At 51.6% G+C, this 61730-nt stretch overlaps 1 protein-coding gene across 1 annotated transcript; it reads left to right on the top strand.

Annotated features, from left to right (window-relative positions):
* Positions 1 to 28487: 28487 nt before the first annotated feature.
* On the top strand, positions 28488 to 58321 carry LOC126643304 (zinc finger protein 239-like; the record flags this gene model as incomplete). Its single annotated transcript, XM_050321538.1, has 2 exons — positions 28488 to 28716; positions 57176 to 58321. Coding segments are annotated over 2 exons (971 nt in total), but the record flags the coding sequence as incomplete, so codon positions are not given.
* Positions 58322 to 61730: the final 3409 nt, after the last annotated feature.

Below are 61730 nucleotides of genomic sequence, written 5' to 3' on the forward strand. Positions count from 1 at the left end.
TGTGTGAGGAGGAAATCCTTCCCCATTGGTGGCTGTGCCTGCCTGGAAGCTGGACCAGCTGCCTGGGAGGAGAAAGGCACAGGCTGAGAGCCTGCAGCTCCCCCAGGTGCTGCACACACTGAGACACTGTGGGGATCCCAGATCCACCATCTGTCATCTGTGAGGATCAAGAAATGAATACCCTGTTCAGTTGTGGCTCTGGAGAGACTTCAGTCCCATGCCCCTTCCACATTCCCATTACTGAGAATTTACTGGACCAAAATTTTCCCACCCATGTGGCTCCAACCCCCATCTCCTTTTTCCCCTGTTTGACACCACCCCAAGCCCGGGTTTTGTGTAGTTTGTGGTTCCAGGTGGATGGCTCTGATGCCTAAAGCATTTCAGCACCTCCCAGGTGTTACACTCTGCGTTGAACCCATTGGGAAGTGTTGAAAATCACCCCCTTTTGTTCAGAGTCCCCTGGGGGCTGAAGGAAGCAATCATCCTCCTGCCTTCCCCAAAGCAGCTCTGCCCATCACTGCTGCATGCCTGATCCACACAGCCTGTGTCCTGCCCTGTGCCCAGGACACGCCCTGTCCTGCCGCTCTCAGCAGCACTCCAGTACTCCTCCTTCATAGACATATTTTGTCCAAATTGTGACCCATCCTTATTCCAGGGTCAGCCATTCCCCTCTGGATCTGGATCCTGGGCTGTGTCCTCACAGTGCTCAAGGGTTGTGCTGCCATTGCCCTGCTCTGCTTTGCTCAGCCCCTGCTCTCTCCTCACACACAGCCCTGTGGAACTTCCCAGAATCACACCCAATATTCCAAGTTGGAAGGGACCCACAAGGATCATCGAGTAATCCTCGACCAAAAATCCCCCTCAAAAAAAGGAAACAGTCCGAGATTCCTCGCTTTTTGGCGCAATTCCAATCGCGGTCAGCAGGGGCCACTGTTGGATCACCGGAGGGGCAGAGCCTGCAGGGGCTGCGATTTTCGCCCCAGGCACCCAGACGGGGAAGAGAAAGGGGATGTTTCTGCCTCATCCAAGGAGAAGGGTCAGGTGAAATGCCCCCCAAGAGCAGCTCTCTGTCTCCGGGAGTTTTAACCAGAACCTGCTGCACGGGGCTCATGTGGGGACATCAAACCCAGCCCACATGGGAATATGCAGAGCTCTTTTTTTCTAAAACTGTAACATTACGACAAACCTCTATCTACCAACTGATGACAATTTTGATGCAGGAACAGATGTGACCCTGTGACCTCACATGGTATTTTAACACTCCAATAGCATGGGCCTTTCTGGGTCCAACCAGGGCTAAAATTACTTCTGGCTGTGATTTAGGTTTGGAAAGAAAATCCAAGGAAAGAAAAGAGGGGCAGTAGAACAGTAGAAATACAAAGGTTTGAGGGTCTGGTGGATGTCTCAGCTGAGCTCAGGACACAAACGTCTCCCCCCAACCCCCTATACTGTCACAGACCCTTCGTGCCTCCCCAGCCACCCCTTTGTATCTCCAGGGCTGTCACTGGGCAGCTCAGCCCCATTCCGGGAGGGACTGTAGGAGGCAGAGGTGCAGTCAGGGAGAGAAATCCATGTTTGTTCTCCCCGGGAGCAGAAGCACCTGAGCATTGCACACCCCCAGAGCCCTGAGCACAGCAGGGCCTCTGTCCCTGTGTGCCTCTGCAGCCAGGGAAGCATCGGTGTGGGCACAGAGAAGAGCACACCCGCAGCTGGATCCCGTGGTTTATGGACACACAGCTTCCTTTGGACACAGGGCATGGAGATGTCTTCACTCGAGGGGCTCACGTCTCTATGTCCAATCCAGGGAATAGATAGGATCTGGATTTATCCATCAGACATTGTTAATACATGTGCCAGTCACAAAGATGCTTTGGGATCAAGGCATCCAGAAGAAATTTCTGATGAGTCTGGGACTGGTGGAAGGGTTGGGTGTGGACATGTTGGCAAGGCGAGGGTTTGTGGGGAGGGGTTGCCCTGTCAAGCCAAGTGCTGGCAATCCCCACCAGAACTGGTGCAGACAACCCCAGGAGTTGGCTCAGGGCAGATTCCTGAACACAGGGACAAACCCACTGGGAGTTACAGGGATGTCTGTAAACCCCATGTGCCGTGGGAGGTACAACTGGGGTTGGGAAGGGAAAGGAGAAGAACACAGTGAGAGGAGGAGCTGAAGGAGGAGCCCCAATGCTCCCAGCTCCCAGCCCTTGCCCAGCCCAACAAAACCCAAGCAAGCCCAGCCTGGAACTCCCAGCCCCATCTTCCCAGCTCAGGAGTTCTGTCAGAGAGAACAGGCCGGGCTGGGCGATTCTCCCTGGGCACTGGCCGTGCTGGAGCTCCCTGGGTTGGCTGAGGGAGGGCCTCACCGGGACAGAGGTTGTGCTGCTGTTCAGCTCTTGCATGGGAGGCTTTAGAGGGAAAAAGGAAAGCTCTTTATTTGCCCTGCTGGCTGCAAGCCCTGCCCAAGCCTCTGGCCCTGGGATACAGGAGAGCTGCAGGGAGCTGGTCCCTTTGCCTTCAGTTTTGCTTTGATTCTTTTCCCCAGTGGTCCCTGCCCCACGAGGGGGCCCAGGATGGCCCATCTCCATCACCTCACAGCCCCACAGCCCACAGGGATTGCTGCTGAGCTTTGGCATCTCTCTCTGCAGGCCCCTGCAAGGAAACAAAAGGCAGAGGTTGGAGACAGAGATCCTGCACAGCTCTTGTTTTCCATTCTCTGGACCACACAGTGAGGATGATGGGTTGAACCTCCACACCTCACTCAGAGAGGGATTTTTCAAGCCCACCCTACAAAACAGTGACTTCCATTTCCCAACCTGGCCTCTCCCAAGCTCTCAGCAGCAGAGCACAGCCAGAGTGTGGAGGAGCTGTGCTGGTTCCACTCAGACCAGTTCAGACACTCCATTCTTGTGTCCAGGGGATGGGAGCCAATGTGTGCCTGTGTCAGGGATGCATTTGGTCTCTCCCTCCCGACTTTGGCATTCAGGTACATGAACCTCTTTGAGAAAGTCTTTGTCTTCTCAACAGCTTTCCTTGCCTCATTTGACAAAGGAAAGGCCTGAGAGGCTCAGCTGCCTGTGAAGTGAGGGGAGGATGCTGCCGTCCTAAGGCAGCAGGGCTCAGACAGCAGCAGCCAGCATCAGAGTGCAATTCCAGCCTCAAATGTTCCTCTCCATATCCCCAAATCACTCCCCTTCCACCACAAAACAGTGGGTGGCTGCAGCCAGGAGGAGGAGCGATGTGCTCACCAAGCCTATCATGAGGTCCTGGGAAAACGTCTGGAAGCTGTTGGGGAAGATGAGTGGAAGCAGAGAGCAGGATATGACCTCAGACACAAGATAGATCCCAGCTGATGAACCTCCCAATGTCCTCGTGGGGCAGCTGGGCAGCCTTGGCCCAGTGCTGAGGGACCTTGGGTGGGAGGGAGGGAATCCCTGCCCTTCAGTGGTTGTGCCTGCCTGGGAGCTGGACCCACTGCCTGGGAGGAGAAAGGCACAGGCTGAGAGCCTGCAGCTCCCCCAGGTACTGCACACCCTGAGACACTGTGGGGACCCCCTGAGCCACCCTCTGTCAACTGTGGGGATCAAGAAATTAATGCCCTGCCCTGTGGCTCTGGATTAGATCTGCCACCACCACTCTCCCCTTTCTGTGATGCAGGGGCAGGAGAGGAGTAGGACGCTCTCCAATGACTAGGAAATTGTCCCCAGTGGTTGTAACAGGGTGAGTTCAAAAGGATGCTGAGGTTGAAAACCAAGATACTGCTGAAAGCTCCACAATAAACCCAATATTTATTACAGAAAGTGACCAAGTTAACGGGAATCCGAGAGACAGGAAAGGAGAGGAGTGAACTGAGCCCTCAGTGAAACCCCCACTCACACAGGTGTGTTTTACGAGGTTGTCTTACCAACCCCAGGAGAACCAGAATTCCCCACAGCAGAGGCTGCATCCTCGGAGGGTCAGCAGGCTCACAAAGATAGCGGCGTCCCCACAAAAGACAACATTATCCTTCCTGTGAAGCACGAGCCACCTGCATTTTTATCCAATGAGCCGGGGATGTCTCCCTAGGCCGGTGTGGCAGCACCGCCCAGCCAGAGGCCCTCGGTCCCTCCCCTGTTCTGTGAGTGCCCCCCTTCAGCCATGCGAGAGAACGTGGGGATTCCCCTCGCACTTGCGCTGTTTCACTCAAGGGGTCTGATCTGTTTGGGTCTGGGGGCTTTCCTTCATCTTCTCCTCTTTAGTTTCTCCTTCAAATGTCCTCTACAGACAACCAGCCAATCACAGAACACTAATTCAAAGAGTTTATACAAGAAACTCTCTCTCCGAGGACGAAACTCCCGTTTATCAGTGAACTTGGCAGGCAAAGAACAAAACTTGCAGGTGGCTGGGCCAAACACAGACCAAAACATATCAACAATCCCTGATACACCTGCCCTGATTTCTGTGCTGAAGATGCTTCTTCAGCCCTTCTCTGGAGCTGCAGGGGCAGTGCCTGTGTGCAGAGCTGGAGGGAAGAGACTCCCAGCACAGCAGCACAACCAGGGACAAGGGCACTTGTTCTTTCCACATCTCGGCTTTGGGAAAGGATGGGGGAGGTTGGGAAAGGTGTTAACAGGGTGGTCTGGCCTGAGGTGTTAAACATGGGAGTGGGTCTATCTTCACAGTTCCCCAGAGAAGAGATGGTAGAAAGCTGCCCTGCAGGTTGTATTTAAAGGAACAGGAAAAGAGACTGAGGGGAAGGGGTTTCTTTCCTGGAGGGCAGGGCTGTCGTTCGCTTGCAGGAGCCCCGCACTGGAATTGTCAGTCCGACTGCCAAATTTGAACCTGGACAAAGATTCCTGCTAGACAAAAGCTGGCAGGACAGAAAGGTCTTGCTGCCCATGGAGTGCTCAGGGTGGCCCACCAACTACACCTGAAACCCGAAGGTTACAGGCTTTCTTTCCTGGGGGAAAGGCCGTGACTTCACAAAGAGTCCCCTGGGAGGCTGGGTGGGGTTGCACTGTGGGGGTGTGGGGCGTTGGTTCTTTGGTTTCCAGGGGCTATTCCAGAATGGAGAGGATGGGCCTGGACATCATAAAGGGGTACATGGGTGGGGCTGCATTCTGACCTTGTGGGGTGTTGGTTCTTTGGTTGCCAAGGGCTATTCCAGAATGGAGAGGGTGGGCTGTGACATCACAAAAGGGTCCCAAGCACAGGGGTTGGTGCAGTGGGTTGACCCTGGCGGCATTTCAAACACCCACTAGAAGCCACTACCTCCCCCTTCCCTCTGCAACTCCACAGAGGAGAGGAAAAAAAACAGTTGAGGATTCCTTAGTAGAGATAAGAGTGGGGAGAAAGTCACTTCCTAACGGGCAAAACAGACTCAGAGTAGGGATAGTACTTAAATATATTATTGACAGGATAAAAGCCAAAGAGTGAGAAATAAAAGAGTCTGAAAAACACCTCCCCACCTCTCCTACCTTCTCAGCTCTCCCTCCTTTACCCCCAGCGGTGCAGGGGAATGGGAATGGGGGTTACAGTCAGTTGTTGTTTCTGTCACTGCTCAGGGAGAGGAGCTGGACCTTCCCTGCTCCTATGGGGTCCCTCCCAAATGAGACAGTCCTGGATGAACCTCTCCAGTGAGTCCATCCCTCGGGCAGCAGCTCTTCCCACCCTGCTGTTCTGTGGGTCCCTCCTCCATGGGGTCAGTCCTTCAGGAATGAGCTGACCTGGCGTTGGTCCCCCACAGGGGCCACCAGTCCTGCTGGGAAAAACCTGCTCCAGCCTGGGTTTCCCTCTGCACGGGCTGCAGGTCCCTGCTAGGACCTGCTCCATCCTGGGCCTGCCCCGGGGTCACAGCCTCCATCCTACATCCCCTGCTCCAGCGTGGGAGCCTCCAGGGGCTGCAGGGGGGTCTCTGCACCTCGATGCTCCCCCAGGGGCTGCAGGGGCCTCAGCTCTGAGTCCTTCCCCTGCTCCTGTGGGGTCTCTCCTGCCCCCCCTTCTGCACTGGTCTTGGTGTCTGTGTTGTTATCTCATGTTCTCACTCTGCTCTTCCCAGGATGGAATTTTTTCTGTGCAACACTCCTCTCTTCTGAAATATGATATCCCAGAGGTGTTACTGTCACTCCTAAGTGGCTCAGCCTTGGCCAGTGGCAGGAACTCCATCCTGGAGCAGCTGGCATTGGCTCCATAGCACAGGGGAAGTTTCTGGCAGATTCTAAAAGAAGCCACCCCTGTAGCCCCCCGCTACCAAAACCCAGCCACAGAAACCCACTGTCTTGTGCAGCTCTTTCTCCAAGCCACGAAGGTGGGAGTTGGTGCCAAGGAGCTGAAACCTGCAGGTCCAGACTTTAGTGGAGGAAGCTCAGATCTGCCCAAGGCTTCTTTGAGTCCCAGGGCTTGGATGAGGGAACGGTAGGGTGGAGATAAAGTCTGATGGATTGTCAGACATAAAGGGTCTTGATTTTGGTATCTATTCAGACTGAATTAGGAGGTACTTGGGATCAATATCGACTAGGGATTGCTGATATCAGTGTAAAAACAGGAAAAAAGCAAAGAGGTCACAAAAAAGACATCTTTATTTCTGGTTTTATTAATACAATATATTCACTTGGAATACACTTCTGAGATCTGTCTAATTAACCACAGAAGAATTGAAGACTTAGAAGTAAATTATTCCCAGGGGTTTGTCTGGTTAAGATGCCATCACTGAGAAGAGAGTATGGAGGAATGAGCAGACGAGGACTCCATCCCTGGGGCTGGGGAAGCAGGAACTCAGAGTCACTGGTTCCAGGTGACAAATGGACTGTGGGATGTTTCTGGGAGAGCCCATAATGGCTGTGCTGCTTTCAGGGGGAGTCCAGTTAAATTTCTTCCCCGTGGCCAGTGCAGGGCTGTGTTTTGGATTTGTGCTGAACACAGGGTTGATAATCACAGAGTCACAGAAGATGCTGAGATGGAAGGGAACCCACAAGGATCATCCAGTCCAACACTTAACCCTGCACAGGACCATCCCCAAGGCTCACACCATGAGCCTGAGAGGATCATCCAAACACTTCTTGAGCTCTGTCAGCCTTGGTGCTGTGCCCACTGCCCTGGGGAGCCTGTTCAGTGCCCAACCACCCTCTGGGGGAAGATCCTTTTTCCAAGATCCAGCCTAACCCTGCCCTGACACAACTCCAGGCCATTCCCTCAGTTGAGTCCCTGGTCCCGCCAGAGCAGAGCTCAGAGCCTGCCCCTCCTCTGCCCCTGCCCAGGATGTTGTGACTGCAGTGAGATCTCCCCTCAGTCTCCTCTTCTCCAGATGAACACACCAAGTGCCCTCAGTGTCCTCACACGTCTTCCCCTCCAGGCCCTTCCCCATCTTCGTTGCCTCCTCTGGACACTCTCCAATGACTCAATCTCTCCCTTCCATTGTATGCCCCCAAACTGCCCCAATCTTGCAGGTGAGGTCGCTCCAGGGCAGAGCAGAGCGGGACAATCCCCTCCCTGATGCCCCCAGCACAGGCTTGGCCCTCCTGGCTGCCAGGGCACTGCTGACTCAGGGCCAACTGGCACCCACCAGCACCCCCAGGGCCCTTTCCTTGCACTGCTTCCCAGCCTCTCATTCCCAGTGTGTCCGTCCAGCTGGGGTTGCCCCATCCCAGGGCAGGATCCGGCCCTTCCCCCTGGGAAGTTCTCAGGGCTCCTCCAGAGCCGGGAGGTCACTTTGCTGTCCTGGGGGCTCCATGGGGACCTCCCAGGGCTCATCCTGCACAATCTCCTGGAATCAAAGGCTCTTTGGGGACATTGCAGGGCCATGTGGAGTCCAGGGGCCATTGGGACACTCATAGAATGAAGGGACCACTATGACACTGCTGAATGCTATAGAATCAAAGGGCCATTGGGACCCTGCAGGGCCTCCTGGAGCTGAAGGGACCATTGTGACACTGCCAAACCTGGTGGAATCAAGGGCCCAGTGAGACAGTGCAGGTCCTCAATCAACCCAAGGTAACATGGAAAGCACAGAAACTCGTGGCATCAAGAGGTCACTGTGACACTGGGGAAACTCATGGAATGAAGGGGCCATTGTGACCCTGCAGGGCCTGGTGGAACCTTGTCTGTTGGGAAACACAAAGGGATGTGTGGGGGTGCTTCACTGACAACCAGGAAAATTTTGGAGAGAGACCTTTACACACCCAGATCTTGATGTGTCCACACATCTCTGCCTGGGTGTGGGTGTGAATTGACTCTGGTGTGAACGTGGTTATTGGGAATCTATAATTCAGTCCCTGTTCACTTGCAGTAAATGCTATTGAATTCCTTAATAACTATTCAAGTGGTCAATGATTAAGGCCTACTAATCTCCTTTGTCCCTTCTTATATTTGTTTCCAAATCCTGTGCCCCCTGACCCTCTTGCATCCCAAGGCTCTGTGTAAATCACTCTCTTTCATAGAAAAATAATATTTTTGTGAGGTCCACTTTAAAAGCTTCCTCCTTAGCTAAGCTACAAAACAACTCCAATTAGTTGTTGAAGACTTGAAAAGGTGAAGACAATTAAAGGAAGGAAAATAATTCGTTTTCTGTATTTTAATGAGACCCGCAGGGTGTTTACAGAAAAGTCCATTGTCCTCAGCTATGGAGAGAAGATTGAAGAAGCTGCTCAAGAAGTCAGAAGCCAAACTCCCAGTCCCTTGAAGCATTGCTGGGCCCCACTGAGGGCAGGCACTGACAAAGCCTCCCCAGGGACTCCTTAGAGCAGATCCTTGCAGGCCAGGAGTGCAGGCAGACAAAGGAAAGTTGCTTGTGGTGGCCTGAGGGGCAGAGGCAGCTGCCAGAGCCAAGGGCACAAAGGCTTGGGTGCCTTTGGGCCTTGCAGCCCTGCCAGAGCCCTTGGCCATCTCTGCTGCAGGCTGTGCTCCCCTGGCCCTGCTGCTCCTCTGGCCTTGCAGGCTGCACACACCCCTCCTGCTTTCCCACCCCCCTCCCAGCAGCATTTCTGGGCCCTCCCTGATGGCTCTGCTGTCCCCCAGCTCTGGCTGCTGCCATGTGCACTTGGCCTTCTTGGCTTGGATGCTGAGCCCCTGTGCCCCAGGACATCCCTGACAGAGCCCAAGCCCTTCTGCTGGGGGTCCCTGCAGAGCTGAGCAGATCCAGGTCACCTCCCATTGCTCTGCCAGCCCCTTGGGCTTGCTCTGGGCCCTGCAGGTCCTTGCCCTGCTCCCAAGGGCTGTGGGGGTGCTTCATGGTCAGGCCTTGGGCTTTAGAGCTCAGGGTGGGGATTGGGCAGAACTTTGGCAGGTTTGTTGTTCTGCTGGCAGGGTCTGGTTCTTGGTTAATAGAAGAGCTTTTTGGGCTCGGTCAGGATTAAAGCTTGGCTTTTCATACTGTTAATACAGGTTTGGGATTGGGGTGGGCATTGGAGTACAAATAAGAGTCGAGTTCTCAGTTTGGGCTTTTTCTGTCTTGGAATTAGAGCAGTGGATTCCTTTGAATGGGAGGGGCAGCACTTTTGGGAAGTGTTGAGGTTACAAATAGAGTAAAGGTCCATCTGGAGTGTTTGCACAGTCAGTGTTTCAGCACCCTCAACATTCCCTGAAACTGTTTTTATCCCATCAAAATCTTTCTTATTTGTTGGACATCTCCTTTTCCCTCTACCAAATATCCCATCCAGTTTTTACCAGTTCTCATGACCTCCCCAAAACCTTTCATCTGGATGGGGTCACCTTTACGATGACAGTCCTGACCCCTGAGCATCTGCCTGCCCTCCTTGGCCAGTCAGTCCCTGGGGACAGCCCTGGCAGCGCAGCCCCCAAGGGCACAGGATGTGCTGCTGTGCTGGAGAGGACCCTCCTCAGCCTGTGCAGCAGGGCTGGAGGTGGGGGACTTCCCTGCCCCTCCCCAGCTGGGCCCTTCCTGCCTCTCACACTTGGGCACTGGAGCTGCCCCGGGGCATCTCTGGGGCTGTGGCCACCCCTGGGACTGCTCTGGGAAGTCATGGCCTGAAGACATGAGTGTGGATTTTGGGAGAGAGTAGAAAACTCTGCAGAACAGAACTCTTGGTAACTGCTCAAGGTTTCCTTTCCCACATTTCAAGGGTTACTTTTTTGTTCATTTTTAAATTTTTTCATAATATTTTTCATTGTTTTTTTCACTGAAAAACCAAACCCATATTCAATGACCTGATTCACTCACTGTATGAACAGCTTTGTACAGCTACTTATCAAAATAAATTTTCTACCAATGATTCAAATGAAGAAATATTGCTCAGAAGAGCTCCTGAATGTTTTGAATATATTTCATAACTCTAATTCTGCCTCTTTTTCCCCTCAGTCCCACGGGGTGTCACTTGCTCTGCCCTGTCTGAGATGCCCCACAGCCTGAGGGGTGGACAAGGCAACTGTGATTGTTCTTGGCTGGTCTGTGACCACTGTCCTGGGGTAGCTTTCCCAGGGTGTGCAGCACATGGCAAAGACCAGACCCTGCTCTGCTGCTCCTTCCCATCCCTCCCAGGAGGGCTGGTTTTGGGAGGACCCTGCAGAGCCCCCACCCTGCACACTCACACCCTGCAGCTCAACACTGGGCTTTTCCCTCCCTGGCACTGCCAGGTCCCCCCATGTCCCTGCCCCTGCCCCAGCCCAGCAGAGCAGCCCAATCAGGTCTGGCCCTGCAGCAAGAAATGGAGACCATGGAGGTCAGGCCAGGGCCTGTGTGTCTGCAGTGCTCAGGAGATCATCAGCTCGGGCAGCTCCTGCTGCCCCAGGGCCAGGGCAGCCTCTTTGCATGGCCCCTCTGCTCACCCAGGCGGTCCTGCTCTTCTCCTGGCACATCCCATCTCCCCACAGAGCCTTTCCCCAGGGGAACAGAGCCAGCTGATGGTGCTCCCTGCCACTGAGCACCTCCCACAGATGCTCCTGTGTGGCCATGGAGGGTGCTCAGAGGGGCCCTGCCTTGTTCCAGAGCTGGGACATGGCTTGGGTGCTGCTCTTGATTCACATGTGCGAGTTCACTGAGGGGAAGAGAAGTCCCTTGCAAGAATTTTCCCTGATCCTGCTGTGTCCCCTGGGGTTGTAGATCTCTCATTACCACTTCCCAGCAAGATTTAGTACTTTCTGTCTGGGTGACTCCACCCTGGGCAGGATTCTGCTCCAGGGCTCCAGTCACTGCTGACTGGATGGGATGGGCTGTCCCTGCAGATCCTCTGTGCTCTCCTGCAGTTCCTCATTTCCTACACACAAGTCCTCCCCTGCCATCAGAGCCAGCACAAGCTGCAGAGCCCCAGGCAGGTGACCTGGAGATCCTTTGTCATCTCCATTGCCCATCGGCCACCAACACACAACATCTGAGCCAGCCTTCAGTCCCTGCAGTCCCAGTGGGTCCCTGCCCTCCCTGCACTGTCTCCATGGAGAAACAAGCAAAGCAACAAGACTTTGCAGAGTCTATTTCTTTTTTCACTCAGAGATTGTGATTCCTCATGTACAAACTACCACAGGAAGGATGTTTGACAAATACATTGCTGCACAAATTTTTATTTAGTTTAAATTTACACAGAGAAAGATTCCTGATTAGTACATTTTGTGGGTCATAAAAAAAGAGGTAGAGAGTGAATTACATATGGGATGAAGACTAAAATTTCAGTGTTAATGACGAGAACAGAGGGAAAAACAGGAAAGCCCCCCACCACTATCAAAAGCTTTAGAAGGCAGGCTGGGCTCAAAATGTGTTACACAGTGAGTATTCTGCAGAAGAAAAGATGCAGTTTTTTGCTTCTGAAAAACATCCAGTCATCATTTTCCTTATGACATCCTTGAGCTCCTGGTTCCTCAGGCTGTAGATGAGGGGGTTCAGTGCTGGAGGCGCCACCAAGTACAGAACTGACAGGGCCAGATCCAGGGATGGGGAGGAGATGGAGGGGGGCTTCAGGTAGGCAAAAATGATGGTGCTGACAAAGAGGGAGACCACAGCCAGATGAGGGAGGCACGTGGAAAAGGCTTTGTGCCGTCCCTGCTCAGAGGGGATCCTCAGCACAGCCCTGAAGATCTGCACATAGGAGAAAACAATGAAAATGAAACAACTGAACAGTAAAGAGGCACTTACACCAACGAGCCCAATTTCCCTGAGGTAGCCTGAGTGTGAGCAGGAGAGCTTGAGGATGTGAGGGATTTCACAGAAGAACTGGCCCAGGGCATTGCCCTGGCACAGGGGCAGGGAAAATGTATTGGCTGTGTGCAGCAGAGAATTGAGAAACCCAGAGGCCCAGGCAGCTGCTGCCATGTGAGCACAAGCTCTGCTGCCCAGGAGGGTCCCGTAGTGCAGGGGTTTGCAGATGGCAACGTAGCGGTCGTAGCACATGATGGTGAGGAGGAAAACTCTGCTGAGATGAAAAAGGCAAAGAAAAAGACCTGTGCAGCACATCCTGTGTAGGAGATGGTTGTGGTGTCCCAGAGGGAGTTGTGCATGGCTTTGGGCACAGTGGTGCAGATGCAGCCCAGGTCTGTGAGGGAGAGGTGCAGCAGGAAGAAGTCCCTGGGGGTGTGCAGGCACTGGTCGCAGGCTACGGTGCTGAGGATGAGGCCGTTGCCCAGGAGGGCAGCCAGGGAGATGCCCAGGAAGAGCCAGAAGTGCAGCAGCTGCAGCTCCCGCCTGTCTGCCAATGCCAACAGGAGGAACTGGGTCATGGAGCTGCTGTTGGGCATTTGCTGCCTCTGGACATGGGGACCTGTTCAAGGAGGAAAGGACAGTGAGTTTGCAGGGCAGACTTCTCTGTGAAAAGCCAAAGCCCTTTCTCATAGATCCATCCCTGCTACTCAACACCTCCCCTTTGACCATGGCCAGGTGTCCTTCCTTCACCTTGGTTGCTGGAGCCCTGATTTCTACTGGCCAATTGCTCTGTGAGGAGCAGAACCTCGGCCTGCAGGACACTGGGGAGTCATCCCTGCTGCCCCCAGTCAGTGCATGGGAACAGTGAGGGCAGGGCCAGTCCTGCTGTGGGAACTTTGACAAAGAATCTGCTCCTAAGGCAGAGCAGCTTGTCAGCAACAGCACTGCCAGGCTGCAGGAAGGGGGATGGCAGAAGGCAGAGGGAGAGATTCTGCTGCACTCAGGGAGAAGAGAAGCCTGTGAGGCAGGAGGATTGTCTGAGGCCCAGGGCAGAGTGAGGGCAGCTGGTCTGTCCTTCTGTTCTGTGTCCAGCTGCCCTACACTGGCTCCTTTCTGAGACACAGTTCCAAGTTACACTCCTGTGTTACCCTGCAGAGAAGAGGGACCCACGGCAGAGAAATTGGCTCCCCCCTCTCCCAAAGTCAGGCAGAGTCAGCTCATTCCCAGTCTCCCAGAGCCCAGAGGTCCCCAGGACACAGAGAGCTGGGACACCTCCTTGCTGTGCTCACACCTGCCCAGGAGGAGCCCCAGGGGCTGGGCCTGACTCTGCAGCTCAAGCTACCATTGCCAGAGAGCCTGTCAACAATGCCAGGAGCACCTTAGCAATGCAAAGAGAGAGACAGCCGGGTCCTGAGGAAAGGCTTTCCCTTGCCAGCCCTGCACAGCCCCTCCCAGACAGCCCCAGGGCAGGACAGTCCCCATCAGGCCCTGCTCAGCAGGAACTGGGCACAGGGCAGCAGAGATGCCCCTGCTCGAACCTGCCCAGCTGAGTTTCCATTCCCACCAAGCTGAGCCAGGGAAATGTGGCAGAGATTCAGGACAGCAGAGACTCAAGCAGAAAAGCCCTGCCCCTAATGTGCTCATGACAAGTCCCCCCTGAACTGACCTGGGCATGGCCTGGAGCTATGAGAAGCCCTGAGGCATGGAAAACACCCTCCAAAGCAGCAGGACCCTGCTCCACCACGTCTTCCCCCTTCCACCCACAGCTTCTCCCCAGAGCACCATCCTGAGCTCCCTGGGCAGGCTGAGAGTTGATCCTGCAGGCAGAGAGTTCCTTCCCTGCCACACAGACCCCTGGGCTGCAGGACCCTGCTCTGGAGGACAGCCCTGGGCACCCCTGGCTGCACCCCTCCCTTCACACCCTGCTCCTCAAAGGAGCTGTCCTGCCCTGTCCCTCTGATGCTGCCATAGGGAAACCCTGCCCTGGAGCTCATCCTGCTCCTTTGCAACACAGAAACTCTGGGAGTCCTCCTAAAAGATCCTCCAGGCTGTGGGATGTGCCGGCTTTGGGAAATTCCTCCAGGCACACAAGCAACACTATCCTGTGTGCACAGACTTACCAAGGAGAGATGTGAAAATCTCTCCCTCACTGAAGTTTCAGCTCACTGTCTTCCCAATCCAGATTCCCTGTAACCTTTTCCTGCCTCACCGCCCTCCCTCCCCTCAGCGCCTGCAGGCAGTGCCCTCAGCCCTGCTGGGCTATGCAGAGGAGCTGCTCAGGGCAGAGCTGTGTCTTTGAAGCTGTTCTTCGTTGCCAAGAGCTCCCTGTGTGCCAGGAGCCCGGCCCAGCTCAGCAGCACAGCAACAGCCCCAGGCATTTCATCACCCTCAAGGAGGGGGGGTGAAGGGGCTGGAGTTGTTTACATGAGACTCAATCCCTGAGAGAAAGTTCAAACAACTTCTCAAGAAGTCCAAGTGAGATTGAAACACTAAAGTTTCTTGCAGGGCTAATGAGTCTCACTGAGAGACAGAACTGAGAACGTGTCCCCAGGTTCCAGTTAGAGCAGAAAACTGCAGACAGTGATGACAAGGATGGACAAGCAAGGCAAAGGTGGCTCTGATGCTGAAGAAACATTGACTTTTTTCCTTAATCTAAAGGAGCAAGGCCTGACTCGCAGACCCTGGGAAGGCAGATCCTGTCCCTGCCTCATTGCTCAGGGCTCTTCCTGGGGCACTGGGATGTGGGATGTGCAGGGCCAAGGGCAGGATGATGGGGTGGCACCTGCCAGGCTGCTGAGCAGGGACAAGGAGGCCCCAGGGCTGCAAGGGCCACTTGTCTCCTCCTGGCATCAGTGGCACAGCCAGCAGCCATGGCCAAAGGCCTGCAGAAGGTGGCTGTGTCAGGGCCTTTCAGTTTCTGCACAGGCCTCTCTCTGTGCAGCCCAGGTTGTCCTAGGGTGTCCATGCCCTGCCCCTTTCCCTGCAGGCTGTCGTCATCCCCCCGGTTGCCCCACCTGCCTGGCCCCTTCCTGCACTGACATCTCTGTGTCCTCCCTGGCTCTTCCTGCACACACCAAGCCTTGGGCTCATCCAGACTCCTCCTGGCTGATGTGTTGCACCACAGCACTGCCCTTGGAGTGAAATTCCTTTTTCCTCAAGTCTACTCTGGACCTCCCCAGTTGCACTTGTCATTAATTCTTTCTTTCTCCTGCTTTTTTCTGCTATGACAAAAGGATCCACCATCCCTAAATCTTCCCTTCAAGCCCTCTGAGGGCTCTCCTGTACTGTCCTCAGTCTCCACACCATTGAGGCCACAGCTCCTTAGCCCCTCTATAGTGGTCATGGGCTTGAGACTTTGAAAATCCCTCTGGGGAGATCTCTGGGCACTCTGTAATGTTTTTGCAGATGAAAATGTCCTGCTCATAATCTAAAGAAATCACAGGGATCCTTTTTACCAAGGCCTGTAATGGCACAACACGGGGCAGTGGCTTTGAACTGAAAGAGAAGAGGGTTTTTTTGGATAATAGGAGGAAAGATTGTACAGTAAGGGTGGCAAGAACTGGAACAGGTTTCCAGAGAAGTGGATGTCCCATGCCTGGATTTTTCCAAGGTCAAGGACTGTGAGTGTTCTGAATTAGTGGAAGATGTCACTGTCCATGTCCAGTGTCTTGGACCAGATGAACTTTGATCTTCCTTCCAATTCAGACCATTCTGTGATTTTTTGAGTCTCAAACTCCTTCTGCAAAGAATTTCCATGTTGAGGACATGAATTACCATGCTTTTGGAGAAACCCTTCTAATTCAAAAGGTAAAAAAATAATTCAAAGACAGTTCCAAAATATCTCTGTGAAGGCTTCACCACATGGGTCAATGGCAGAGCTTCCCAGGATGACCTCACAAACGTGGGTGGGGTTTTCATGCTTGGGGTCTGAGACTTATGATGGGCAACAAAAAAAGCACATTTGGGGACTGAGGAAGACCTGTCATGGGATCTCTAGGGAAGAACCAAAGGAAGGGAAATGGTGGGATCACAGTGGATTGTGAGGGAATGGGTGTAAGAACATAAAGAGAAAAGGAGATGAAAAAGCTGGTCATGGTAAACAGGAGGAGCTCAAGGCACACCCCAGGCCATGCCCTGACACTGATCCCCACAGCTCGTCTTTTTTTCCTAATAACTCCATTGCCAAGAAGTTTCTCTGTCCAGGGACCTCCTGGCACAGATCATGGCCTGAGTTCCAGCCCCTGTAGTGGGAAATACAAAGAGTCAGGTCTTGTATTCTTTAGGGGGACAGACTCTGCCAGACTGGGGGGTGTGTATGAGTTGGAAGAAAATGCAGAGCTCAACTCGCGACGGGGCCCGTGGGGATCAGAACAGACACAGCAATCAGATGACAGTCCTGGGCTGGGTTGCCACAGCGTCAGGGAGGAACAAGAAGTGGGGTGGAAGCTGCGTGGTCTCGTTCTTCTCGTTGATACCCAGAGATGTTTGGTACAAACCAAGTGCACCTCCTATCAAGAAATATACTGTACAATGTCCCCACAAAAAAAAAGGAAGGTTGGACCACAGTCCCACCCACAGCATTTGCACAGTCCTGGTTAAATGAGGTATAAAATGTACCTTGACTTTGTCCCTAATTGGGGGATGAGAATTGGACACCAAATCTGAAGGGACAGAGGGAGGGTTTTGTCCCCCAGGCCCTCCCCAGAAGGGACACCTTTCAGGAAGTGTTGTGACCTTGGCTGTGCTGAGTGTTGAGCCGGGCAATGCAGCTTGTGATTGCAGTGGCACTGTCAGGGCTCTGCAGAGCTCCTCTCAGTTCCTACCTTTGTCCTCAGCAATCCCAGAGAGCTGCAGGGGCTGTATTCAATGCCTTGTGCTCTTGGTGAGCCCGCCTGGCTCTTGGGAATGGGAGCAGGCCTGGAGTTCCCAGACTGTTCCTGCCTCCAGGGTGGGGCCTGCAGTGCCGTGTTTGCAGCATTCCATTGGCGCAGTGGGCAGGATGGCCATGGATCCATTCCTGCACAAACACAATCGTGCTCCATCCCACGTAGGGGTACAATGGGCTCACAAATTTTGGAAGGAGAAGAACAAGGAAGTTTTGGCACTGTGGAATCCCATGGAACCAAAGGAACCCTGGGACATGGGGGAACCTCATGGAATAAAGAGCACCTCATGGAACCAAAGGGAGTCTGGGACATGGCAGGGCCTGATGGGAACAAAGGGACCCTGGACACTGCCAAAACTCAGGGAGACAAGAGAATTCCAGGACACTGTGGAATCTCCTGGAACCCAGAGGCCATTGTAATCCACTGGGGCCTCCTGGAACCAAAGGGAACATGTGACACTGCGGAACCTCATGGGATCAAAAGGACCCCGGGACTTTGTGGAACGTCAGGGAATCAAGGGGCCACTGTGACATCACAGAACCTTCTGGAACCAAAGGGAACCAACGGGACATTGTGGAATCTCATGGAATCAAGGGGCCATTGTGACATTGTGGAACCTCAAAGAATCCAGGGGCCATTCTGATTCTGCGAGGCCTTATGGAGTCAAAGAGACCATTGTGACATTGTGGAACCTCATGGGATCAAGGGGCCATTGTGACACTGGGGAAAATGATGGAATCAGTGGGCCATTGTCACACTGCAGGGCCTTGTGGAGCCAAAGAACACTGGGAAACACTGCAAGCTCATGGAATAAAGGAGCCATTGTCGCACTGCAGAGCCTCAAGGAATAAAAGATCCAATCTTGGCCTCAGATTTTTGTCAACAAAACAAATATAAGGAATTCCAGAAGTGTGATTGAACCACTTTTGTCCCACAGGTTTTAATGATTGGCAAAAGAAGAATATTTATATAAAATGAATAATTTATTCTTACAAATGATCAGACGAAAGATCTTAATCAGAATTTTTTTACTACACAATAGAAAGGCTAAATCTACTGGTAGTAGAGTACAAGATGTGCACTATATTGAGGCAATTCTCAAAAGAATTATATTAAAGCCAGAAAAAAGAAATAATTATTACATAGAGATCTGATGTCACTCACCCAGACCCAGATTTCTTTTGATCAACCTTGGGGAGTGTCTTTGCAGGGCGTCCCCAGCCAAGGCAGGAATCTCCACACATACACCCCAAGAAGGGCTCTGTTAGAAGAAGCTGCCTGTATGAAAGGGGACTGGACTGCTCTGGTATGAAGGGACTGACTGCTCCTCCCAAATGTCCAGGCTAGTTACCAGCTTCTCTCTCACATCCTTTTCCACCCTCTGGGGGAAGAACCTTTTCCCAAGATCCAACTGAACCCTGCCCTGACACAACTCCAGGCCATTCCCTCAGTGCTGTCCCTGGTCCCCCCAGAGCAGAGCTCAGGGCCTGCCCCTCCTCTGCCCCTGCCCAGGGAGTTGTGACTGCAGTGAGGTCTCCCCGCCTCAAGAGCCGGGAGGTCACTTTGCTGTCCCGGGGGCTCCATGGGGACCTCCCAGGGCTCGTCCTGTGCAATCTCCTGGAATCAAAGGCTCTGTGGGGACACTGCAGGGCCATGTGGAGTCCAGGGGTCATTGGGACACTGGGGAAACTCATGGAATGAAGGGGCCATTGTGACCCTGCAGGGCCTCAGTGGAACCTTGTCTGTTGGGAAACACAAAGGGATGTGTGGGGGTGTTTCACTGACAACCAGGAGAATTTTGGAGAGGGACCTTTGCACACCCAGATCTTGATGTGTCCACACATCTCTGCCTGGGTGTGGGTGTGAATTGACTGTGGTATGATTGTTGTTATTGTGAATCTATAATTCAGTCACTGTTATATTGTGGTAAATGTTATTGAATCAGTTGATTACTGTTGTATTGGTCAATGAATAGGTGCCAATTGGCGGGGCTAGAGCTGTGACCCCACTTAGAGCAAGACCCAGAAAGGACCACTCTGCATGCAAGTCACGGTGTGACACAAAATGGCCATTTATTGAACAGGGACACTGGTTTAAAAAAGGGAGAGCTTGGAACACTCTAGAACAAGGGGTGGAGACTGGGAGGAGCATTCAAAGGTGTGGGTAAATATAGGAAATAGGGAAGAATTTATCTTAATATGGAAAGGGGAAACACTACATATAGGGAATGCTACAATGCAGCAAAGAAGGAAAAATCTGAAAGGATTTTACATTGAGCCAATGGGGGAGAAGATAACAGGGGCAAAAGAGGGAATTATACATAACTATAACAAACTTTTTATATCAACAGACATCACAACCTTTAATAATGGAACATTTTCATAGTAAATGGAACACTGGACTCGAGCATTTCTCGGTTTAGGATGATTGTATCTAGTGCATTTCAGCATAGGTGCACTCTAAGTCAACTTCTGCTTCCATTTTCTCCTCTGAGAGCCTTTTCCACCACTCCTAGGAGTCTCTTGGGGCACCTCCCACACCTGCATTCCTTTGGTTCCAGGAGGTTCCACAGTGTCCCTGCATTCCTTTGGTTCCAGGAGGCCCAGCAGTGTCACACTGCCACTTGATTCTATGACGTTACAAAGAATCAGAATGGTCCCTTGATTGAAGGCCAACTGCACATGGGGCTGCCTTAGGGGCAGTGTGGGCACCCAGACAAGGGAGCTGTCACCTCCCTGGACTCGGCCCTGGGGCCACCACATCTGGACTGCTCTGTCTGGCTGTGGGGCTCTCAATTCTGGAGGAATGAGGAAGAACTGGAGAGGATCTAGAGATGATCTACCAGGATGGAGCTTTTCTCCATATTGGAAATAGAATGAAATCTCCACAAAGAGTAGCATGGAAGGTTCAGACTGAAGGTGAGGAAAAAGAAATTTCATTAAACAGGGACCCTTATGGTGCAAAAGGTCAGTAAGAGAGTATCTGGATCATCCTATGCCTTTGTGTTTCAGGGAACAGGAAGAGCTGGAACATAGCAGAGACATCAGGGAGGGTCCAGAAATGCTGCTGGGAAGGGGGTGGGAAAGCAGGAGGGGTGTGTGCAGCCTGCAAGGCCAGAGGAGCAGCAGGGCCAGGGGAGCACAGCCTGCAGCAGAGATGGCCAAGGGCTCTGGCAGGGCTGCAAGGCCCAAAGGCACCCAGGCCTTTGTGCCCTTGGCTCTGGCAGCTGCCTCTGCCCCTCAGGCCACCACAAGCCACTTTCCTTTGTCTGCCTGCACTCCTGGCCTGCAAGGATCTGCTCGAAGGAGTCCCTGGGGAGGCTTTGTCAGTGCCTGCCCTCAGTGGGGCCCAGCAATGCTTCAAGGGACTGGGAGTTTGGCTTCTGACTTCTTGAGCAGCTTCTTCAATCTTCTCTCTGCACTTGAGGATGATGGACTTGTCTCTAAACACACTGTGGGGTTCATTAAAATGGAGAAAAACAAATTAATTTCCTTCCTTTAATTGTCTTCATGTTTTGAATTCTTCAACAACTAATTGGAGTTGTTTTGTTGTTTAGCTAAGGAGGAAAATTTCAAAGAGTAGCTCACAAAAAATAGCTATTTTTTTATGAAAGGCAATGATTTCCACAGAGCCCTGGGATGCAAGAGGGTCAGGGTGCAAAGGATTTGGTCACAAAGATAAGGGGGCAAAAGAGATTAGTAGCACTTAATCATTGACCAACTTGACCGTTATCAAGGGATTCAATAGCATTTACTAGAATTGAACAGTGACTGAATTATAGATTCACAATAACAACACTCACACCACAGTCAATTCACATGATATCTCAGATCTTTTGAGGTTTTTAAACTTTTGTAGATTTTAGAACTAGTTGTGCAGTGAATATATTTTAATGTAGCTGTATTATATCCCTTACCCTTAACAGAGTAGTTACACATACCCAACCCTACTACCCCATTCCATATCAATCCCTCTAAACTCCACTTTTAGTCTTCTTTTCAAGGTAGAATTGTAGAAAAACACCCTAAGGCCTGGACCAGAAGATATCACTCAGACACAGTGACCTTCTAGGCAGAACTCTTTAGGAACTCCCAGGATTGTGTGTGCTGTGAAGAAGATGAAGATGAGGAAGAAGGGGTCCCAAAGGCACCAAACCCAATTCCTGAAGGGGTGTGTCAGATGGCAAAATGGGGCAGAACCAGGGCTGCATAAACCTGGGATTGGATGGACTTTATTATAAAATCACAGAACCCCTGTCTGGGGGGGGCACACATGGTATGTATTCCTCTAGGCCTAACAACTCATTAAAGGACCAGATCTCTTTATCTTATCTCCTACCTAAATTGGCCTGGAGTCTTCTTCTCCGTAGTCTCTTAAGGCAGCAACACCCACACCCAGGCAGAGATGTGTGGACACATCAAGATCTGGGTGTGGAGGTCCCTCTCCAAAATTCTCCTGGTTGTCAGTGAAACACTCCCACACATCCCTTTGTGTTTCCCAACAGACAAGGTTCCACGAGGCCCTGCAGTGTCCCAATGGCCCCTTCATTCCATGAGTTCCCACAGTGTCACAGTCACCCCTTGATGCCACGAGTTTCTGTCACCTTGGGTTGATCGAGGACCTGCATTGTCTCACTGGGCCCTCGATTCTGCCAGGTTTGACAGTGTCACAATGGTCCCTTCAGCTCCAGGAGGCCTTGCAGGGTCCCAATGGCCCTTTGATTCCATGGCATTCAGCAGTGCAATAGTGGTCCCCTCATTCCACGAGTTTCCCCAGTGTCCCAATGGCCCCTGGACTCCACATGGCCCTGCAGTGTCCCCACAGAGCCTTTGATTCCAGGAGATTGCGCAGGATGAGCCCTGGGAGGTCCCCATGGAGCCCCCAGGACAGCAAAGTGACCTCCTGGTTCTTGAGGAGCCCTGAGAACTTCCCCAGGGGGAAGGGCCGGATCCTGCCCTGGGATGGGGCAGCCCCGGCTGGACGGACACACTGGGAATGAGAGGTTGGGAATCAGTGCCGGGAAAGGGCCCTGGGGGTGCCGGTGAGTGCCAGTTGGCCCTGAGTCAGCAGTGCCCTGGCAGCCAGAAGGGCCAAGCCTGTGCTGGGGTGCATCAGGGAGGGGATTGTCCCGCTCTGCTCTGCCCTGGGGCGACCTCACCTGCAAGATTGGGGCAGTTTGGGGGGACACAATGGAAGGGAGAGATTGAGCCATTAGAAAGTGTCCAAAGGAGGCCACGAGGATGGGGAAGGGCCTGGAGGGGAAGGCGTGTGAGGACACTGAGGGCACTTGGTGTGTTCAGCTGGAGAAGAGGAGACTGAGGAGAGACCTCCCTGTAGTTCCAGCTTCCTCGGGAGGGGCAGAGGAGGGGCAGGACTGAGCTCTGCTCTGGGTTCTTCCCCCAGAGGGTGGTTGGCACTGAACAGGCTCCCCAGGGCAGGGGGCACAGCACCAAGGCTGACAGAGCTCCAGGAGCACTTGGATGATCCTCTGGGGCACAGGCTGTGACTCTTCGGGATGGGCATGGTCAGGGCTGAGGGTTGGACTCCATTACCTCCCCTGTTCCACCCCATTTTCCACCCACCCTATGCCCCTCTGGAATTGCCTCAGAGGTCATAAAGCCACCCCTGGAGCCAGGCACCAACACCTTTCTTGCTCTCTTCTTCTCTGGACCCTGTGCTTCTGGCACGCTTTCCTGCCCTCTGGAACTGTCCAAGACCTAGGCCCAGTCTCGTGGATCTGTTTTCTGTCCTGTCTCGCTTTCTATCAGTCTCTTCACAGCTGCAAAATCTCTGTTTTTACCAAAATTCTTGTCTGTAAAGGATCTTTACAAGAAATGGTAACTCTGCACTTTCCCTCGAGACCTTCCAAGCTCACTAAACTCCACGAGTTCTGTGGTAGCACTGTCCTTTTCAAGAGCTTGTCTAAAATACAGCAATTCTATGGCTGACAATTTCTGTTACATTTCTTCATTTCACAGCTACCCCCAAGGTGGTCCCAGGCCCCCCAGGATGGTTCCTTTCCCTCTCAGGGACTCCCAGTCTGAGTCCAGGATGGCCACAGGCACTGTCAGTCACTGCCTGGATGATGCCATTTGCCCCTGCATGGTCCCAGTTGCTCCCAGTATGATCCCAGTATGAGTTCAGTCACCCCCAATGATCCCAGGAACTTCCAGACACTTCCAGTATGAATCCAGTTTGATCCCACTCATCCCCAGTATGGCTGCAGTCCCTGTCACATACTCTCAGTGTTATTGCAGTCACTCCCAGGATGATCCCTGTCAGTCCCAGTGTGATCCCAGTATGAGCCCAGCAGGGACCCAGCTGCTCCCACTATGATCCCAGTTGCCCCCAGTGTGGTTCCAGTTGCTCCCATTAACCACTTCTCTGGTTCCAGTAACTCCCAGGATGATCCCAGTCACTTCCAGTACAATACCACTCTATCCTAGGAGGATCTAAGTTACCCCCTGCATGGGCCCAGTTGCTCCCAATCACCCCACTCTAGTTCCAGTCCCTCCCAGTAAGATCCCTGTCACTGCCAGTCTCTCCCAGTATATCCCAGTTGACCTCAGCATGCTCCCAGTCACACCAGTTATGCTCCCTGTCATTCCCAGTGTGGTCCTGGTCGCTCCCAGTATGATCCCAGTTGCCCCCAGCGTGGTGGCTCCAGGATAGATCAGGAATGGGGAGCCCCGTGTGTCCCCCCCGTGTCACCCCGTGTCTGGGGGGGCTTTGGAGGAGCACTTGCACCCCAACACTGCACGCAGCGCTCCAAAAAGGTGCCGGGACCCCCACAAACCGCCCCCGAGCCACTCAAAGACCCCCGAACACGCTCTGACCCCACCCAGACCCCCCAAACCCCTCACGTGGGGAGACCTTTCTGGGCACTGGTGGTGCCGGAGCCCCCCGGCTGCGGGGGCAGCTCCTCCATGTGTGGGCAGAGCCGCAGCCCCAGCGCTCCCCACCTCGAGCCCACCGGGCCCCCCCTCACCCCCAGCGCCCCCCGGGACGGCAATTTGGGCAGGGGGGAGGGGAATGGGGGCTGGGCTCAAGGGGGCGCTGGGGCTGGGCCGGGGGAAAGGGCTGCAGGGGGCGGATCCCGGAGGCGGAAACACAGAAAAAGCGAGGGACAGCCAAGGCAGGAGCCGGACGGGAGGACAAAGAAGAGGAGGAAGCAGCGCGTGGAGGTCGCTCGGTAATGGCGACGGGGGGGAAGGAGTGACCGGTTTTGGTGTCCCCCGTGAGAGCCGGGGGGAACCCCGGTAGTGGGGAGAGCAGAGAGGGTCGATCGCGGAGCTGGGGGACCCCCGGAATCCGGGAGTGGGGGGGGAGCACAGAAGGAGCGCCGGGCCCTTAAACGGGGGTCGCAGAGAGGGGGAACCCCTTGGAGTCTGGAGAGGAGGGGGGGCCTTGAGACTGGGTAGGAGCCGAGACCCGCAAGAGCTTTGAGAGGGCGGGAGCCGAGAGAGGAGGGACCCCGGCCCCGGGAGGCAGAGTCGGGAGAAGTGACCCCTGGGACCCCCCTTGTTATAGTCAAATGACCAGATATAAATTTTTTCTTTTAAATATATTGTAGAAATTTATTGAAGGCAAATAAGCAAAACAGCGCGCTGGAAGACCCGGGGAAACTCCTGTTCCACCAACAGTCTTCCCGCCAAAAACGTGTAATGATCTTTTATATGTGCCAGTATTCCCTCCCCTTTAGGCGGCGCCTGGATGCCGGGTGGCAGGTCCCAGATGGAGGTGGTCCTCAGATGGCAGCGGCTGCTCTCGAAGCGGGGCGAGTGGCTCCTCCCTCGGGCCGGCTCCTCCCTCGGGCAGCTTGCTGCCACGGCTGCTCTGCCGCTCCTGGCTCGGCTGTGACAGGCTGTGCCGGGGGCTGTGCCGCTCGGCTATGTCCCTTTTATCCATATCTTTATAGGCACATTTAAAGCTTACATTCAGAACTTGTTTAACATAGTAAGATATAGCTTTCCATAGTAACATAACATTGTGGTTTGACATTTGTAATTCAAACTAACCACTAACACTAACATTGCAAAGATAATTTGATTAGTAAATTATTTATCTTTGCCTTTATTAACTATTTCACCTTGGCAACACTAAACGGGACCCCGGAGAGTGGGAACCCCCAGGACCCCCGGGAGCCCGGAGAAGGGGGACCCCCAGGACCCCAAAGTGAGGAGCCCATAGAGGGGGGACCCCTGGGATTCCCGGGATCCCCGGCAGCCCAGAGGGGGGGGCAATCCACGCAGGACCCTCAGCAGCCCCAACAGGGTGGCATTGGCCGTGCTGGACACGGGAGAAGCTTCTGGCAGCTGATCACAGAACCCCCCCTGGAGCCCCCCCCCGGTACCAAAACCTGGCCACAGAAACCCTATACAGCCCCCAGACCCAAATTGGGAAAACTGGGAATGTGCCATTCCATAATTTTGGGACAACTGGGAGAATCCTGTGTTCCCAGGCCCAAACTGGGAGAATTTGGAATGCTTCATGTCCTTAATTTTGGGAAAATTGGGAGAATCCTGTGCCTCCAGACCCAAATTGGGAAAATTGGCAATGTTCCATGTCCCATTCCTTAATTTTGGGAAAACTGGGAGTGCTCTGAGTCTCCTTCTTAATTTTTAGATAATCAGGAGAATCCTGTGCCTCCAGACCCAAACTGGGAAAATTGGGAATGCTCTGTGTCCTTAATTTTGGGAAAACTGGGAGAATCCTATGTCCCCAGGAATCAAAGAAAGGGGGATCTGGAGGCTGGAAAACTGGGAATGGCCTGGTAGGGGGTCCCAGTGCCTGGGAAAAAAGGGGTGTAGGGGGATCCCAATAATAATAGGGAAGAGCAGGAGCAAACAATGGGATGAGGCTCCAAAGTGCTGATTTCCAGCAGCAGGAAGGTGGGGAAAGGGCAGGGAAGTGCCCCCAGGGAATGGGATCCTGGAGCAGATCTGCTGGTCAGGGCCTGAGTGGGAACTGGGAACAAGGATTTTGGGAATGCAGAGCAGCAGGAGGGGGGTTGCCCTGCCCATCCTGAGCTTCCCAGAGCCCAGTAACTCCCAGTATGGCCCCAGTTAGCTCCAGTATGAGCCCAGTCACTTCCTGCCATTCCCAAAATGAACCCAGTATCATGCCTGTTCCTTCCAGTCTCTCCCAGTATGATCCCAGTTTCCTCCAGTATGAAACCAGTCACTTCCAGTGTGATGCCATTTACTGCCAGCATGGTCCCAATTGCTCCCACTCAGCCCCAGTATGATGCCAGTCACTCCCAGATGCTCCCAGTATTATTGCAGTCACTGGTTCCAGTCACTCCCAGTATATGCCAGTCTCCCCCAGCATGATCCCAGTTGCTCACAGCCATTCCCAGTCACCCTGAGTGTGGTCCCAGTGACTCCCAGTTTGACCCAGTCACCTCGAGCACTGTTTCAGTTGCTCCCAGTATGTCCCAGTTGCCCCCAGCCTGCTCTTTGTCCCTGCCAGTATGATCCCAGTCCCTCTCAGTATGATCCCAGTTGCCCCCAGCATGGTCCCATTTGCTTCCTGTTCCTCCCAGTGTGGTCCCAGTTGCAGCTACTTGCCCTTAGCATAATCCCAGTCACTGCCAGTATGATCCCAGTCTCACCCAGCAGGTTCCCAGTCACACCCAGTTGCCCCCAGTATAGACCCAGTTACTTCCTCTTGCTCCCACTTGCCCCAGGCATGGTCCCAGTTGCTCCTCAGTTGATCCCAGTTATTCCCAGTGTGGTTCCATCCAGTCCCAGGATGGCCCAGGTGGCTGCAGGATGCACCCAGTCCTTCCCAGTTGCTTCCAGCACGATCCCGGTTTCTCTGAGTTGCTCCCAGTAGCCCCAGGTGTGGTTCCAGTGCCCCCAGCATGGTTCCAACCTGGTCCCAATTGCCCCCAGCCTGCTCCTTGTCACTCCCAGTATGATCCCAGTCCCCCTCACTGTGATCCTAGTCTCCCCCAGCTGCTCCCACTGTGATCCCAGGATGACCCCAGCTGCCCCCAGCATGGTTCCAGTGTCTCCCTGTTGCTCCCACTGGGATCTCAGTTGCACACAGGTGCTCCCAGTCTAGCCCCAAGTAGTCCCAGTATGACCCCAGTCTCACCTAGCATAGTCCCAGTCACCCCCAGTGTGGTTACAGACACTCCCAGCATGATCCCAGTGTGGCCCAGTCTCTCCCAGAACAATCTCAGGATGATCCCAGTGTGTCCCAGTCTCTTCCAGTACGATCTCAGGATGATCCCAGTGTGTCCCAGTGGCTCCCAGGATGATCCCAAAGCTCCTGGAACACCTGGAGGCCCCACCCAGGGGAGGTCCCTGCAGGTTCTGTGGCTGCAGAAGAGCCCCCAGGAGCCGAGGTCCCCCCAGGCAGCAGAAGGTGGTGACAACTCTCCAGCCCGGGGTCCTGGGAGCACCGGGGGGTCTCCAGCCCCACCCCCCAGCCAGGGGCTCCCACAGCCCCTCCTGCTGCCCCCAAAATCCTTTGGGACGGGATGGGATGGGTTTGGGAGGAAGGGGGGGCCAAGGGTGGGTGCTGGTCCTGCAGGCAGGAGGAGAAGGGATGGAGGAGGAGGAGGGGAAGGAAGAGGAGCCTCAGAGTGGGGAGAGCAGAGAGGAGCCATCCTGGAGCTGGGGAGGACCCCCGAACCCTGAAAGAGGGGCCTGCAGAGGGGGTACCCTTGGGCCCCCTGAAACACTGAAGGGGGAGCCTGGAGAGGGGGAGCCCTTGGAGCCCTGGCAGTGCAGACAGGGGGGAGCCTGGAGAGGGGGAGCCCTTGGCAGCCTGGGGAGGGGGGAGTGCAGAGAGGGGGAGTCTCAGGACCCTGAAGAGCCCAGAGAGGGGACAGCCTGGAAAGGGGGGAGCCTCAGGACCCCCATCAGCCTGGTGAGGGGGGGGACCCAGAACCCCCGAGCAGAGTCAGGGGAGAAGGGACCCCTGTGACCCTCCCAACCCCTGGTATCCCTAAGTGGGGGGACCCTGGATAGGGAGGTCCACCAGAACCCTGAAGTTGGGAGATGGGGGAGCCTTGGATTCCTGGGATCCCCAACAGCCTGGAGAGGGCAGGGACCCCATAGAGGGGAGACCCCAAATACACACGGGACTCCCAGGAGATCCCAGGGGGGACCTGCAGAATCCCACAGTGGAGAGATCAGAGAGGAGGAGCTCCTGGCTGGGGAGTTTTGGGCTGAATCTTGGTGTTTTGGAGGTTTTTATGGTCAGAAGATGCCTGGTGACTTCTAGAGATGGATTTCGGCAGGAGGAACCCCCAAGCCAACGCTCTCAGCCCTTGTTTCCCCCCCGCAAGATTTGTCCTTCCCAAAGCTTGGGTGGATGGAGGAGGAGGCTGCCAGGAAGAGGAAAAAGCCGCAGGCCTCCCAGGCAGGTGAGGAGGAAGTCAGTGCCCCTTTGGCCCTATCTTGTGGTGCCTGTGGGTTCTGGGATTTGGGGGGATGTCCTTGGCCCTCCCTCTGGGCCGGAGGCAAATCCCCTACCTGTCCTTCTTCCTTCCTGCCCCAGGCCCCGAGCTGAGGATGGAGAGCACGGAGGACAAATCCCCCCAGCAGAGCCTGGTGGGAGAGGCCGTTTTGAAGGGCTCCCGGTGCAGGAAGGCAGTGGGGAGGAAAAGGCCCGGAGATGCCCCCGGAGGAGGGGCTGCAAAGCCAGCCCAGGGAGCTCTGAGGAGGAAAGACCCGTCCTGTGCCGGGAAGGCGGCCAGAGCTTGAGCCGGAGCTCCGAGCTGGTGGTCCCTGAGCAGCCTCCCAGCAGGGAGAAGCCCTTCAGGTGCTTGGAATGTGGGAAGACCTTCAGGCAGAGCAACCACCTCCTCAGCCACCAGCACATCCACACTGGGGAACGGCCCTACACATGTAGGGAATGTGGGAAGAGCTTCAGTGACAGCTCCACCCTCCGCAACCACTGTCGCATCCACACTGGGGAACGGCCCTACAAGTGTGGGGAATGTGGGAAGAGCTTCAGGCAGAGCTCCAACCTCCACAACCACCAGCTCATCCACACTGGGGAACGGCCCTACAAGTGCTTGGAATGTGGGAAGAGGTTTCAGACCAGCTCAGATCTCCTCAGGCATGAGCAGACACACACAGGGGAGAGGCCCTTCCGCTGCACTGACTGCGGGAAGGGCTTCAAGCTTAACTTCCACCTTGTCAGGCACCGGCACATTCACACCAGGGAGTGTGGGAAGAGCTTCACCGGGACAGCTCTGCTTTGACCAGACACCAACGGACCCACCAGTAAGGGAAGCCCCTACGAGTGCCCCGAATGTGGGAAGAACTTTGGCTGCTACTCCCACCCCGAATGACCCCCCTGATGGTGAGGCAACCCCTGGAGTCCAGTGACTGTCAGTCCATCCCTTTCCACCAGAAAGGGCCAGTCCCCTTTCCCAGGGGCAGGTTTTTCCAACAGATCCCTTCTTGGGGGGTGTGTGGAGATTCCTGCCTTGGCTGGGGACCCCCAAGGTCAGTGCTGGAGGTTGAGAGCAGAGATCTCCCCAGGAGTGTTGGTCTGGGGGAGTTCCATCCATCTCTAACTCATAATTCTTACTTTGGTGCCAGCTTGAGTAGAATTGCTTCAACAATTGCTTTAGTGTAGATCGCTGTCCTACTGGTAGTTTTAGTGTTTCTATTGTGCAGTAAATAATTCTGAATGAAGATCTTTTGTTTGATTATTTTCAACCCTCAATAATTCCTTTCTATCAATAGATCTGATTTGCCATCTTTAAAACCTGGAGTACAAATGTGGTTCAGTCCCACCTCTGTAATTCCCGTGAACTGTAACTGTTGGCATAACCCAAGGCTGAGAGTGGATCCAGCAGCCCCAGAACCCCACAGTAAGTTGGAAGCTCGGGGAACTACCCCTCTTTCCCAGCCCTGTGTGCCCAAAGACCCCCATGGGACTGTCCGCCCTGTCAGACCACCCTCCCTTTTCCACCCTTTTCCCTGTTCTTTCCACTTTTCCATGATCCCTCCAGGATCACTCTGGGCATCCCAACCTCCACATTTTTCCCCTCCTCTCCCACTCCTTCCGCATAATCCCCCCACTCCCCAACCCCCTCATGCTCTGTTTGGGGGTTTGACCCTGCCCTTTCCCCACTCTTCTCACCTCTCCTATCCATTTTCCATGACCCTCAGTCCCCCTCCACTTTTGTGGAGTGCCACTCCCCTCCCACTCACTTTGGGGTCCCACCACCCCTTTTATCCCCTCTGATCCCCCTTTTCCCATCGCCCTCCCCCTTCCCACACCCCGCTCACCTGAGAACTCCTCACCCGCAGCCGGGGGGGCTCCCAGCACCACCAGTGCCCAGAGAAGACTCCCAGAAAAGGGGTAGGGTGTGGTCCTGGGTGGGCTCTGAGTGTCTTTGGGGGTCCTTGAGGGGCTGTGAGGAGGTTTTGGGGGGTCCCAGCACCTTTTGGGGTGAGCTGGGTGCCTATTGAGGGGCAGGTGCCACCCCCAAAGTCCCCCCAGAGTGGGGTAACACTCTGGGAACACAGGAGGGTCCCCATTCCCGATCCATCCTGGGGCCAGTTCTGCCCTCCCAGATTTGGCTCCACCCCTTGGGATCCTCCAAACCCCCCCAGTGCCCCCCAATAACCGGGACTGGGGAGAACTGGGAAGCTTTGCTGGGATCACTGGGAGCAGCTGGGTGGAGGCAGAGTGACAGCAGGGGAGGGGGGACACGACCCCCCAAAATCCTCACGGACACAGGGGGGGGTCCAGGCTGTGCCCGAGGCCCCGGGGAGGGGCTGTGACTGCCACCGGCTCAGGAGCTCTGTGGGGAGAGAAAAGGGGGTGACAGCGGGGTGGGGGGACAGGGGGGACACCGGGATACACCCAGAGCTGGACTGGATCCAGCGGGACCAGAACTGGAGCAACTGGGATCGTACTGGGAGCACCTGGGCCCCTGCTGGGGTCATGCTGGGATCATACTGGGAGTGACTGCAATAATACTGGGAGTGTGTGAGAGGGACTGCAGCCATACTGGGGATGAGTGGGATCAAACTGGATTCGTGCTGGAAGTGTCTGGAAGTTACTGGGATCATACTGGGAGCAACTGGGACCATGCTGGGCAAATGGCATCGTCCAGGCAGTGCCTGACAGTGCCCAAGGCCATACAGGACTCAGACTGGGAGTCCCTGAGAGGGAAAAGAACCATCCTGGGGGGGCCTGGGAGCAACTGGGACCACCTTGGGGGCAACTGGGATCCAATTGGGAGTGACTGGGGTGACTTGGATCATAGTGGGAGTGACCAGGACCATATTGGAACCATCCTAGGGGTGACTGTCAGTGCCCAGGATCATACTGGGAGTAACTGGAACTATGCAGGGGGTGACTGAGAGCAACTGGGATCATACTGGAATCAACTGTGAGTACCTGGGAGTGACAAGGTCCATACTGGAGTCAACTGACATAGACTGGGAGTTACTGGAATCACAGTGATGGGAACTGGAAGCATCCTGGGGCAATGGAGGTAACTGGGTATGACTACAAGCATGCTGAGGGCAACTGGGATATACTGGGAGAGTCTGCAACCATCCTGGGGGTGACTGGGACAGCATTGGGAGTGACTTGGACCATGCAAGGGGCAACTGGGAACAATTGGGAGTGACTGGATCTACAAGGGGCAACTGGGATTGACTGGGACCATACTTGGGTTGACTGGATCTGTGCTGGAGGCAACTGGGAGCAGCTTGGCCCATGCTGGGGACAACTGAGCCCACAGTGAGGGTAACTGGGGTCATACTGGGAGTGGCTGAGAGCATTCTGAGGGCAGTTGGGACCATGCAGGTGCAACTGGGATAAACTGGGAGCAACTGGGGCCACACTGGGAGTGACTGGGAGTGGCTGTGAGCAACTGGGATCATGCTGGAATCCTGGCAAAGAGATTTCTTCCTTAAAATCCTCCTTTTGGCCAGAGAAGCCTCGGTGACATCGCAGATGTTTCATGCAGTGTTGGAGCATTCCCAGGAGCACAAATCCACAGGGATCTGCTGCAAAGTCGCCTCTAGAAAAGCCAAACCAGCCCAGGGTGAGTTTTGTAGCCAAACACAACCAGGTTTGTGTTTCCAGGGTCACCAACTCTGCCCTTCTCACCTCTCTGAGGTGGGGTGGGAGCAGCACCGAGACCCAAAAAGCTGCCAGAAACACCCCACAAAAGTTGCCAGAAACCCCCCAAATTAATGAGCCCCCTACAAATTCCAAGCAGATCCCATCCTTCCATCCTTTTGGTTTGCTGTTGGTTAAAAGAAGGATGGAAATACAACTATATATATAATTAATATTGTAGAAAACATAGATATGATAATCTTAATTAAACTTTAAGATAGAGTAATAGAATCATAGAGCTAACTGGATTGGAAGAGACCTCTGAGATCATCAGATCCAACCCTTTTTTTTTTTTTTTTTTAATTAAAAAATAAATTTCAAAATTTCTATATTTACTTTTAAGCAACAATCCAACTCCATGAAGTTACAACACACACTTCTAAAGGATGAGATTTTCACCTCATGATCATGCACAGCATTGAGTTAGTTGTAAAAAAAAAAAAAAAGCCCTGCAATTCTTATTTATATAATCCACTCCACCTTTACTGAATAAAGTCTGAGCCCCTTCCCAGCACTAGGCCTGAGTGGCTCTGCTCATTAGCCCTCTATTTGGCACAGACCCTGCATCATAGTCCAGTATCAAAATTTATTTTGGTTTTAAAGGCAGCGTGGGGTACATTAACATCTGTGTGCAGGTAACTCATTGCAGGGGCTGTGCAGGAGGAGGCTCTGGGGTGGCTCCTCCATCCTCAGCCACTCACCCCCAGGGCTGGGATGAGGAGGAGCAGCCCTGTGACCAGCCCGGTGACCCCCATGGGCACCTTTTTGTCTTTGATGCACCTGAGGCTGAAATCTGGGGACAAACCCCATGGAAGGGGCACAAAGAGCACCCCCACCCTCCCCCAGCTCTTGTATTCCCCCCGGGTCCCTTCCCCACCTCCCAGCACAGCCCCAAGCCCGTGGGGGGCTCCAGGCTCAGTTTGGGGGGTATCCCAGTGCTGTCCTGGGCATCCAAGGATTTTTGGGGCTGCATTCCCCCCATGCCCTCTTTACCAGACACCAACGGAACCACCAGTAAGGGAAGCCCCTACGAGTGCCCCGAATGTGGGAAGAACTTTGGCTGCTACTCCCACCCCGAATGACCCCCCTGATGGTGAGGCAACCCCTGGAGTCCAGTGACTGTCAGTCCATCCCTTTCCACCAGAAAGGGCCAGTCCCCTTTCCCAGGGGCAGGTTTTTCCAACAGATCCCTTCTTGGGGGATGTGTGGAGATTTCCTGCCTTGGCTGGGACCCCCCAAGGTCAGTGCTGGAGGTTGAGAGCAGAGATCTCCCCAGGAGTGTTGGTCTGGGGGAGTTCCATCCATCTCTAACTCATAATTCTTACTTTGGTGCCAGCTTGAGTAGAATTGCTTCAACAATTGCTTTAGTGTAGAGCACTGTCCGATGTTATGCTGTCCTACTGGTAGTTTTAGTGTTTCTATTGTGCAGTAAATAATTCTGAATGAAGATCTTTTGTTTGATTATTTTCAACCCTCAATAATTCCTTTCTATCAATAGATCTGATTTGCCATCTTTAAAACCTGGAGTACAAATGTGGTTCAGTCCCACCTCTGTAATTCCCGTGAACTGTAACTGTTGGCATAACCCAAGGCTGAGAGTGGATCCAGCAGCCCCAGAACCCCACAGTAAGTTGGAAGCTCGGGGAACCACCCCTCTTTCCCAGCCCTGTGTGCCCAAAGACCCCCATGGGACTGTCCGCCCTGTCAGACCACCCTCCCTTTTCCACCCTTTTCCCTGTTCTTTCCACTTTTCCATAATCCCTCCAGGATCACTCTGGGCATCCCAACCTCCACATTTTTCCCCCCTCTCCCACTCCTTCCGCATAATCCCCCCACTCCCCAGCCCCCTCATGCTCAGTTTGGGGGTTTGACCCTGCCCTTTCCCCACTTTTCTCACCTCTCCTATCCATTTTCCATGAACCTCAGTCCCCCTCCACTTTTGTGGGGTCCCACTCCCCTCCCACTCACTTTGGGGTCCCACCACCCCTTTTATCCCCTCTGATCCTCCTTTTCCCACCGCCCTCCCCCTTCCCACACCCCGCTCACCTGAGAACTCCTCACCTGCAGCCGGGGGGGCTCCCATCACCACCAGTGCCCAGAGAAGACTCCCAGAAAAGGGGTAGGGTGTGGTCCTGGGTGGGCTCTGAGTGTTTTTGGGGGTCCTTGAGGGGCTGTGAGGAGGTTTTGGGGGGTCCCAGCACCTTTTGGGGTGAGCTGGGTGCCTATTGAGGGGCAGGTGCCACCCCCAAAGTCCCCCCAGAGTGGGGTAACACTCTGGGAACACAGGAGGGTCCCCATTCCCAATCCATCCTGGGGCTGATTGTGCCCCCCCAAACTCAGCTCCACCCCTTGGGATCCTCCAATTACCCCCCCAGTGCCTCCCAGTAACCGGGACTGGGGAGAACCGGGAAGCTTTGCTGGCATCACTGGGAGCAGCTGGGTGGAGGCAGAGTGACAGCAGGGGAGGGGGGACACACGACCCCCCAAAATCCTCACGGACATGGCGGGGGTCCAGGCTGTGCCCGAGGCCCCGGGGAGGGGCTGCGGCCGCCACCAGCTCAGGAACTCTGTGGGGAGAGAAAAGGGGGTGACACCGGGGTGGGGAACAGGGGGGACACTGGGATACACCCAGAGCTGGACTGGATCCAGTGGGATCAGAACTGGAGACACTGGGATTGTACTGGGAGCACCTGGGCCCCTGCTGGGGTCATGCTGGGATCATACAGTGTGTTAGAGAGACCGCAGCCCTACTGGGGATGAGTGGGATCAAACTGGATTCGTACTGGAAGTGTTTGGAAGTTACTGGGGTCGTACTGGGAGCATGCTGGGCAAATGGCATCGTCCAGGCAGTGCCTGACAGTGCCCAAGGCCATACAGGACTCAGACTGGGAGTCCCTGAGAGGGAAAAGAACCATCCTGGGGGGCCTGGGAGCAACTGGGACCACCTTGGGGGCAACTGGGATCCAATTGGGAGTGACTGGGGTGACTTGGATCATAGTGGGAGTGACCAGGACCATATTGGAACCATCCTAGGGGTGACTGTCAGTGCCCAGGATCATACTGGGAGTAACTGGAACTATGCAGGGGGTGACTGAGAGCAACTGGGATCACACTGGAATCAACTGTGAGTACCTGGGAGTGACAAGGTCCATACTGGAGTCAACTGACATAGACTGGGAGTTACTGGAATCACAGTGATGGGAACTGGAAGCATCCTGGGGCAAGTGGAAGTAACTGGGTATGACTACAAGCATGCTGAGGGCAACTGGGATATACTGGGAGAGTCTGCAACCATCCTGGGGGTGACTGGGACCACACTGGGAATAACTTGGACCATGCAAGGGGCAACTGGGAACAATTGGGAGTGACTGGATCTACAAGGGGCAACTGGGATTGACTGGGACCATACTTGGGTTGACTGGATCTGTGCTGGAGGCAACTGGGAGCAGCTTGGCCCATGCTGGGGACAACTGAGCCCACAGTGAGGGTAACTGGGGTCATACTGGGAGTGGTTGGGAGCATTCTGAGGGCAGTTGGGACCATGTGGGTGCAACTGGGATAAACTGGGAGCAACTGGGACCACACTGGGAGTGGCTGTGAGCAACTGGGATCATGCTGGAATCCTGGCAAAGAGATTTCTTCCTTAAAATCCTCCTTTTGGCCAGAGAAGCCTCGGTGCCATCGCAGATGTTTCATGCAGTGTTGGAGCATTCCCAGGAGCACAAATCCACAGGGATCTGCTGCAAAGTTGCCTCTAGAAAGGCCAAACCAGCCCAGGGTGAGTTTTGTAGCCAAACGCAACCAGGTTTGTGTTTCCAGGGTCACCAACTCTGCCCTTCTCACCTCTCTGAGGTGGGGTGGGAGCAGCACCGAGACCCAAAAAGCTGCCAGAAACACCCCACAAAAGTTGCCAGAAACCCCCCAAATTAATGAGCCCCCTACAAATTCCAAGCAGATCCCATCCTTCCATCCTTTTGGTTTGCTGTTGGTTAAAAGAAGGATGGAAATACAACTATATATATAATTAATATTGTAGAAAACATAGATATGATAATCTTAATTAAACTTTAAGATAGAGTAATAGAATCATAGAGTTAACTGGATTGGAAGAGACCTCTGAGATCATCAAATCCAACCCTTTTTTTTTTTTTTTTTTAATTAAAAAATAAATTTCAAAATTTCTATATTATTTACTTTTAAGCAACAATCCAACTCCATGAAGTTACAACACACACTTCTAAAGGATGAGATTTTCACCTCATGATCATGCACAGCATTGAGTTAGTTTTTAAAAAAAAAAAGCCCTGCAATTCTTATTTATATAATCCACTCCACCTTTACTGAATAGAGTCTGAGCCCCTTCCCAGCACTAGGCCTGGTGGCTCTGCTCATCAGCCCTCTATTTGGCACAGACCCTGCATCAGAGTCCAGTATCAAGATTTATTTTGTTTTTAAAGGCAGCGTGGGGTACATTAACACCTGTGTGCAGGTGACTCATTGCAGGGGCTGTGCAGGAGGAGGCTCTGGGGTGGCTCCTCCACCCTCAGCTACTCACCCCCAGGGCAGGGATGGAGAGGAGCAGCCCCGTGACCAGCTCAGTGACCCCCATGGGCACCTTTTTGTCTTTGATGCACCTGAGGCTGAAATCTGGGGACAAACCCCATGGAAGGGGCACAAAGAGCATCCCCCACCCTCCCCCAGCTCTTCTACCCCCCGGGTCCCTTCCCCACCTCCCAGCACAGCCCCAAGCCCATGGGGGGCTCCAGGCTCAGTTTGGGGGTATCCCAGTGCTGTCCTGGGCATCCAAGGATTTTTGGAGCTGCATCCCCCCGTGCCCCCTTCCAGCACAGGCTGGGCACCACTCCCAGCCCCACAGCTTGCCAAGCCCTTTGCCCTCCCCTGCCTGCTCCTCCCTGGGAGGGCCTGGCCTGTTGGAGGGCACTTGCAGCACGTTTGCTGGGTGGGGCTGTGCAAAGGAGCTGCTGCCAGGCCGGGGAGGGTCAGGCTGAGGGGAGGAGGCCGGAGTCCCCCGACTTTGGCCCTGGGGAGGCCCTGGGGCGCCTCTCTGGTCTGGGGGGCCTGGATATTTCTCTGCCCTGGGCCAGGCCGTGGCAGAGGGCCCTGGGGGGGTGCACACACCCAGCACTGCCCCCGCAAGGCCTCTTAGCAGGGCTGCCCTCCAAGCACCCCCTGCCCAGGCCGGCAAGACTTGGCACAAACCAGCACCTCCGACTCCTGTAAAAGGGGCCCCAAAAACATCCAGGGGAGGCCCCAGGAGGGTTTGGGAGGGAACAGAAACCCACCCCCTGTTGTACTGCGGGGGCTTCTCTCCCCCAGCACTCCCCGACGCACCAGGACCCCGGGGACAACAACCAGCTTGGTCAGAGCCCTCTGAGGGGTCACTGTGACTTTGATTCTCTTCTCTCTCTTTCTCTCTTTTCTCTCCCACATTTCCCTGGGTGGCTGTATTACAACCCAAAGGGCTCTACACCTCTTTTCCTTTGCAGCCCAACTGTTCCCAAAGAAATGCTCTCTCTCTCTCTGCAAACACTGATCAGCCAGGATTGTTTTACTTTAATTCACCCCAAGGGATATAATAATCAAATAAAAGTTACTCTGGCCTGGCAGGGTGGGCCCTAACACTCCTGGAACTGATTTAGTGCCCCCACACACTAAACTCCAGCACAGCTTTGAAACAACCTCCCCAAAAGAGGAGCTGGTTTTCCTGGTGCCTCCCTCCGCTCTCTGCTGCAGCAGCTCCATCGCAGCAGCTGAGTCTGTGCAAACCAAGCAAGTTCCTGCTCAGGCCGGGAACTGGGGAGTGCCAAATGCCCCATTTGGGGCAGTTTCCTCCCAGCAAAGTCAAGCCCCGTTTGCCCTTTCCCAGCTTTAGGTGATTTCAGCCTTCAAAGAACCAGGAGTGGCTTTGTTTGCCCAACTCAGCCTGGGCTCCTGCCGGCTCTGTGTGCCCTGGGAAGGTGTTGTCTCAAGGCCTTGCACAGCCCCGAGGGGTTTTCAGTCCCAGCCCCCCAGGTCACCCCCCAAGGTGCTGGACGGCTATAGGCGGAGGAGCTCACAGTGAACAAATGCACACAAACCAATATGATTTAAGCAGATGTTCCACTTTATTTACATAACCCAGTCTCTTATATACCCTCAGAGCCCTGCAGCGTGTGAACACCTTCAAACCGTTGGTTAAATGCTGTAAATCACGAGCCAAAAATGTATCACTAACACCCTTTCCACTGGGTACGTGCATCTGTGCACGAGGCATGAAATCATTGTCTTTCTCAAAAAAACTCCTCCTTATCTCAATAGTTTACATTCTTGCAGCCTGTCATCAGTGCCCAGTACTTTTCCCACAGCCAGCAAGCAGACCTGTTGCTAAGACAAGCTGAGACCTATTAGTATGGTTTGTTCATGGTGGTTTTTATTAATTAGCACTCCACAGTTAGGGGTACAGGTTAGGGTTATGGGTAAGGGGATAAGGGGTAGGGGTAGTGGTTAGGGTTAGGATTAGGGTTTCGGGTTAGGGTTAGGGTAAGGGTTAGTGTTAGGGTTTAGGGTTAGGGTTAGCTTTAGGGTTAGGGTTAGGGTTAGGTTTAGGGTTAGAGGTAGGGGTTAGGATTTGAGTAAGGGTTTAGGCTTAGGGTTTTGGGTTAGGGGTAGTGTTAGTGTTAAGGGTTAGGGTTAGGGTTAGGGTAAGTTTAGGGTTAGGGTTTAGGGTTGGGGTTACGTTTAGGGTTTGGAGGTAGGGTTAGGGTTTAGGCTTAGGGTTAGGGTTAAAGTTAGGGTTAGGGTTTAGGGTAAGGGTTAGGATTAGGATTAGGTTTAGGGTTAGGGGTTATGGTTAGGGTAATTGTTAGGGTTAGGGTTTTAGGGTTAGGGTTTGGGTTAGGGTTAGGTTTTAGGGTTTTGGTTAGGCTTAGGGGTTAGGATTAGGATTTTAGGGTTGGGGTTAGGTTTTAGGGTTCGGGTTAGGGTTAGGGTAAAGTTTAGAGGTTTTTTTAAGTTTACATCTAGGATTCAGAACTTCAGAAGATACCTGCCAGTCTGAAGTTGCCTGCAATGCCGATAGTGGTGCACCTACTGCACTAGAGAGATGATGAGTCAGGGTTAGTGTTAGTGCTATGGGCTATGATTTAGGTTAGGTCACCTACCCGTATCCACCTACGCAGCCGTGGGTGGATACAGGACTAAGCCCTGTCTTGTCCCACTGAAGGAATTCACAAGGCTTCAACACTAACTGTTGAAATTAAAGATTTTCCCAACATTTCCGTCTTCTGAGACTTTTTGAAATTTCCAGCAAGTCTCCCTGATAAGATTTATAGTACTTTGGGTTACAAACATTAGTACAGCAGTTCACATAAACACATGAAAGACAATAATCACTGTCACCACAGTCCCTGTAATTTGTTTGACCCAGTGAGAGGGGCCTGGAAACCAAGATGATCTTTCCCAAAAACTTCTCAGGTCTTCAGGAAGTCTCATCCTTTTTACTTCATGTAAGACTGCCTTGTTCCCAAAACAAGTCCCTGCCTTCTGAGTTTGATCTCTATATACACGGTGACAGCTGTTTATTATGGTACCGACCCCATGAGGCCAACAGCAGATCCCTCACCCCCAGAGCCCGAGGCAGGGTGTCCTGGGGCAAAGCCCCATGGCGAGACCGGCCCAGACTGCTGCAGACCCCCCTGCACAGGAGTAGGAGGAACTGGGTGCCCCCAAAAATCCCTCTGCTCCCTCTTTTGGTGGTCCCAGCATGGGGGTGGCACCGCAGCCAACCACAGCCTCCAGAAAAGCCCCCCAACCCCTCCTCCCTCAATCCGTGCCTCAGTTTCCCCACCCTGAGCAGCTCCTGGGGACCCGAGGGGTGGCATCACCCCGGCCCAGCACCACCCCCTCGAGTTCCTCTCCCCCACCAAGCTGGGGGGGCCCAGCGGACACGACCCCCCAGTCCCTGCACCCCGGGGACACGGGGGACTCCCCGCAACCCCCGCTCAGCCCATCAGTCTCAGCCCGTGGAGCCGACCTGGAGCTGGGGGGCACAGGGCTGGGGACACGGACCCGAGGGTGGGGACACGACACTGTCACACGGAGGAGGGGACAGGAAGCCAAAGCCCTGCTGTCCTCCCCACTCTTCTGACCTCTCCTACGCCTTTCCCATCGGTTTAGGGGGGTCCCAGCACTTTTTGGGGTGTGCTGGGTGCCGTGTTGAAGGGCAGGTGCCCTCCCAAAGGCCCCCAAACATCCCCGACATCCCCAGTGATGTCACCACTGTCCAGCTGATGTCATCGCAATCCCTGTGATGTCACCAGACAGTTATGATGTCATTGGTCTCCAGTGATGTCACTGCTGTCCCCACAGATGTCACCACTGTCCCTGTGATGTCACTGCTGTCCCCAGGGGTGGTCCCTGTGTCCCCAGTGATGTCACCACTGTCCCCTGTGATGTCACCGCTCTCCCCAGTGATATCACTGGTCCCCAGTGATGTCACAGGTGCCCCTGTGATGCCACCACTGTCCCTAATGATGTCACTGATGTCCCTGTGATGTCACTGGTGTCCCCAGGGCTGTTCCCAGTGTCCCCAGTGATGTCACCGATTTATCTGTGATGGCACCACTGTCCCCTGTGATGTCAATAATGACGCTAATGATGTCACTGGTGTCACTGTGATGTTATCCCTTGTCCTTGTGAAGTCACTGAAGTCCCCAGTGATGTCACCAATATCCCTGTGACATCACGGCTGTCCCTTTGTGGTCAGCATTCCCCTCTGATATCACCCATGTCTGTGTGATGTCACCACTGTCCCCTGTGGTGTCACCAATGTCCCCAATGATGTCACTGATTCACTGTGATATCACAACTGTCCCTTTTGTTTTCACCAGTCACCTGGGATGTCACTGATCCTCAGTGATGTCACCCATGTCCCTGTGATGTCACCAGATCCCTTTTATGTCATTGATGTCCCTGTGACATCACAGCTGTCCCCTTGTTTTAACAAGTCCCCTGTGATGTTACTGGTCCCGAGTGATGTAAGTGTTGTCCCTATGGTGTCACCACTGTGCCCAGCAGTGGCACCTTGTGCCTGTGATGTCACCGATGTCCTTGTGATGTCACCAGAACCCTAAATTGTCACCAATGTCCCTGGTATATTATGGCTGTGTCTTTGTGGTCAGCAGTCCCCTGTGATGTCACTGGTCCCAATGATGTCACAAATGTCCCTGTGATGTCACCTCTGTCCCCTGTGATGTCACCATTGTCCTTGATGATATCACTGGTGTCACTGTGTTGTCACCCCTTTTCTTTGTGAAATCACCAATGTCCCCTGTGATATCACTGGTACCCAATAATGTGACCAATGTCCCTGTGATGTCATCATTATCCCCAGTGATGTAACTGATGTCTCTGTGATGTCAACCATGTACTTGTGATGTCACTGATGTCCCAGTTTGCCTGCACCCTGTTTTCTGCCCCCAGCCCAGACCTGCTCAGATTTCATCAGAGAGGAACTATTTGGGAAGGAGGTCACCCTTTTTTCCCCCTCTTCTGTACCCGTGTTTTTGGTAGTAATTTTTTTTTTTTTTTTTTTTATCCACATCAAGGAAAAGGGGAAGTCACACAGCCAGCCACAGACAGTGTGAGTTTTCTTGGGAAGAACCCCTTCTCTCCTCTTTCCCCTTCTCGGTGTGTATGTGGGGAAATCTCCATTTTCGGTTTCTCCTGCACCCCTGGGGACCCCCCATGGCAACCGCCATATCCAACAGCGCCCCTGCTGGACACCAGAGAACACTGCAGGCTCTGCTCCTCCAGTGATCCAACAGCGCCCCCTGCTGACTGTGGTTCCAATTGCACAAAAAAAGTGCAAACTGAACCGTTTCCTTTTATCTTTGAAGGGGACTTTTGGGTATAGGATTATTGTTTGGTTCTTTTCTTCGTGTTCTTTCGTTGTCCTGCCAATACACATATATCCTTTAATAGAGGGCTGTTATTTTTTTCCTTTCTCCACTCTTTCTCAATTGGAGCCTCTTAATTTCGGATTTACAATTGCTTAGATGGAGGAGTTCTGGTTTTTCCTCAAAATTCATCCTCTTTAGCAAAACACTTCCGTCTCATTAACTAAGACTGACAGCCAATATTTAGTACAGAGGAAGACACCTCCGAGACCAAAGATGCCCACACAGAAAGCTCTTGCTCTTTGTGTAGTGCCAAGAGTGGTGCACCAACTGCACTAGATAGGTGGAGGGTCAGAGTTAGGGTTAATGTTAGGGTCTAGGATTTAGGGTAAGGTTTAGCATGAAGGTTAGATTAGGTTAGGATTTAGGTAAGGTTTGGGTTAGGGTTAGGGACAGGGTTATGGTTCGGGGTTAAGGTTTAGCATTAGGTTTGTGTTTAGGATTTTTTTAAGTTTAGGTCTGGTGTTCAATACAGATGAAGATACCTGCCAGACCAAAGGTGCCCACACAGAAAGCTCTTTTTCTTTTGCAGTGCCAAGAGTGGTGCAGCAACTGCACTTGAGAGACAGAGGCTCAGGGCTTTCTTTCCTGGGTGGAACTGCAGTGCACACCCCCTCACTGCAGCCCCAAAAGTGTTCCATGGTTGCCCTTGTGATGTCATGGCCTACCTTCTCCATTCCAGAATGATACCTGAAAACCAAAGAAGAAATCCACCACACCCACACCTTGCAACATTTCCTTTTGCCATTGGCCTATTTGTGACTTTATGGCCAATCATCTCTATTCCAGAATGGTCCCTGGCCACCAAAGAACTAATGCCCCATACCCCAAGAATGCAGCCCAACATGTCTGCCATGGGACTCTTTGTGATGTCACAACCTATCCCCTCCATTCTGGATTGGCCCCTGGAAACCACAGAACCAACACATCACACCCCAGAGTACAACCCAGCCCATGTGCCATGGACCCCATTCTGATTTCACAGCCTGTCCTCTCCATTCCACAGTGGCACCTGGAAACCAAGGAACCAATGGCTCACATGCCACAGTGTAGCACAAGTCATGTGCCATGTGCCCATTTGTGATGTCAGGGCATATCCCCTCCATTCGACTATGGATGTTGGCAACCAAAGAACCAGTGCCCTACATCCCCACAGTGCTGCCATTCCTGGAGGAGCTGCATTTCTGCTGTTCCCCCACTGTCCTGGTTTTAGCTCTCCTGAAGGAAACATTTGTTTGTAGAGGCCTTAAAACACCCCCAGGTCCTTCTCTATGAAATACCCCCCTCCCAGTTTTGTGAAATCATCTGGTGCAGGAAGGGAAGGGGCAGGAAACAGGGTGCAGGCAAACTGGGTCCATGAGGCCAGGTTGAGAATAAAGAAACCTTGGAGATTTTCCAACCCACACCTTGTTTCAGTTCAGGCAACATAGAGTGTCCTATTTCCCAGGTGAGGGAAAAGAAAAAGAAACAAAAGAAACCCCTCCTCATCCCTCCCCACAGACTTCTAGGGTCATCAGTCTGGAATCTGAGTCCCTGACCAGTTCTTTTGTGTTGCTCAATCACCCAAGGCAAGGCCAACCTGCCCATTCAACATCCCTCCCACAAAGTGGGGAAGGAGAGGGGAAGAAAAACATTCAATGCTCAGTTCCTTTTTTTCGTTAGAACAAGCAAATGTGTCACACTGTGGGACGACCATTTCAGCCCAGCACTCCTATAGGAGAACGACTGCCCTTCCACCCAGGAAAGAAAGCCCTGAATCTGTGTCTCTCCAGTGCAGTTGCTGCGCCACTCTCGGCACTGCACAAAGAGCAAGAGCTTTGTGTGCGGACACCTTTGTCTGGGAGGTATCTTCATCTGTACTGAACCCTAGACCTAAACTTATAAATACCTCTAAACCAAAACCTAACATTAAACTCTAACACCTAACTGTAAAACTATCCCTTACTCTAACCCAAATGTTACCTAAACCCTAACCCTAACCTAATCCTAACCCTAACCTTAACCCCATCTGTAACCTTAACCCTTAATCCCAGCACCTCACATTAACTGTGAATCACCATCTATCGAGTGCAATTTGTGTGTCACTCTCGTCACTACACAAAGAACAAGAGCTTTCTGTGCGTGCACCTTTGGACTGGGAGGTATCTTAGACAGTACTGAACACTAGACCTACACTTAAAAAACCCTCTAAGCCTAAACCAAACAATAACCTCTAACCCCTAACCGTAAACCTATCCCTTACTCCAACCTAAACAGTGCCTACACCCTAAACCTAACCTATTCCTAACCCTAACCCTAACCCTAATCCTAACCCTAACCCTAACAATAAGACTTAACCCCTAACTGTAAACCTATCCCTTTCTCCAACCTAAATGCTGCCTACACCCTAAACCTATCCTAATCCGAACCCTAACCCTAACCCTAACCCTAACTCGTAACCATAACACTATCCCTTACTCTAACCCAAACATTTCCTAAATCCTAAACCTAACCTAACTCTAACACTAACCATAACCTTTAATCATAGCCCCGAACACTAACCCTAACCTTGACTCAGCATCAATCTAGTGCAGTTGGTGCACCACTTTGAGCACAACACAAAGAGCAAGAGCTTCCTGTGTGTGCACCTTTGGACTGTTAGGTATCTTAGACAGCACTGAACCCTAGACCTAAACTTAAAAATAAATCTAAACCTGAACCTAATGCTAAACCCTAATCCCAAACTGTAACTCTATCCCTTACGCTAACCAAAACATTACCAAACCCCTAAACCTAACCTAACACTGTCCCTCACCCTAACCCTCACCCTCACCCTAACCATAACCCTAACCCTAACCCTAACCCTAAGCCTAACCCTAAGCCTAACTTAAGCCTAACTCTAAGCCGAACCCTAACCCTAACCCTAACTCTAACCCTTACTCTAACCAAAACGTTACCTAAACCCTAACCCTAATTCCTAACCCTAATTCCTAAGCCTAAGCCTAACCCTAAAACCTAACTCCCTACTCTTAACCCTAACCCTTGAACCTAACACTAAACCCTTACCCTAACTCTAACCCTACCCCTAAACCCTAACAGTAACCCCTATCCCTAACCATAACCCTTAACCCTGACCCTAAACCCTAACCCTAAACCTGTGGGGTCTGGTTACAGGATGGGTGCTAGCAAAGAATCCTGGGAGTTGTAGTTTGTAAGGACTCTGTCCCATATACGCAGTTAAATGCTCGTATCGGATTGGTTGATAAGGTCATGTGTTATGAGGTGTCAGCATTTGAAACTGCGATAGAAGCCTTGGCCTCTGTCAATAAAGCCGCATTCCTTACACACCATATTGGGGTCTGTTTCTGGTCCTAAGGACCCCTTACTTACTAGATTATTACAACTGCTACATAAACCCTAACCCCCAACCCTAACCATAACCCTAACCCTAACGCTAATGAAAGGGACATTGGTGACATCATTGGGGATGAGTGACATCACAGGAAATTGGTGAAAACAAAGAGACAGTTGTGATGTCACAGGGACATCAGTGACATCCCATGGGACATCAGTGACATCACAAGTACATGGCTGACATCCAAGAGACAACACTGACATCATGTGGGGATATTGGGGACATCACAGGGGACAGTGGTGACATCACAGGGACATCGGAGAAATCATTGGGGATCAGTGAAATTACAGGGGAATGTCGAAAACAAAGAGACAGCAGTGATGTCACAGGGACATCAATGACATCACAGGGACAGGGATGAAATCACAGAGACAGCAGTGACATCATTAAGGACCAGTGACATCAAGGGGCACTGGTGAAAACAAAGGGAAAACCATGTTGTCACAGGGACATCAATGAAGTCAAAGGCATCTGGTGACATCACAGGGACATCAGTGACCTCACGGGGACATGGTGCCACTGCTGGGGACAGTGGTGACATCACAGAGACAGCAGAAACATCACTGGGGACCAGTGACATCACAGGGGACTGGTGACAACAAAGTGGCAGCAGTGATGTCACAGGGACTTCACTGAAATGGGTGACATGATGGGGCCATGGTGCCATGCTCAGCACAGTGGTGACATCACAGAGACAGTAGGACATCATTGGGGACATTGTTGACATCACAGGGGACAGTGATGACACCACAGAGACACCAGTGACATTAACAGGGACATAATTGACATCACAGGGTACATTGGTGACTTCACAAGGTCAGGGTGACATCACAGAGACACCAGTGACATCACTGGGGACATTGGTGACATCACAGGGGACAGTGGTGACATAACAGATACATCGGTGACATCATTGGGGACCAGTGACATCACAAGAGATTGGTGAAAACCAAGAGACAGCTGTGATGTCTCAGGGACATCAGTGACATCAAAGGGACACCGGTGACATCACAGGAGACGAGTGACATCACAGGGGTCTGGTGACATTATAGGTACATTAGTGACATCACGGGGACATGGTGCTACCACTTAGGAAAGCGGTGACATCACAGGGACAGCAGTGACATTTTGGGGACACAGGGACCACCCTTGGGGACAGCAGTGACATCACATGGGACAGTGGTGACATCCGTGGAGACAGCAGTGACATCACTGGAGACTGCTGACATCACAGGGATAGCAGTGACATCAAAGGACAGCAGTGACATCACAGGGACATTAGTGACATCAAAGGACACCGGTGCCACCTCTGGGGACATCAGTGACATCACAGAGGACCAGTGACATCATTGGGGATGGCGGTGACATCACAGGGAAAGCAGTGACATGAAAGGGACAGCAATGAGGTCACAGGGACAGCAGTGACATCGTTGGGGACATTGGTGACATCTGTGGGGACAGCAGTGACATCACTGGAGACCAGTGACATCACAACTGTCTGGTGACATCACAGGGATTGGAATGACATCAACTGGACAGCTGTGACATCATTGGGAACACCAGTGACATCACAGGGACAGTGGTGACATCACTGGGGATGTTGGGGGTGTTTGGGGGCCTTTGGGAGGGCACCTGCCTGGGGGGTTTTCATGCGAGCACGGACGACTCAGCACACCAATGTGATGATCAGAGAGCGCCGTTGATTGGAATCAAGCAGCAGTCTTTTATCCAGTTTTCTAACAATACTCTTCTATCAGCTTTGTTTCTTTAACATTCTTTATGTCCTTTCCCACTCTGATAGCCGGTACTGAGACCCTGTTTTCTATATCTGGTTTTGCTACTGTTTCTCTTGGTAGATCTTTCACATCCTGGTACCATCAGAAGGCCATCAGAACAACAGATCATGTTTTCACAATTGCAACATAAGATTATTTCTCACAGTAGCATATCCTCTGTGTTAGCAACATAAGATTGTATTCTCACAGCTGCAGCATATCCTCTATATTAGCACTAAAAATCCCTACACTTCCCCCTTTTTCTTTAAACAAAACAGACACAGTTTGAGCCATTAAGCTGCGAAAACATTGAACCAGACATGGCAGAAAAATACACACTCCTGGAAGTAGAAAGACAACGGGTGCCAACCATTGTACAGTTTGGACAAGCTGATTCTGGGGGGCTTTGGGAGGGCACCTACCCTTCAACACCAGGACTGAAGATGTGGGAGGAACATGATGAATGTGTGAGTAATTTATATTGTGTGTTGTAGTTTTATAAACTTCTATAAACTTTTATATAGTTTTATAGGTACTATAAGTTATAAGTGCCAAGCTGGCCACGGTCTCTTTTCTAGAACAAAAAGAAATCAGTGCCAAGAAGAAGGTGGAGTTTGATAAAGTAAATAATTGCCTTGTTACCTGTTAATAATCAATTATAGAGGTATTTGTAATGTGTGTTTACATCTGGACAGTGACCTGCAACCAATTATGTGCTTCTTGTCACAAGACCTTGTATACAGATACTATAAACCCCCTGAGCAATCCTAATAAATTGGACATATTTTAGATCTCATAGGTCGTGTACGAGCCTCCCCGTCAACAAGTGGCGTCCGAAAACAGGGACACTGGGACCACTGCCTCCTGAAGATTATCCAGGAAGGTCTTAAAAGCGAAATTCACTGCCCCTCTGAAGTTTAACCAAAGACGGTGTTAAAAGTGGCAGTGTGAATCAGGACTTGGAGTTCGCTGTTCAGTCAGGACATAGAAGCGAACTGGAAGGAAGGAGGGAGAAACTGACTGGAATTCCGGTGATGTTACCCCAGCGTCTGGAATTGAAAAATCCACGTGGTAAGCAGTTTGTGGGAATCTTGCCCCGATTAGGTGAGTAGCCAGAAAAAGAGAAACAAGATGGGGACTGTCCTCTCAAAAGAGGAGGAGGAGGTGTAGAAGTTTCTCCAAGCTATCCTTTATAAAAAAGACCCAAATTATGATTTGAACACTCTTAGAGAACTGTTAAAATGGTCCAAGGCAAAGGACCTTATCCCCAATGTTTCTGCTGCCTTTGAAGTGTCTACCTGGGACGTTGTGGGTTGGAAACTCTGGGATGAGACCTCAAGAGGGTCTACAGAAATTAAAAAGTTTCCAGTCATCTGGCGCTTGCTGGTAGATGTGCTGGAGGAAGCGGGAGCGGAGCGGCGAGTGTCTTTATCTGCGTGTGCAGTTTTAGATGGTGAGAGCAGGGCGGAAGTGAAAGTTTCTGCGGAGCAATTGGTGTTTGGCCCTGCGGTTGCCTCCGTGCAGGCGGCGGCGAGGAAGTGGCTTGGCTTGGGTCCAGCTGCAGTGGGAGGAACAGAAACTGTGGGGAACAAAGGTGGCTCCAACGCCAGTGACTCCAACGGTTACTGCGCCAGCGACTCCAACGATTACTGCGCCAGCAACACCAATGGCTACTGTGCCTGCGCAGTTCGCAGCTCTCCCCCTCCCCCCTGCCCCTGTGTTGCCAGTGGCAACAGCGGCTGCCAGTGCGCCCGCATCTTCTACCGAGCCTGTGCAGTCAGCTACAACAGCGAGACCTATTGCGCCTGCGCTCTCAGCACTATCTGCAGTAATCATCACGCACGGAGCCGGTCGTTGCATCATCAACAGCTGCAGCTACAGGTGAGGCGCCTGTGACTGGTTTCACACACGTGTTGAGAGTCACACCTGCGCCAAAGCATCTTCCTCTCAACCCCGGAAGAGTGAAACGAAATCAAAGTTTCACGTGAAAAAGAAAATACTTCCACCACTTCCATCTTCAGGATCTTCTTCTTCTGAGGAGGAGGAGGAGAACTCAGCTGCTGGAAGCGAGAAAGCTACTTCTGGACCAGTAAAGACTCAGACAATTTGCTTCAGTGCATCCAGGCGCTGGAAAGCAAAGTCGTAGAGACGCAACCTCCTTAGCTGAATTCAACTCTCTCTGCTGCCCCATCTTTGCCTGTAATGTTGATGCTACATCCTGGAGTCCCTTTCTCACAGACTCCTGGAACAAAGATCCCTGTTACAGAGGTTCCAGCTTTACCAGGAGGAGGGATGGGAGGTGGGGGTCATAATCCAGCTCTAAGATGGAAGGGAGTAATTAAAGAAGCAATGTTAGAGGGAGATTTTGAGCCGTTAGTGTTAGTGCATACCTTGTGTTTGTGGATGGGGCAGGTAATAAGGCATGGGAAGCTCTGGATTGGAAAATCATTAGAAAGTAAAGACATTTGTGTCACAATATGGGTTGAAATCAAGTTATACACAGTCTTTAATTCAACATCTTTTTACAGCTAATTTGTTAACACCATATGATATGCGTATGATTGTTACCATGTTGTTAACTCCTTCTCAACAACTGCAGTTTTTTAACAGGTGGAACACTAGCTGTACTGCAGCAGCAGCCCAGCCAAGGCAGCAAGGAGACCCGCTATATGGAGTAACTTCTCAAATGCTAATGGGAGCTGGTCCTTATGAAAGGGCAGATTGTCAGGTACAATTTGTTACAGAAGTATTGCAAACCAGCCAGGATTTGGCTTGTAAGTCATTGCTTGCAGTAAAAAATGCTAAGTCAGGGCCCCCATGTACTATGGTTAGGCAAGGACCCAATGAACCATATAGCAAATCTGTGGATCATTTGCATCAGGCTATAAATTCAGATCCAGACTTGGATAATAACATGAAGACAAAGTTCATGGACATGTTAGCCTATGAAAATGTGAGTGACCAAACCAAGAGAGTTTTAAGCATGCTACGTAGGGGTGCTAGGACAGCTCAGCTCCTTGAGGCTGCTGACAGGATGGTAGAGCAGGATAAAGCAGCCTATATAGCTACAGTGGTGGGTGCAGCAGTGGAGCCTTTGGTGCAAAGTCAAGAGAAAAATAATAAGAGCGAGAAAGGCAAGAGGTGTTATACTTGTGGTCAGATGGGAACAGTTCAAAGGATAAAGAGAGCAATGATTAAAACCCTGAAAAATAAAATCTTAGCAGCACTTATGACACAGTTGTTACATTTGTCAGATCAGAGAACTACAGCTTACTTCTGTTAAACAGCAGTGTAAGTTTTAGAGGAGTCTACTTGAAACTGACATTGTCACCCACTACAAGACTGTCTTCAAACACTGACAGTGATTTTGTTTTCTACTGTTTTTTCACATTATGAAATCTCATAGCTGTTGTAAATAATTTCTTGTGTTGTTTACTCATTAGAAAGCTTAATTATTTGGTTAAGAAGTTTTAGCTTTGTGTGAGAGTACGTATGATTGAGGTATGACTGAGGTGGTCACCTTTGAATGTTTGGAAGACAATTGTATGCAAGAGAGAGGTATTGTGTGGATTTATATATCTATCTATATATTTGTAGGCTTAATAATGCATTACATAGGTATTAGAAAAGTTTTTTTACCACCCTAGGAGTCCCCACAGAAATTAAAACAGACAATGGGTCAGGTTATACCTCAGCGTTTTCGCAGATTCTGTATGAATTGTGGTATTTCTCATGTTTCATTAAAACACTTTTGCACAAGTAGAGAGGGGGAGAAGAGCTGGAGAGCCCACATGACCGACTTGCAAAAGTGTTATATGTCTTGAATTTTTTGTGGTTGATGGGTGGAAGATCGGACCCTCCCATTGTGATTCATAACACTTCTATGCAGTCAGGTTTGATAAATCAACAGGTAACAGTTAAAGTACAGTACAAAGACCCACAAATGGGGATCTGGAAGGGACCTGCAGAGGTAAAACTGACTGGCAGAGGCTATGCTTGTATCCTTGCAGACACAGGGGTTCAATGGCTACCTGCACGACGGATAAGACCTTGGAAATAAAGTAATACTGTGGGACAAGGTTGATACTGTTGTACATAAGCTATTCAGAATAGCACAGTTTTTTCAGTATTATTATAACACAGTTTTATAGTATATTAACACATAATCATAGAAGTTAAGAACTTCAGAGAGTGTATCGTGTGAACTTGATATATTATCCATTAAATCTTAGTATGAGTTAAGCTTTAGCATCATAAGATAGTAAAAAACTGTAAGTGTGTGAAAGTTTTATTTTTAATGGTAGTGATTATATGTACTTGTGTGTTATAATATGTTAGAGGTATGATAAGAATGTATTGGATGTAATATAAATTGCTCAAAAGCAAAAAGGAGGAACATGATGGATACATGAGTAATTTATATTGTGTTCTTTAGTTTTATAAACTTTACTTTAATAGAGCTTTATAGAAATTATAAATTGTAAGTGCCAAGATGGTTGTGAGTTTTCTAGCTAGAACAAAAGGAAATCTGTGCCAAGAAGAAGGTGGGGTTTGATAAAGTAAATAATTATCTTATTCTGCCTAGATACTTGTTATAAACCAATTATAAATGTATTTGTAATGTATGTTTACATCTGGACAGTAGCTTGTAACCAATTATATGCATCTGGTCACGAGACCTTGTATAGAGAAACTATAAAAGGGCAAAACTCTTTTAATAAAGCAGACATATTGGAGATCTTATAGATCGTGTGCATATGTTACCCAAGCCCCTCCGTCAACAGAGGGGCTAATCTGGCCAATTCATTTCCTTTGTTGTTCCACTGACCAGCTGGAGTTTCATTTTCCTGATGGAAGGCTGCCCATCTGACTAAAAAATTCCCTTTCTTTGCTAGAGCAAGAATTTCTTGCCCTTTTCCCTTTTGCCAAATAGGGATTCCATTCACTTCCCAGTCATTGCTTTCCAAGCAGGGGAGCCACTCAGTGCACCCTTTGAACACAGTAAAAGAATCCCTGTAAACATAGACAGAGGGTTCAGGTTCCTGGTTAAATCCCCTCCAAACTGCTCCTGATTCTCCTGCCTGTGCCCTGCCTTCTCCTTCGGGGACTCTTTTGTCTCCTGGATGTCCCTGTAAAGCCACAGCACGATATTTCCAAACTGCCCCTTCTCACTCAGCTGAGGCATCAGGAAACCCCCCATCCTGCAATTGCTCTGAGTGTGGGGGTGCCCCTTGAACCACAGAAAGGGGAGAATCAGCTGAGCTATTTACAGTCACCTCATCTTGTCAGGGAGGATTTTTGTGAGCTCCTTCTGTTCCCTGAAAGATGGTGCAATAATGTCCAATTTGAGCCTTCCATTTCCCAACAGGAGCTGGGTGGGTCACCCCATCAGGGGGTGGGGTTCCTGCCAAAAGAGGCTTGTTTTTAGGGTCCCCTTCAAATCAGAGACTGCTGAGGGACATTTTTTTCTGCTTCCAGAAAAGCAGTGATCTCCATAAATAAGCCCTTTTCCCAGGGAGACTATAGTTTTTGGGCATCTTTGACACTGCATGACTAAAACCCTACAGGCCTGGTGGGGAAGAGGACGGTCGTGCCCTAGTGTTGATATCCTGGTGTCGGATCATGTTGGAGCTGTGGCTGAAGCCTCACAATGGTGCAGGCCTCATAGAGCCCAAACACCTCATAAAAGAACTCTCATCATGAAAGCTCTGTCTTCATAACACCCTTACCTGTCATAATGGTGCTCTCCTCATAAAGCCCATAAACCTCGTTAAGAGGCTCTCATCGTAAAGTCTCTCTCCTCATAAACCCCATCCATCTCACAATGGTGTAGCCTCATAAAGGCACTGTTCTCATAACCCTCACACACCTCAGAATGATATAAGCTTCATAAAGTCCCTGTCGTCATAAGGCCCATAAATCTCCTCATGGGGCTGTCATCATAAAGGAGATGTTCTCATAAATGCCATAAACCTCATAAAGGCTCTGTCCTCATAAAACCCGTGCACCTCAGAGGGGCAAACATCATAAACACCATAAATGTCATAAAAGCTCTGTCCTCTTAAAGCCCATACACCTCATGATAGAGCTCTCATCATAAAAGATCTCTCTGCATAAAGCCCATGCAGGTCATAATGGTTCTGTCCTCAGAAAGCCCATACACCTCGTAAGAGGTTCTCCTCATGAAGCAGGAAGGGTTAATCGAAACACTTTTACTGTAAACCCACAAGAGCCCCCCTTACCCCCTGTATTTCGTTCACTGTAAGCTGTACTTTTGGAGGAAGGCAATGTGCTGTACTAAGAGCATTAGACCTTAAAGGAACCACAACAAACACTAGACAAAGAACTCAACACACATAAATCTCATCCAGAGGAGCCAAGGTAGACATTTGAATAAGTAAAGTAGGCCTAGAGCCAAGGTTTTCTTCAAACCTGGATGATCAGAACACAGAACAATGGATAGAACAAAAGGTCATGGAAGTCACCCAAGGAAGATGAGTAGATTTGTGACCCCAGGATGAAGGCAAGACCGGAACTACCCTAATTTATTTCTCAAAATAGATACCACGCCTCAGTCTCCACCCCGACTCCACCTGCTATGAATATTGTAATCTAATGATGCAATAATAAGAATATGCATGTGATTATGTTGTAATCATGATTAGAAACTGTATAAATTGCTTGTTTTTATTGAAACACTTCGGAGCTTTTGTCCAGCCTGAGCTGCTGTTTATAGGCTCAAAATTCTGCCTTTAAGCAGTTCTTTTTTTTAAAGCTGCCTTTTTTTTGGGCATCACTCATAAAGGCCATATCCTCATAAACCCCATAAACATTGTTGCCTAAAAGGCTGCAGAGGGAAAAAGACTCCAGGCAAAACTAGATAGGAGGTAAGAAAAGCAGCAGAGGTTTCCATGAGCCTCCAGGCTCCAGGAATACAAACCCACACACATCCCTTCCAACGCAGGGGTTACAGTTTTTATAATGATTTCCACCCAATGCCCGTCCCGTCCCCGCCCCGGTTCTGCCCCACTCTGCCCCAGGAACGCCCGTGGGGAATTGAGTCTGGGGGAGTTTGGAGCTTTGAGCCGCTGCAACTACAACTCCCGGCGTGCCCCGCGCGGCAAGAGGGGCGGGGCGGGGTCTCTGCCGGCAGTGCGCGCGCACAGCCCCGCAGTGGCTGCCGGGAAAGCGATGGCGGCGGCAGCGGGATCTGCTCCGACTTTGTGAGAGCTGGTGGGGCCTTCGGCGGGGCTGGGGATGCGCTCGGGGGCTGCGGGGAGCGCGGCTGTGGGCGGAAAGGCTGGAAGGCTCGGCAGAGTGGAGAGGAGGGGCTCGGGGGTTCCCGAGGAGGTTTTGAAGTCCGTGAGGGGCTCTCAGGGTTTCGCGGAGGGGATTTGGTGTCCTGAGGGCGCTCAGAGGGGAGGGTGAAGGTGCCTGAAGGGGTTCCGGGGGTCCCTGAAAGGGCTGGGGCCATGGAACCCCCTCAGGAGAGAGTTTTAAACGCCATGGCTGCACTGCGCAGGCGCCGGCGGAGTCCCCATAAGCAAACTACAACACCCGTGAGGCTTTGCGCGCCGCCGCCATTGCTGCTCGTGCCACAGCGCCCCCTGCCGGCTGGGCGGACCGACCGCAGGGAAAGTGGGTCCTGATGCATCCCCGAACCCCAGAGACCCCCAAAACTCAGCACACAGAGACCCCACAGGGAGGGGATCCCGGTGGTCCCCTAAAGCCCAGCAGTGGGGTTCAAGGGGTCTCCCAGCCCTCAGGGGAGGGGTCCTGGCGGTGCCACCCAAAGTCTTGTGAGGGAGATGAACCACATGCGGGTAAGGGGATCCCAGTGCCCCCAGTATAGCCTATTGAACTCCCAGTGGCTTTCAGTATGTCCCAGTAACCCCTCCAGTGACCACTCAGTGTTTCCCAGTGACTTCCAACTGCCCTCCCCTATGGCCGAATGATCTTCCAGTGAGCACCCAGTAACCCCCAGTATGACCCACTAACCTCCCTCTGTCCCCCCGTGTGTCCTGGTAATCCCCGACTAATAACCCAGTCTCTCCCAGTGCCCTCCCAGCATCTCTCAATAACCCCCAGTTCCTCCCAGTACCCCCTGGTTCCCCCCAGTGTGTCCCAGTATCTCCCAGTAATCACCCAGTGCCCCCCCAAGCCCCTCAAGTGTCCCCAGCGTGTCCCCAGATGCCCTTGACCTTTTTGTGAGTTTGGTGGGATGGGGCCATTTTTGGGGTCAGAGGGTCCAGGGGGGCCTTCTGGGAGGACATGGAGGGTTGGGGACATCAGGGATGGGTTTTGGGGACAGTGGGGAGGGGTTTGGGGACAGAGGAATGGGGGGTTTCAATGGGGGAATTGGGGCCATGGGGAGGCCCTGGGGACACTGGAGATCCCAGGGGGGTCTCGGGGTGCCAAGTGGGAAATTGAGGACACCAGGAGGGTCTTGGGGACACCATGGGGGATCTCAGGACTCACCTGCTCGTGGTGCTGCCCCTCCTGTCCCCACCAGGCCCCAATAATGCCCCACAAATGTTTCCTAACCCCTATTTTTCCTTTAATCACCTCCCCATCCACAGATCCCTTTTAACCCTGAATGCTCCTAAGACCTTTTTTAATTCCCCCAAATGCACCCAGAGGCCCCCAAAATGCCCCAAATCCCAATCAAACCCCACCAAAGAGGGATCACCTGGCACCCTGGGACAGGAACACAGTGGGCTGTGCTGGGGGCACTCGGCTGTACTGGGAGGGCACTGAGGGGCACTGGGCTCTACTGGGAGAGCCCTCATCCCCAAAGCCCCTCCCCTGGGCATCCGTGCCACGGTCTGGGAACCACGGCGGGGTTGGATCAAGGGGTGCACTTGATGATCTGGGAGGTCTTTTCCAAGCCGGCTGATTCTGGGATTCTCTGGGTGCCATTGCCAGGGCAGCACATGCTGGAGGCTCTGTCCACAGGGGATAGATGTGTCTGTGCAGACAGAGAGACAAAGTCAGTCTGCAAAGATGTGGGGTTAGAAAAGCAGGAGAAGTTGTGGGGTGGTTCCTGAAGGAGAAGGAAGCCCCCAGGCCAGTGCAAGCAGGCCCCCCTGGGCTTGCACATCATCTGCCCTCCCTGCAGGTTCCTGTGCTGGAGAGCAGGCCCTGAGGTGGCCCTGAGGTGGCCCTGAGAAGAAGTGGAAGGCAGAGGTGGTGCTGAGGCAGGAGAGCCCCGTGCTGGGGAAGAGGCTGAGCTGGGAGTGCCCAGCAGCGAGAAGGTGCTGTGTCCATGCCCTGTGTGCCAGGTGAGCTGGGGCTTTGCTGCAGAGCTGCGGGCGCTGATTGGAGCGGCTGCAGCTGCTGAGCTGGTGGCACCCAGGAACACAAAGTGTGCCCGGCCACGGAGCCTGCAGGGAGGAGCAGGGACAGCACTGGCACTGTGGGGACACAGGTTGTTCCTGTGCCTTCTCCTGCAGGCCCTGCCTGTCCCAATGGAAAAGGGGCAAGACAAGCAAAAAGAGCGGGTGGGACCCCCAAAGGGAGCACAAGGGGCAGGGGGGTCACCCCCAAAGGGAGACGGGGTTTGGGGGGCCGATGGGAGAGGGGGCTAAGGGGAGTGAGGAGAGCTCTGCTCTTGTTGCCCTGGAACAGCCTCTGCCGTCCTGCCGACTCTGGGGCTGTTTGGTTGCCTTGGGCACAGCCAGGCCTTGTGCCTGAATCTCGGTGATTTGGGCTTTTCTGGGTTGAATGGTGAAGTTTTGGAGGTTTTTATGGTCCCAGGATGCCCGGTGAGTTCTGGAGGTGGACTTGGGCAGGAGGAACCCCGAAGCCAACGCGCTCAGCCCTTGTTTCTCCCCAGCAGGATTTGTCCTTCCCAAAGCTTGGGCAGATGGAGGAGGAGGCTGCAAGGAAGACGAAGATGCTGCGGATCCCCCAGGCAGGTGAGGGGAAGTCAGTGCCCCTTTGGCCCTGTTGTGTGGTGTATCTGTTGAGCAGCCTCCCAGCAGGGAGAAGCCCTTCAGGTGCTTGGAATGTGGGAAGAGCTTCAGGCAGAGCTCCCACCTCCTCAGCCACCAGCACATCCACACTGGGGAACGGCCCTACACGTGTGGGGAATGCGGGAAGAGCTTCAACCAGAGCTCCAACCTTATCCGACACCAGCACATCCACACTGGGGAACGGCCCTACCCATGTAGGGAATGTGGGAAGAGCTTCAGAGACAGCTCCAACCTGATCCAACACCAGCGCATCCACACTGGGGAACAGCCCTACACGTGTGGGGAATGTGGGAAGAGCTTCAGAGACAGCTCCAACCTCCGCACCCACCGTCGCATCCACACTGGGGAACGGCCCTACAAGTGCTTGGAATGTGGGAAGAGCTTTGGTGATGGCTCCAGCCTCCACACCCACCGGCGCATCCACACTGGGGAGATGCCCTACACGTGTGGGGAATGTGGGAAGAGCTTCACTGATAGATCTACCCTGATCAAACACCGTCGCATCCACACTGGGGAACGTCCCTACAAGTGCTTGGAATGTGGGAAGAGGTTTCAGACCAGCTCACATCTCCTCATGCATGAGCAGGCCCACACAGGGGAGAGGCCCTTCCGCTGCACCGACTGCGGGAAGAGCTTCAACCGGAACTCCACCCTCATCACCCACCGGCGCATCCACACTGGGGAGAGGCCCTACAAGTGTGGGGAGTGTGGGAAGAGCTTCACCCACAGCTCTGCCTTGACCAAACACCAACGGACCCACCAGTAACGAGTGCCCCGACTGTGGGAAGAGCTTCGGCTGCTGCTCCCACCCCAAATGAACCCCCTGATGGTGAGGCAACCCCTGGAGTCCAGGGACTGTCAGTCCATCCCTTTCCAGTCCCCTTTCCCAGGGGCAGGTTGTGCCAACAGAACCCTTCTTGGGGGGTGTGTGGAGATTCCTGCCTTGGCTGGGGACCCCCAAGGTCACTGCTGGAGGTTGAGAGCAGAGATCTCCCCATGAGCATTGGTCTGGGGGAGTTCCATCCATCTCTAATTCATAATTCTTGCTTTGGTGCCAGCTTGAGTAGAATTGCTTCAACAATTGCTTTAGTGTAGAGCACTGTCCTATCTTATGCTGTCCTACTGGTAGTTTTAGTGTTTCTATTGTGCAGTAAATAATTCTGATGAAGATCTTTTATCTGATAATTTGCAACCCTAAATAATTCATTTCTATCAATAGATCTGATTTGCCATCCTTAAAACCTGGGGTACAAAAGTGGTTCAGTCACACCCCTGTAATTCCTCTAAACTGAAACTGTTGGCATAACCCAAGGTTGAGATTGGATCCAGCAGTCCCCAGCACCCCACAGTAAGGTGGGCAAAGGAGGGCCACCCCCTTTTGCCCAATCCCCGTCTGCCCAATGTCCCCCATGGGACCATCGGACCTGCCAGACTACCCCTCCTTTTCCACCCTTCTCCCTGTTCCTCCCACTTTTTCATGGTCCTCTTAATACCTAGTTTACCCCACTAACAATTTTGGGGTCCCAACCCCCACTGTTTCCCTCCTCTCCTGTGGGCTCTGAAGGAGAAAATGAGGCTGCACACACAGAGTTCCATTTCAGGACTTGTCCAACAACACTTTTTGGTGTCCCCTTTTATTCCCATTCCCTCAGGAGCAGCACCTGCTGTTTGTCTTTCAGTGCACCGGAATTCCCAGGATCGCCCCAAAGCAGAGCACTGATCCCCCACGTTGCCCTCGCCTCCTGTGGGGGCTGTTCAGCCACCAGAGAAAAACACAGGCTGGTCCTGCAGGCTGGTCCCAGTGCATTTGCACTCGGAGAAACAACCTTGTCTCTCTCCAAGCACTCAGGCAAGGTGGCTCCTCCCTTTGCGCCCCCATTCCCTCAGTGCAGGTGCAGAGTGACCGCCTGGTCCCACCTCTGTCCCTGCTTTGTTTGCACACGCAGAGTTCACGGCTGAGAGGGCCAGGATGGGATACATGGAGGGTGGATACGTTTTCATCTGTGATACAACTCAAACCAACCAGGATTACTGACAGGGATGGTCAAGGCATTGTCAGTCACACCAATCCCAGCGTCAGGTGCAGCCAAGAAGGCCCCTGAGTGACAGGTCCAGCCATGGCTGAGCCGTGAGGCCGGTCAGTCAGAGTCAGCAGACACAGGGAATTACCCCTGGAACAGCATCTGCCCCAGGTGCCATCCGGGCAGGGCTTGCTCTGCTCAGCATTCCCTGCCTCCTCCCGGCATTCCTGAGGGAGCCTCTGCATCTGCACAGTGGGATTGCGGGCCGGGCCCACTCAGGACAAGGGGCCAACCGAGGGGCTGGAAGCCAGCAGGGTCCTGGGGGAGACAGAACACAAGCAGAGCCCTTCCCATGCTGAGCACTCGAGAGGACCTTGCGATCAGGTGTCTGCTGGGAGGTTTTTGTTTAATACTTGTTAATTCAAGTCCAAAAAATGAAGGGTAACCACAGCTTTGTCTACTTGGGGAGTCACATTCCCCCTTTTTTGTTTTAAAAGTGTTGTTTTTAATACAGAGCACACATTTCTTGCACCTCGAATAGGCACAAGTGATAAGATCACATATATGGGTTTCTTCTGTTGTTTGGGGTTTTTTCCCCTCATTTTTATCCTTTTTTTTCTTTTTTTATTTCATTTTTCCTCTTTTTCCTTTTTCCTTTCTTTTCTCCTTTTTCTCTTTTCCTTTTTTTCTTTATCTTTTTTCTTTTTTCTTTTCTTTCTTTTGTCTTTTTTCCTTTTTTTATTTTCTCTTTTTTCCTTTTTTCTTTTCTCTTTTTTCCTTTTTTCTTTTCTCTTTATTCCTTTTCTCTTTTTTCCTTTTTCTTTTCTCTTTTTCCTTTTCTCTTTTTTCCTTTTCTCTTTTCTCTTTTTTCCTTTTCTCTTTTCTCTTTTTTCCTTTTCTCTTTTCTCTTTTTTCCTTTTCTCTTTTCTCTTTTTTCCTTTTTCTCTTTTCTCTTTTATTCCTTTTCTCTTTTTTTCCTTTTCTCTTTTCTCTTTTTCTTTTTCTCTTTTTTCCTTTTTCTCTTTTTTCTTTTTTTCTTTTCTCTTTTTCTTTTCTCTTTTCTCTTTTTTCTTTTTCTTTTTCTTTTCCTTTTCTCTTTTCTCTTTCTTTTTCTCTTTTCTCTTTTTCCTTTTCTCTTTTTCTTTTCTCTTTTTCTCTTTTCTCTTTTTCTTTTCTCTTTTCTCTTTTTCTCTTTTCTCTTTTCTCTTTTTTCCTTTTCTCTTTTCTTTTTCCTTTTACTCTTTTCTCTTTTTTCCTTTTTTCTTTTCTCTTTTTCCTTTTCTCTCTTTTCTTTTTTCCTTTTCTCTTTTCTTTTTCCTTTTTTTTTCTTTTCCCTTTTTTTCCTTTTCCCTTTTCTCTTTTTCTCTTTTTTCTTTCCTTTCCCTTTTTCCTTTTCTCTTTTTCTCTTTTTTCTTTCCTTTCCCTTTTTCCTTTTCTCTTTTCTCTTTTCCTTTTTCTTTTTTCTTTTTTTCCTTTTCTCTTTTCTCTTTTTCTCTTTTCTCTTTTCTCTTTTTTCCTTTTCTCTTTTTCTTTTTCTCTTTTCTCTTTTTTCTCTTTTTCTCTTTTTCTCTTTTTCCTTTTCTCTTTTTCTTTTTTCTTTTCTCTTTTCCTTTTCTCTTTTCTCTTTTTTTCCTTTTTCTTTCTTTTTCCTTTTCTCTTTCTTTTCCTTTTTCTCTTTTCTCTTTTTTCCTTTTCTCTTTTTCTCTTTTCTCTTTTCTCTTTTTCTTTTTCTCTTTTCTCTTTTTCTCTTTTCTCTTTTCTCTTTTTTTCTTTTTCTCTTTTTCCTTTTCTCTTTTCTCTTTTTCTCTTTTTCTTTTCTTTTTTCTTTTCTTTTTCTCTTTTTCTCTTTTCTCTTTTTCTTTTTCTCTTTTCTCTTTTTCTCTTTTCTCTTTTTCCTTTTTCTCTTTTTCTCTTTTTTTCTCTTTTTCCTTTTCTCTTTTTCTTTCTTTTCTCTTTTCTCTTTTTCCTTTTCTCTTTCTCTTTTTCTCTTTTTTCTTTCTTTTCTTTTCTCTTTTTCTCTTTTTCTCTTTTTCCTTTTCTCTTTTTCTTTTCTCTTTTTTCCTTTTCTTTCTTTCTTTTTCTCTTTCTCTTTTTCCTTTTTCTTTCTTTTTCCTTTTTCTCTTTTTCCTTTTCTCTTTTCTCTTTTTCTCTTTTTCTTTTCTCTTTTCTCTTTTCTCTTTTCTCTTTTTTTCTTTTTCTTTTCTCTTTTTCTCTTTTTCTCTTTTCTCTTTTTCTCTTTTCTCTTTTCTCTTTTCCTTTTTCTCTTTTCTTTTTTTCCTTTTCTCTTTTTCTCTTTTCTCTTTTTTCTTTTCCTTTTTCTTTCTCTTTTCTCTTTTCTCTTTTTCTTTCTTTTCTCTTTTTCTCTTTTTCTTTTTCTTTTTTTCTCTTTTCCTTTTTTTCTTTTCTCTTTTCTCTTTTTCTCTTTTTCTTTTTTCTCTTTTTCCTTTTCTCTTTTTCTCTTTTTCTCTTTTCTCTTTTTCTTTTTTCTTTTTCTCTTTTTCTCTTTTCTCTTTTTCTCTTTTTCTTTCTTTTCTCTTTTTCTTTTTCTCTTTTCTCTT

The sequence above is a fragment of the Myiozetetes cayanensis genome, unplaced genomic scaffold (genome assembly GCF_022539395.1).
Source record: "Myiozetetes cayanensis isolate MyiCay16 unplaced genomic scaffold, myiCay2020 scf266, whole genome shotgun sequence".
Taxonomy (NCBI): Eukaryota; Metazoa; Chordata; class Aves; order Passeriformes; family Tyrannidae; genus Myiozetetes; species Myiozetetes cayanensis.